The sequence below is a fragment of the Onychomys torridus genome, chromosome 12 (genome assembly GCF_903995425.1).
Source record: "Onychomys torridus chromosome 12, mOncTor1.1, whole genome shotgun sequence".
Lineage (NCBI taxonomy): Eukaryota > Metazoa > Chordata > Mammalia > Rodentia > Cricetidae > Onychomys > Onychomys torridus.
Window position 1 is genome coordinate 63,039,470 of NC_050454.1, and position 72,089 is coordinate 63,111,558.

General features: G+C 38.9%; 1 protein-coding gene across 1 annotated transcript; it reads right to left on the reverse strand.

The window, feature by feature from the left end:
* Nucleotides 1-5,406: 5,406 nt before the first annotated feature.
* Adamts5 (ADAM metallopeptidase with thrombospondin type 1 motif 5) lies at nt 5,407-53,741 on the reverse strand. The gene is made up of 8 exons (XM_036204020.1): nt 51,712-53,741; nt 40,423-40,555; nt 30,915-31,082; nt 22,557-22,840; nt 21,167-21,350; nt 20,664-20,839; nt 18,658-18,833; nt 5,407-8,826 (listed from the first exon to the last, which is right to left on the reverse strand). Exons 1-8 carry the CDS (start codon nt 52,810-52,812, stop codon nt 8,259-8,261), a joined length of 2,790 nt encoding a protein of 929 aa, XP_036059913.1. The 5' UTR covers nt 52,813-53,741; the 3' UTR covers nt 5,407-8,258.
* Between the last annotated feature and the right edge of the window lie 18,348 nt (nt 53,742-72,089).

Below are 72,089 nucleotides of genomic sequence, written 5' to 3' on the forward strand. Positions count from 1 at the left end.
TTTTATTTACATAACTAACACTGAAAGGAACTAATAAAGGCAGGTCTCTTTGCTATATTCTTTTATCTACTAAACAAAAGCCCCATCCAGTTAGTTACATTGGTTCTAGGGCCTTACATTGAAACCAGCATCCTAAGATGTAGAATCCGTGGGTCCGTGCCATGGTCCATAATTAATAATTCATATGTGTGGAAAATATTCATTTTAACTGCACAGATAAAGCAGGAAATACCCAGAAGTACATGATGGGATTTAAGCATTACAGATAATTTGGTGTCCCAAACATCTGTAGTTGCATTGCTAGTCATTTCTTTTTTTTCATTGTAATAGCAAAGCAGCACTTCAGACCATTTTTATGTTTTTGACCTCGTCTGACCCAGCTCATTGTGGGTCACATAGTAGACTGGAAGGTTAAGCACTGAAGATTTTTTTTAAATGCCTAGCACCAATTGATTGTTTTCCGAGTCAAATTCTTTCTTCTCGTTCCTGAAACAGTCGTCCCCTGTGATGCATGTGGCTCATAAGTCCATCCTTATAACTGGCATGGTCTTCTGTAGTTTCCTTCTATTTCACTGGAACATCGTGACCGCTCTCAACCTACCCAGGGAGCCGACACAGTAGATACTGTAAGGACATCACTAGTGTCAAACAGCCAGCTGTTCATACTAGAGTTTCTCTCTCAGACTCACAGTTAGGAGCCTCTGCAGTCAAAGATGCTGGCAACAACTAATGACTACCTTAGGAGTGCTCAGTAGCACGTGTCACTTGCGCTATAGTTGTCATATTGCTGTGGTCATTCTCAATACTGGGGTCTTGAGACCACCTTACCAGGTCATAGAAATAAAGCATACTAGGAAGTGTTTGCTACAGGGCCTCAGCCAATAAAATGCTCAAGAAATTTCAGCCATATTAGAATGGACAAGTTTTACGTCACCTGTAAAATCAATGAGCTCTTTATATTATTTTTAAATATAATTTCTTAAAAGAAATTACTAAGGAAAAAAATTTAAGAATCTTAATATTTTGTCCATTTGGTGGAATGACAGTATTGAGTTCTCTCTTGATGAATTAATGATAACCTATAGGTCAAACTTTTTCCATTTAGTAGAATAATAATATTGAGTTCTCCCTTAATGACTTACTGATAATCTATAGATCAGAGCATTCCTCAATGCTCTTCAGAGAAGTTTCTCTTTGCAGTAGATGCAATTAACACAGAGATGATAAAAGTTCAGAGAATAAAAGACTGTGGAGCACTCAGCTCCAAATAGAGCATTCCTATGACACACCTTCTCCCAAAAGGCTCAGGAATCTTCAGAAAAGAGGGGAAAGAAATATTGTAACAGCCCAGGGTGGTTGATAACTTCAAGGAAACTGTTTTTTTTGAGCTACAACAGATAACGTGTGCATGTGAACTCACACTCATGACTGGATGTACAGGACCTACACAGGCTCCAGCCTGACAAAGTCTCAGCATGAAGCAGGCAAGGTGGACATGCAGCCTTCCTTCTAGCTGGGGAGCTATTAGCACTTGATAGCTGCCAGGAACAGAGGAATACTTTTATTTATTTATTTTTTAATGATGTAACGCCCTGTAGTTTGACCACATACCAGGGCATATCTTACTTCTAAGACTAGGTGGGCAACACAAACTGGACTCAATGGGGGCAGGGGAAAAGAAGAAGTCTCAAAATCCAGTGAAGGAAATGGGGAAGGGGCCAAGAAGGTGGTAATGGGAAGAGTCCAGGGAGAGGGGATTATGAAATCCTCAAAGAATGAAACATTGTGAGAAATTTGAAGTATCATAGTTCTAAAATATTGCTTGATATCAGAGGGAAATCCAGTGTTTTTAATCTTCACTAAGCATCAATGGTCATAGTTTAAAAAGAATCAATGTGCACTAACAGTTAATTCATAATCTTACTATCAAATATGTAGAGCTTCTAGTAAATTTCTCTTAAGAATCTAGGCTTACTTAAAACTCTTAACTCCTTAAGGTCATACCTGTAGTAAGTTTATGTATAACCATAATCCAGCTATGATGCTTACCACCACATTTTAATATTGAGCAGACTTTAGGAGTTGATACACTGACCAGAAATAACATGCCAGAGATGCACTCTTTCAGCTGAGAAAAAAAAAATCCTATTTGTGCTCAAGTAGATGATGAATCAGATAAATAACAGAGACCTGTTTTTATGCTACAAGTGTTATGAGATATTTAAAGACAAAGGGCTAATACTCTCCAACTCTAAGTCATATTATATGCAGTACGTGCTTTGACCTAGTTTACCATTTCTATTTATTATGCCCACCAAAACAGCATTTAGATTTACAGTTTAATTTCAAACAGGAAAATACTTCACAAAATAGGATAGTATTCCTCAATGAAAAGTTATTACAGTATAGGTCCAAACAGCTCAGTTCAAGTATTTCCCTGCAAAGCGGAGTTGGTATGGACTGAAGACTGAGATAACACAATGCTCTGAACAGCTGAATCCAATCTGAAGTTTGTCAAAGCTAAAGAGACATTTTAATCAAGACCTGTCTCACTTTTCTAGGATTTTTGGTCATACAACTGCATCACATGGCTTCATGTCCAGAAAGTAAAGTTATGTAAAGACTCATTATTCTTTTTTTATCAGGAAAATATGTCTTAAGACTTTAAAAGTCTGAGCTATACCTACTCAAGTTTATTATTTGGCTTTTCTAATAGACACAAACATAAAAGTTAAGTATTGGTATCACTGCTTATGCCATATGGGATGTATTTATGTCATTGACTTAGTTACTTGTAATGTCTACTCCAAAATCTATGTATGCTTCTCACCATTCAATCAATAGACCACTACTAAAAAGTAAGTGGTCTTTATTAGCTCTTGATTATAATAAGAACCAGCAATGTCTGTGCCACATCTGAATGTGCACTGCATAACTGTCATGAAAAGATAATACATTTCTCAATCAGAAGTCTAACCTTACAATACTACTCATTGGTTATAACCCCTATTCTAAATGTACTCTTTGTATAGAGGTACCAGTACTTGCAATGCAAAGCTTAGAAGAGGTTGAGACCTAGGCACTAAGTGTTGACTATGGCATGACATATTACAAAGTTTAAAAAGAAAACACACACACACACACACACACATATATTTCAGGGGACTGTTGACAGCTTAGGAATTCAGAAATACCAAGACCAAACTCTCATCTGTCTCTCTTCAAGTTTTGATGACATCATAAGTGCCCTCACATATATCTTTGATTAGAATGACCATTAAATACGCTGACTTCTCAAACTCCGAGGAGTAAATTGTGCCTGGCCTTGACAAAAAGATTAGAGATCTTTCTTGTAAATTGTAGAATCATATTGAAACTAAAAACTAAGTCAGAGATACTATATTTGACAGTTAACCTCTAAAGATGTTAGCACCTCTGTTACAATAACAGTTTTACACTGGACAAGGCAAAGGGAAATGGAGTGAAAACAGTCTGTTCTGAGGACAGGTCTCCTTGGAGTTAGACTCTTGTATCACTGGGGGTGTTGCTTTACAGGATGATGGATCAGATGGAGCAGTATTATATTTTCTATTAATCTATGTAGTCTACATATGCTGGTTAGTAAAACCATAAGGTTAGGACCAGAGAGCAAACATATTGAAAAGGTGCTGATATATTAACAGATTATGACTTTGTGTACTAATATGTATGTCAAAGTTTAATTCTCTCAACATAAATAAATGCCATATTATATCCCCCATAAGACTTGCACTAGAATTATATTCCACATGAAGAATTTATTAGGTGGATTTTTTTTGATGATTTGAACACTTCTATTCCTCTGCATAATGAATAATGAATGCATGGACCCATATTACAATATATCCCCACAGTTTGATAGAATGGGATTTATAGCTTGATTATAGACTGATGTGCTTTGTGGTAATATGATTCAAGAAGCCATGTCTATAGTTCATGTTAATAAGGAATTATTAGCACATTTTAGCTGACTATTCAGACTGATCTACCTGTTTGATTTTCTAGAACTATAAATTGTTGGTCAATGAGAAAAATAATGTAGAAGCCATACAAGTTCCTTTTCTGTGTTTTTCAACCATGAAATTCTTTAAATATGGTTTTGCATCTGTCTTGAATGATCTGTTTTGTTCTTACAGTTCTTTTTTTTATTTTGTAGCCATGAAAAACTAAAAAAAATGTAATGCATTTATATGGCCCCGTATTTCACTGTAAAGAGACGACTGATATTTATACATTATGACAGTGCTGTTTTACAGAGTTGTCAACTGTGAGTAGAATTAAGTAGAGAATATTATATTTAACATATGTCTAACAATGAGCTGTAGTCATAGGGAACACCTTGGACTTCCAAACCTGTCTATAGCTCCCACTTTTTACACTGACCTTGTTAACTTGCTAACAAAGAGGCTATCAATGGAGGAATATGAGAGGCAGGGATTGACCCAGTGAGTAGCAAAGTGGGTCCAACAGTGCTTGACCTTATTGCTACACCTGGAATGTGCAATCACAGTCACAGATGAGCTTCTGTTACCAGAGCTGTGCCTGCCAGTTCCAGGTCCTATCACTCTGAACAATTTGATAGTAGTAGAAGGTCACATTCTTCACTGTCCATCTGTACCCATAGACAAAGTTGTGACTCATACTATCAACATCGCACAAATCCATTTTAAGATCATCTAAAGACTCTCTAGAGACAGGAGATACTAATTTAGAGTATTTGGGGAGCTCTTTCTAAAGCTGTAAGACTTTGTGTTTATCATTCCTAAATTCACTTAGAAGTTGTGTGTACATGACTTTCGTATACTGCATTAGTAACTCCTTGTACACCTTTATCAGTGACGTGAATGAAACTGATTCAACTTTTTTCTCCCCAAACAGGGTTCTGTCATGTATCCCAGACTGGCCTTGAACTCATGATCCTCTTACTCCAGCCTCCTAAGTGTTGGTTTTGAGGCTTGTACCACTATGACTGTTTTTAAATAAATCCTCCATTGTGGCTTAGATTCTGTGGGGAGCTTATCAGCCGTATATGTTCTCTGGTTAAAAACTTGCAACTTGCTTGATTAATTATATGTTTTTAAACTTGTGACCTGAAAAAAGCCAATGTTAATGGGATTTGAATGACCTATTACTATAGTAATGAATAAGGAGCACTACTAGCCATAGAAGATTAAATTTAAGGAAGTGGCAGATTAAAAACACATGAGGAATATGCACACATACACTTGCTTCACACAGAAAGCTTTCTGCAAAAAAATCAATACAAAAGCCACCAGTGCTGTATATTATATAAACTCACAAAGTGCACTTTATACACAAACAAGAAGCATAAATTAAAAAAATAGGACAATAGCAAAACATTTTAAATATAGAAGAATTTGCACATAATTTTTGTTAAATAAGAATAAATAATTTCATCACAGAAATTCACATAGCAGTTGCAAAAACAATAAATTACTTATTTTTCAGTGCTGCAACTTTTTTTGTTCATTGGTGATTCATCCCTCAATTCTTAGTTTAAAACTGTTTCCACAGGAAGGCAATGGATGTTGAATCTGTTGAGTACATTATAACAACGCTCGGCTCATATGTGTCTCAACAACAAGGAGGCCTAACGTGGCCTTTTCTGTTGTAAAAGGACCAGATACTCTTTCACTCTGGGCTCTCTTGCACTTAATGAAACTTATTCTGGAGTGATTTTTATGCAAGTGAGGTTGGGAGTTTTGTAACCTGAGCATTGTCTTCTCCCTATATTTATTCATCATCCTAAATCTAAGGTCTTTAAACAATTCAAGATATACGGTGGGAAGGTGGAAGACACGGCACATAGTCAAACTGCACTGAACATGGGTTTCCCCCATAACCCATCACCCTCTCCCTCTCTGACAACCCCCCTTTTTGAATCTCAGCTTGCTGTGTCTCTTTCCTTAGGAGTTTTATGTACATTTCCCTGTCAATGTAGGATTCTCTCTTTAAAATGGAGAGAGAATTCCTTCAGACATAGAATAGTGGTTTGATTGTTTTATCCTTGCTGGAACTATTCCAATGTGACGAGTAAAACTTCATTATTGTAGGGAAAAGCAAACCACTGAAAAATCTTATTAAAATCTATGAAGGTCATATGGGGAAGCAGAGTAGGTGACAATTACGTTTACATTTTATTTATTTTCTTTTAAAAATAACCACAAAAAATAAAAATATGAATTTTGTCACATTTGAACTATTATTTGGTTTATATTATTTTCAAAACTGGAAAAAGTTACATTAAACTCTCTATTTATTCTTTATTTGTACAGTTAAATAATCAATGTGATCTTTAATCTTTTGTTTTCTGATGAGTTTGACTGGATTCATTCCCTGCTCTATATTTGGAGACCTCCAATCAATATTGGCCATTAGTTTGATATATGTTGAATTTCTTTATTTAAAGAGACCAGGCTGTGAGATTTTTAAAGGATGATGATTGGTTGGGAAGAGTATTGATCTATTTCACAAAATAATTTCTTTAAAAAAAAGACAGTAAAATTTCTTTCTTTTCTTTCTGGTCTGCTGAAATAAAGGTGATATAGAGTCACCAATTACATAATTATTTATATTAAAATATCCTATAATAAAATAAACTCTCATACATTTAGTGGAATTCCAGCCAGGATTTCCTAAAATCCTTACATGCACATCTTTAACAGTAGGCACATTTGGTACGATCATTATAAAATTTACATAAAACAATTTGCTTTGCAGTATTTCACAATGGAAAAAAATCTCAATGGAATAAAACATGTTATATTATTTGAGTTATCCAAGGGAGGTTGTGCAGTGTATAGTCTAAAGGAGATTTTTCTGTTTATGATTATTAAATATTTTCAATATGCAACATTCCTGCACAGGCAAAAGACTTTCTGAAAACCCTTAACTTTCATTATTTATACATTCACTAGTATAGTCAAACACTTTGCAGTTGGAAAAATTCTCTAATACAGTAGGTACATGCTTTTTTTTTTAAGTTATGAGATGATTGCCTATGGTGTGGAAACAGTCTTATGAATGCTAATGAGTTTGATTTATTGAATAAATTGAATTAAAACTGATTGCTCCTTCTAGATGAGACTGAACATGAAGGGATTTTAATTTTACTGTTAGACCTAGTCAATATAGAATGTAAGTCTTTTCCAACTCTCGGGAACAACAAACAAGCAAACACAAACACATTTTAAAGGCTGGCTGAGAAGAGGTATACTGGTACTGAAGGTGCTGGATGTGACAGATAACTCGATGCTGTGTGTTCTTTATGTTTACTACACATTGTGAAATATTAGCTGGGAGCCACAGAAAGTAAGCTGTTGTGAAAATATAAATTGAAAACACAGTGACATATTTTTTTCTTTTAAATTCAAATACAAGCAAACTAATGTTTAAGACCCTTGGATATTGATCACATATACACAGGAAAACACAATTTCTATACCACAATGCTACAATAATTTGGCTAGCTGCCTGAAAAAATACAGACAGTCAAAGAATAGAGTACATGGACCTGAGGATGTGTTTAAATGACCAGATACACACAGATCCTTTCCCCTTTTAGAGTTTCTCAGAAGATGCTTGCTGTCAAAATGTTTTTTGATTAAAAAATTATCTCCTGCAGTCAGACAATACACAAAATCTTGTTTAACAGCAGCAAGTTCTTAATTTCCAGTAAATCTTCCACAGCTCTTTCTGGAAGCTAGTAGTTGAAATAGCTGCAGACCTACTTTGGTCAAATACTTTCTTATTGAAATACACATATAGATATATCAATAGGACCAAGGATATAAAGTGACATTCCAAGGGTGGATGCACGTACAAACAGTAAAAATAAGTTGTGTGTCATGGCTGAACATGATCACGATGCCTTTGAAGACATTCTATAAGAGGTAGGTGACAAAACTATTCTGCCATTTTCAACTGTCCTCGACTCTACATTCATCATTGCATGTCTCCTTTTGTGTAGGCCCAAGGATGTTCCATAACTCCCACGCTTTCTGTATTCCAAGGGCACCATCATGACGTGAAGTTGTGTACATGTTTTGGTCGCAGAGAGCAGAGTCTGCCATAATTTGACTCCTAGTGGCCACGACACTGACACACCACTTTCTGCGCCTTGGTTAGGTCTTGTCTTCAACACAATGATATCTACGATGATCCTCCAGTTATCTTTGTGCATGAGAAGAAACCACAGGCTAACATTTCTTCAGCAAACACTGCTTAAATGCAGAAGGCCTCTGAGAGAGAAGACATCCCTTTGCTAATTTCCGGTTTCCATCTTGGCATTGCACCGTCCTGGTGTGCCAGCCTGTGTCACAGGTTCTAGAACAGGACAGCCATGGGCCTGTCACCCACTGCAGCTGTGGAGCGTGTGGTCCTACTTTGTTGCTACCATGGCTAATGACCGAGTTTCCTTTTTGAGTGGACTTCTTGGGAACAAAAAAGCTGTAACGGACATCCAATGCTTTCGTTGGGTCTGTTGCAAGAATCTGTACAATCAGAATTTCTTTTGTGGCTGAATAGCCCATCCCATGCAAAAAGTCATCTCTGTGGCTCCACCCACTGTAGTTCATGACTGTGCCATTGATGTCAATGATAGTCTCTGAAGTGGAGATCATGTACTTGCCATTGATAAGGTACTCACCATTCTTTTTCTTTAGGGCTAAATAGGCAGTGAACCTAGTCTGATCTTTGGCTTTGAATTGTCGGACTTTTATGTGAGTTGCTCCTTCAGGGATCCTCACAACGTCTGTGTAACCCTTACTGTAGGCAAGAATGTCCACATGGAAGGTGAAGAAAAGAAAGGGACAATGAGATAGAATTAGTATATGCCTAGTCATGGATAAACAAATAGAAATTTTCTAAAGGTTTTTTTCCCCATCTTAACATAAACTTTTAGTGTATTTCAGCACTTAAGTTTAAATTGGCTTTAAGGTGTTTTGTTTGTTTGTTTGTTTGTTTGTTTGTTTTTTGGATAGGACAAAATAAAAAGTTGCATTACAATAGTACACTATGTCTGTTTTTACTGAGAAATTCAAAATTAGGGTGATGCTAGCAACCCACACTTATTTTAAATGGATTAAGAGATTTATACAACCATTGCATCTTTATCAATTTGTACCATAATGACAAAGATATTTTACATTTTTCTAGGCACAAGGTAAATGTGACTATAAATAGACAAATCTGCCCTCAGTTAATCCCATAGAAATATTTAATGTGTCTGACATTGGACTCATCAGCAGATATTAGTAAGCCCTATTACTGTACCCCAGGCCAGGTAAACCTTTGTCTCCCAAGGTGGGCTACAGGGTCAGTTGTCAGAGGTCTTCAAGTTGCTCCAATTTTCAGGCTTGTTTAAGAACACAGGTTTAGTTATTGGCTGAATCGAGGCTCTGCCTCTGGAAGCCATATTAGATTTTATGGGGCAAACAGCTAAGTGTAAGGAAAAAAAATGGTCACTCGATCATGAGTACTTACTATTATTTTAAGAAAAAAATTGAGGTGCACCCCGGAACTCCCATCTGGACCAGAGCTTCCATCTGGACCAGAGAGATGCTCCCTGAATCTGTCAACTCTCTCTGGACCAAGTACACTGATAAGACCAAGAACAAACACAAGAGGAGATGGGAAGACGTCAAGGCAGAAGTACATACAACAGAAAAAAGAGCAACACAGCATCACCAGAACCAAGCCCTTCTCCAACTACTAGACCTGAACATCACAGAATGGAAGAAGAAGAAGAAAACAACCTTATAAGTAACATCATGAAGACGCTAGAGCCTTATATAAAAGAAATAAAAAATAAAGTAGAGGAACAGACAAACAAAAATTGGGAAGAACGCTATAAAAAACTAGAGGAAAGAACAATTAAAGCAGAAGAAAACAATAAATCCTTGAATGAAACTCATGAAAAAGCAAGGGAGACAATCCAAGACCTGAAGAGGGAAATAGAAAAAATGAAGAAGACACTACCAGAAGGAATGTTGGAAATAGAAAATCTGAGTAAACAAACAGGAACTTCAGATACAAGTATAACCAACAGAATGCAAGAGATGGAAGAGAGGATCTCTGGTGTTGAAGATATGGTAGAAGAAATAGATTCATCAGACAAAGAAAACACTAAAACCAACAAAGTCATGACCCAAAATGTCCAAGAAATTTGGAACACCATGAAAAGACCAAACCTACGAATAATAGGGATAGAGGAAGGAAAAGAATACCAACTCAAAGGCACAGAAAATATATTTAATAAGATCATAGAAGAAAATTTTCCCAACTTAAAGAAGGAAATGCCTATGAAGATACAAGAAGCCTATAAAACACCAAACAGACTAGACCCCCCAAAAAAGTCCCCTTGCCACATAATAATTAAACAACTAAACGTACAGAATAAAGAAAGAATATTAAGGGCAGCAAAGGAAAAAGGCCAAGTGACTTATAAAGGCAAACCCATCAGAATAACACCCGATTTCTCGATGGAGACTTTGAAAGCCAGAAGGACCTGGACAGATATAATGCAGACACTAAGAGACCATTAATGCCAGCCTAGACTAGTATACCCAGCAAAACTTTCAATCATCATAGATGGAGTGAACAAGACCTTCCAAGACAAAACCAGATCAAAACAATACTTATCCACAAACCCAGCCCTACAGAAAACACTAGAAGGAAAATTCCAACCTAAGGAAGGCAGATACACCCATGAAAACACAGGCAATAGATAACCCCAAAGAAGAGAAGTACACACACACTACCACCAAAAAATAAAAATAACAACAGGAATGAACAATCACTGGTCATTAATATCCCTTAATATCAATGGACTTAATTCACCTATAAAAAGACACAGACTAACAGAATGGATACGAAAACAGGACCCATCTTTCTGCTGCATACAAGAAACACACCACAAATTCAAAGACAGACACCTCCTAAGAATAAAAGGCTGGGAAAAGACTTTCCAATCAAATGGTCTTAAGAAGCAAGCTGGTGTATCCATCCTAATATCCAACAAAATAGACTTCAAACTAAAATCAATCAAAAGAGATGATGAAGGACATTACATACTCATTGCAGGAAAGATCCACCAAGATAAAGTTTCAATTCTGAACATTTATGCCCCAAACACAAGGGCACCCACATAAGTAAAAGAAACATTAGTAAAGCTTAAATCACATATAAAACCCCACACATTAATAGTGGGAGACTTCAACACCCCACTTTCACCTCTGGACAGATCGGCCAAATAGAAACTTAACAGAGACATAATGGACTTTGATGTTATGGCTCACATGGACTTAATCGATATCTACAGAACATTCCACCCAAACAAAAAAGAATATACCTTCTTCTCAGCACCCAGTGGAACCTTCTCTAAAATCGACCACATACTTGGCCACAAAGTAAATCTCAACAGATACAAAACAATTGGAATAACCTCCTGTGTTCTATCAGACCACCATGGTTTAAAGTTAGATTTCAACAACAGAAAAAACTACAGAAATCCTACAATCTCATGGAAAATGAATAATGCTCAACTGAATCACCAATGGGTTAAGGAAGAAATAAAGAAAGAAATTAAAGACTTCGTAGAGATCAATGAAAATGAATACACCACATACCCAAACTTATAAGATACTATGAAAGCAGTGCTAAGAGGAAAATTCATAGCATTGAATGCCCACATAAAGAAGCTGGAGAAATCTCATGCTAGTGACTTGACAGCACACCTGAAAGCCCTTGAACAGGAAGAAGCAATGTCTCCCAGGAGGAACAGACACCAGGAAATTATCAAATTGAGAACTGAAATCAATAAAATAGAAATAAAGAGAACAATACAAAGGATTAATGAAACAAAGAGTTGGTACTTTGAGAAGATCAACAAGATAGACAAGCACTTATCCAAACTAACCTAGAGACACAGAGAGAGCATCCAAATTAACAAAATCAGAAATGAAAAGGGGGACATAACAACAGACAATGAGGAAATCCAGAGAATCATTAGGTCATAGTTCAAAAACCTCTACTCCACAAAACTGGAAAATCTAAAAGAAATGGATAATTTTCTGGATAGGTACCACATACCTAACTTAAATCAAGACCAGATAAACCATTTAAATAGTCCAATAACCCCTAAGGAAATAGAATCAGTCATTAAAAGTCTCCCAACCAAAAAAAGCCCTGGACTTGATGGTTTCACTGCAGAATTCTACCAGATCTTCAAAGAAGATTTAATACCAATACTCTTTATATTGTTCCACACAATAGAAGCAGAAGGAATATTACCAAACTCCTTCTATGAGGCTACACTTACCCTGATTCCTAAACCAAACAAAGATGCAACAAAGAAAGAGAACTACAGACCGATCTCCCTCATGAACATTGATGCAAAAATACTCAATAAAATTCTGGCAAACAGACTTCAAGAACACATCAAAACAATTGTCACCATGATCAAGTAGGCTTCATCCCAGGGATGCAAGGGTGGTTCAACATACGAAAGTCCATCAATGTAATACACCATATAAACAAACTCAAAGAAAAAAACCACATGATCATCTCACTAGATGCAGAAAAGGCATTTGACAAAATCCAACACCCCTTCATGATAAAGGTCTTGGATCGATCAGGAATACAGGGAACATACCTAAACAAAATAAAGGCAATCTATAGCAAGCCAACAGCCAAAATCAAATTAAATGGAGAGAAACTCAAAGCAATACCACTAAAATCAGGAACAAGGCAAGGCTGTCCCCTCTCCCCATACTTATTCAATATAGTACTTGAAGTTCTAGCCAGAGCTATAGGAAAACATAAAGAGATTAAGGGGATACAAATTGGAAAGGAAGAAATCAAACTCTCCCTATTTTCAGATGACATGTTAGTATACATGAGTGACTCCAAAAATTCAACCAGGGGACTGATACAGCTAATAAAAACCTTCAGCAACATTGCAGGATACAAGATCAACTCAAAAAAAATCAGTAGCCCTTCTATATACAGTAAACAAACAGGCTGAGAAGGAAATCAGAGATACATCACCCTTTACAATAGCCACAAATGATATAAAATACCTTGGAGTTATGCTAACTAAGCATGTGAAGGACCTATATGACAAGAACTTTAAGTCCCTGAAAAAAGGAATTGAAGAAGATGTCAGAAAATGGAAAGATCTCCCATGCTCATGGATAGGCAGGATTAACATAGTAAAAATGTTGATCTTACCAAAAGCAATCTACAGATTCAACGCAATTCCCATCAAATTACCAACACAATTCTTCACAGATCTGGAAAGAATAATACTCAACTTCATATGGAAAAAGAAAAAACCCAGGATAGCCAAAAGAATCCAGTACAATAAAACAACATCTGGAGGCATCACAATCCCCGACCTCAAGCTCTGCTATAGAGCTACTGTAATAAAAACAGCTTGGTACTGGCATAAAAACCAACATGTGGACCAATGGAATCGAATTGAAGACCCTGACATTAACCCGCACACCTATGAACATATAATTTTTGACAAAGAAGCCAAAAATGTACAATGGAAAAAAGAAAGCATCTTCAACAAATGGTGCTGGCATAACTAGATGTCAATGTGTAGAAGGCTGCAAATAGATCATTATCTGTCACCATGCAAAAATCTTAAATCCAAGGGCATCAAAGACCTCAACATAAACTAGCTACTCTGAACCTGATAGTAGAGAAAGTAGGAAGTACTCTTGAACGCAATGGCACCAGGTATCACTTTCTAAATATAACACCAGTAGCACAGACACTGAGAGAAACAATCAATCAATGGGACCTGTTGAAACTGAAAAGCTTTTGTAGAGCAAAGGACACGGTTAACAAGACAAAGCGACAGCCTACAGAATGGGAAAAGGTCTTCACCAACCCCACATCTGACAGAGGGCTGATATTTAGAATATATAAAGAACCCAAGAAATTAGACATCAAAATGCCCAACAGTCCAATTAAGAAATGGGCTATAGAACTAAACAGAGAATTTTCAACAGAGGAAATTCAAATGGCTGAAAGACATTTAAGGAATTGATCAATGTCCCTAATTATCCAGGAAATGCAAATCAAAACGACTCTGAGATACCACCTTACACCTGTCAGAATGGCTAAGATCAAAAGCACAGAAGACAGCTTATGCTGGAGAGGATGTGGAGCAAGGGGAACTCTCCTCCACTGCTGGTGGGAATGCAAGCATGTACAGCCACTTTGGAAATGAATATGACGCTTCCTTAGAAAATTGGGCATCCATCTCCCCCCAGACCCAGCTATAGCACTCTTGGGCATATACCCAAGGAATGTTCAATCATACCACAAGGGCATTTGCTCAGCTATGTTCGTATCATCTTTGTTTGTAATAGCCAGAACCTGGAAACAACCTAGTTGCCCTTCAACTGAAGAATGGATAAAGAAAATATGGTACATATACACAATGGAGTGCTACTCAGCAGAGAAAAACAATGACATCATGAGGTTTGCAGGCAAATGGATGGATCTAGAAAAAATCATCCTGAGTGAGGTGACCCAGACTCAGAAGGACAAACATGGTATGTACTCACTCATAGGAGGATACTAGATGTAAAACAAAGATGACTAGACTGCTACACAACTCCAGGGAGGCTACCTAGAAAACGGGACCCTAGGAAAGACCCAGGGATCACCCAATGACAGAGAAATGGATGAGGTCTACATGAACAACCTGGACGACAGTGGGAGTAATGAAGGGCAAGATTTGAGGGAAAGAAAGCTTAGAGGAGCAGGAGATCCCAGCTGGATCAAGAACAGGAAGGGAGAATGAGGAAGAACAGACCATGATAAATAAAGACCACATTAGAACAGGAATAGGCAGAGTGCTGGAGAGGTCCCCAGAAATTCACAATGATATATCCTCTGTAGTCTGCTGGCAATGGTCGAGAGAAAGCCTGATCTGACCTAGTCTGGTGATCAGATGACTAAACACCCTAACAGTCGTCTTGGAACTCTCATCCAATAACTGATGGAAGTGGATGCAGAGATCCTCAGCCAGGCCCCAGGTGGAGCTCTGGGTGTCCAACTGTTGAGAAAGAGGAGGGTCTGCAAGAGCATGAATTGTTGAATCAAAGATTGCAAAAAGCACAGGGACAAATAGCCAAAGGAATGGAAGCACATGAATTATGAACCAAAGGCTGTGGAGCCCCCAGCTGGATCAGGCCCTCTGGATAAGTGAGACAATTGAATAGCTTGATCTGTTTGTGAGGCACCCAGTCTGTGGGACCAGGATCTGTCCTTAGTGCATGAGCTGGCTGTTTGACACCTTGGGCTTACACAGGGACACTTTGCTCAGTCTGGAAGGAGGTGACAGGACCTGCCTGTACTGAATCCACCAGGTTTCAATGAATCCCCAGGGGTGCCTTGATTCTGGAGGACATGGGAATGGAGGGGAGGGGCAGGGAGAAGGTGGGGGTGGGTGCGGGAGGGGGGAGGACAGGGGAACCCATGGCTGATGTATAAAATTTAAAACACATAATAATAAAGAAAAAAATTTTAAAAAAACTTTAAAAAAAGAAAAAAATTGAATTTCATGCCTTACAGTTTTTTTTTTTTCTGAATGTTTAGTCTCTCACCCAACATTATGATAAATTGAATTAGGTGTTTTATTGTGTAAAAAAAAAAGCAGGTCTTGAGAGATACATCATCTGTTCAGGAGCAATAAAGACCGTCTTTAGTATTCACAAACCTTGTTGAACTCTAGCACACATGTTAATTAAGTAGCAAGAGAGTGTATCAATAAGAAGGGCTCTCATCATTTGACAAAAAAAATTGCTTTTATAAGATACTGTAATAAAGCTTAAAGGTATATTATTAATTAATATGACTTTAAACATTTCCTAGTTATTTAAATAGAAACAGCATTCTATGTGCAGATCCACTGGCTGCTGTGAAATTAAATCATGTACTCTCTTCTTACTCAAGGTTCAAGATTATAAGTTAAAAATCCAAGTTTATATCCCTTGACTTGAAGAGGGAAGCTCATTCCCAAATGCAGTTCTGTGTCTACCAGGTGTATGATCTAGAGTACCCATCTCACACATGCATCAGAACCTCTGAAGGTTAGGAAGAGCAGAGTTGCTTGGGGTATCGCTGATTCTGTCCAACTGAATTCATTATATTTATGTCATAACATTATATAACATGTGTATAATACCTTTTTCCTCAATTATTTTGGTAGTGTCTAATATTGATAGATGATACATAATCCTACAAGAGCTTCAATGTCAGAATGACTGTTGGAGATGATGTCACATTTTACACTAAAAAAATATGACATGAGAATATAATAAAAATCCTTAAGGACTTTATTACAGAACTCTTTCTTGTTAATACTGGGCTTAAAAGCCAGAGTCCTTGTCTAATTTTAATTGTTGCATATTACCATTGTGGTTAGGGATTTCACGCATGTTGGTTGTCTTCACATGAATTTCTTTATCATCACATGTAACTTCAAATGTACATATATCAGTTATACATTCAGAAAACTTCAAAGTGTTGTGTTTAGCACTTTGAAAAGTGGTCTTCAATTTTATGTAGAAGAACACACAGGATGTGAAGTATTACCTTAAAAATTAGATTCCTCTAAGTCATATTATTTCTTTCTCTCGTCTTCTTTATCTTTTTGCTATTCCTTTTATAATTTTCTTTCTTTTTCCCCTCATTCTTTCTTTTCCTCCTTTGCCCTCCTTAGCTCCCTTTTTTCCCCTCTCTTCCTTTCCTTTTTTATATCATGAAATGTCCCACACAACTATGATCTCAGTTATAGCTTCTGCTTTATTCTGCAATTCACCCACTATGGTGAACTACAAATGTCTTAATTCTAAGTTTTAGTTTCCTCATCTGTAATATAAAAGTTTGAGGTACAAATCTATAAGCTGTTTTGCATATTTGACACGTGGAAAGGTTCAAAATATTCCTGGATCTACAAGGTTGTTGTAGATGGCCCAAACTAGTCAAATGATTTGGATTTCATTATTTAGCAAGATTAATAACACATACTCATAGTCAGAATAATTCTCCAGCCATGCATTGTAACATTATACCAAACATAATTACATTTTTTTTCAAATTAGTGTGATACTTAGCACTTTTAATTAACTCTTGTTGATATAATTGGCAGATTGCAGACAAGCTAAAGAAAGCCAAGCACCTATGTTGGCGTGCAGGCATGCTTCACCTATATACTCTGCACGGGAGAGGTTTCACAAAGAAGAAATAACCCTGGATTCTGTCAGACCCTTAGGCTAAGTCAGCCATCCTTCTGACAGCACTGTTATCTTTGATTCCAGAATCTGTAATTTATAGTCTCATTTGTTTAAAGCAGAAGTGTGGAATCAGGAAACATTGCTGTGTGTCTGTCCTTATGGAGTGGACAGAAACCAGATCATTCCATGTAAAGTGGGATTGTTGCCATAGCACCTCAATTAACTTACATTTTGCAGGGAGCAATGTTTTCTGAAGAAAAACACACTGTCCTGTGAGAATTCATTTGCTATAAAAATAGCAACGGGAGCCAGGAGTGGTGGCTTATACCTGGAATCCCAGCACAGAGGCGAGAGAATGACCAGACATTCAAGCTTTCCCTGGTCTACACAGCAATACCACATCTCAAAAAGAAAACAAACAAACAAACAAACAAAACCCCTCTACCCTCCCCCCCCCCAAACAAACAAGCAATCAATGGAAGCCATGGAGGAAGGGAGGATGGAAGAAATGTGAAGTTGGGAAGCAAACTTGTCCAGTGGAAGCTGGAGGAGTAGTTGTGGGTGTGGCCAAAATACATTGTATACGTATGAAATATTCAAAGAATAAATTAAAAATACCATAAAAGGGCTGAAGAATGATGCTCTTCCAGAGGACTTGGTTCCCAGTACCTATATGATGGCTCACAACTTTCTGTACCTTCAATTCTGGGGGATCAAATTCTCTCTTCTGGCCTCCACCAGCACCAGACATACAAATGGTGCGCAGACATACACACAGACAAAACATCCACACACATAAAATAAAACTTAAAAATAGCTAAGACTGGGCCAATCATCCCATCTCAATGAGGCTTTAGGAAAGGCAGATTTGTTGGGTACCACATTATGGAACAGCGTCTGCTTTTTCCTTTTGCTCTCTAACCCTTGGTTCCACAGCTGTTGTAGTTTATCTGCTTCCAGAGGCATTTAAAGTTTCTACCAGCCATAGAGACCTATTCATATCTTCTCTTCCCTTTTCCATATGCAGAAAGCATTGCAGAAGCCACATTAGACCTTCTCCTACAAAGACCTGAGGAAGTAATGTGAATCTCCTGTATCAGCTTCATAGGCATCTAAAAACCTTGTTTGCCGGGCGGTGGTAATGCATGCCTTTAATCCCAGCACTCGGGAGGCAGAGGCAGGTGGATCTCTGTGGTTCGAGGCCAGCCTGGTCTACAGAGCGAGTTCCAGGAAAGGCACAAAGCTTCACAGAGAAACCCTGTCTCAAAAAACCAAAAAAATAAATAAAACAAACCCTTGTTTAATTTATATGAGTGCTGAGGTGCTGCTATCATGTTACCTTTTTTTATTGAAGGTTCCAATAACCTTTGTACAACTGGAATTGTCCCCTCCACATACTCCACACTTGTCATACTGCAGCTTTGAGCCAATGATGCCGTCACAGCCAGTTCTCACGCACCTCCCTCGGACACACACAGAGTTGCTATAAGGTCGACATTCAGTCCCATCTGTTACCTGTATGTGACAAAGGTATCAGCAATAGGGATATTTTTGCTCTGGGATTTGGTTCTTTTACTTAAAGAAAAAGTTGTAATTTCTGAACTTTTTATTGTTATAAATTATACATTCAAAAATAAGCTAGATATGGCTCAGAGGCTAAGAGCATATACTGCTCTTGTAGAAGACTAGACTTTCATTTCCTAGCACCCATGACAGGTCATTCACAGCAACTGTAACTCCAACTCCAGGGGCATCTGACGCATTTGCTCTCCCCAGCCACCTGCTCTCACGCTCACATACCAACATACACACAATTAAAAAATAAAATAAAGCTTAAAAACTAAACCATCCAAAAGCAATCAACCATTCAGTTTCCAGGAAGTTCTAAGTGAAAAAACAAAACACCACAGAATATATTTTTCTTAGGAAGATTTGATTATGCACTTTTTCTTTTGAACTTCTTGCCTAATATGTCTGATGATCCAAGTTACTCATCTTCATTTTTGTATTCATAATACAGTCTTACTGTATCATCTTGGCTTTTACAACGATGAAAAGAATCTTTTAGCTTCGTGGAAGACTATCGCTTTTGTAAAGATCTGAACATTACCAGGCTTAAGAATACAAAGATATTTTATTCTTTGCTATGTAACTTTTACTTTAGCAGCAAATTTGAAAATTTAGACTTATTTAAAAATCTGTCATGGTCATTGTGTGTTGAATCTTCAAGCATCAAAGGAAATACAGACAGATTTGTTCAAGAAACAGAACCTGGGGAGAAGTGTTTCCAAAATAGAGTGACTGCTTGGTTCTGAATACAAGAAGTAGTATATGTTGTTGTTCCAAAGCGATTTAAACATAGCATGAACAGAAACTCGTATGCTTATGTGCATGCATACTCATATTCCTCATATATGTATATATACATGCACATATGCATTTTAAATTTGTGTACCTATGACTCTTTCAGACATGTGAGTATGTGAGTTTGTGTGTATGTTTGTAAACTGAAGTAGAATGTCTCTAAAGTGTTAATAATTCTCTTCCCAGTTATATTTCATGCTTTTCATTTTTATTTCTATGTAATGTTTTAAGGAAATGTATTACTTTGTAAGTAAATGAGTATGATATATTCATGTATTTACGAATTGGACATTGGCTGACTTTTCAATGGTATATGCTATAGAGACATAGGTATACAGAAACAGCTGAAAGCTGGTTTCAGGGATGTCTTAAATGTATGTTTGAAAATTTGATAAACGGTGTTTGTAAGTTGCTGCATGATACAGAAAATAATGAAAAATTCCTTTAGTATATTCTGAAAATACTTATCTGTGAAAAATGAAGAATAACCACATGTATATCTAGTAATTGAAGTGACTAGAAGGACTCTGGTTCATGGTGAAGGTCTAAGATTAATTCTAAGCCTTGGGTCAGAGACAATGACTTTAAAACCTGTATTTCAGGCTGAATATATGAATTCTCAAATAGCTGGAAAATAGAAACCTTTCCTCCCCACAGTTCTCTTACAAAATTTGCCTGGAAAAGTGCATATTCTTTTCTAGACTATTTTGATGTTAATACCATAATTTATTTTCCCAGACAATGGGAAAACTACACTTTCCAAAAATTGATTTTTAAAGCATGTACTTGTTCTGCTAAAATGCTTTTAGTCAATTGTATAAAGTCTGAAAAATACACAAGTTATAGAGATAAAAATGAAACCCTCCCAAATCTACCTGTCCTAAAAATCATGACTGTGTCCTTTTGACAGTTATAGACTTTGTTCTATGAAGTAATTTCTACCCATAGTGTCCACTGTTCTGGATAGAGAGGGTTACTTACCTTTGGAGAAAAGACCACGTAGTAACCAGTGCCCTTGGCTCTACAGGTGAGCTTGCACACATCTCCTGGCAGGACACCTGCATATTTGGGAACCCATTCCACAAATGTTTTGACTCCTTTTGCATCAGACTGATAGCCATTTTTGGCCTCACACTGTTCATGACGAAAAGATTTACCTAGAAAACAAAACGTGTAACATTCATACCTTATTAACTCTAAAAGAAAATGGTACTAGTTTCTGTATTGAAGAGCTCTCTATGCAGGAGCATTTAAAGTACCTTGGTATAAACAGAGTTGAAAACAAAAGTTCTCTCAGTCCCTTGGTGACACTGTTGTCTGTGATAATAATTCAAAAATCATTCACATATTTCTTACTCATTTACACATCAGTGAATCTATCTAGCATGAGATTAATACTACTTCTCTGGCTTCCCTTGTCTATTTCTACTAAAATAGGAACTGCAAATGACACATGCTGTTATTGACATCCGAGAGCATCCTACCATTAGGTGGACAGGGCGTAACACTGCAGGAGCGGTATATGGCCCTCTTTCCTGTGCAGTAGCGGCCACTGTTTCGAGGTGCAGGGTTATTGCAATGGCGGTACGCAAACTGTACTCCTCCCCCACATGAGCGAGAACACTGGCCCCAGGGACCCCAGGATCCCCAGTTTCCATGGCTTGATGTCTGAAACAGAAAACAGAAGATCTTTTAACTCTGGCTGGAAAAAATCTCCCATATGTACATTGTAGTCATTTGCATATATCATCCCAGTAGACAGCAATGTTTATGCTCCAGTTGAAGGATTACAGCCCATTTCTGGTGCTAAGCAAGTCATCTGCTTCAGGACCGTGTTTCTAGCAGTACAGGATTAAAAGTGTCACCCTAAGTAATGAGCACATGGCAAAGATTACATCCTGTTTTCTCCAGTCATTTTATATCCTTCTGATACTGTAAAACTCCAGTTAATAATCACAGATCCCTGTTAACATTGTATGTATTTTCATCTTGGACCAATAATGAAATGCATCATGCTGATGGCTTTGTAAGATGTTGCTCATTTATATTTCTTTCCTTCTATTTGGTCCTAAAATTCTTTGGTCCCATTGCTGATATCACACATTCTGTCTATGAAGATTCTGCCTCATACATGAACACATTTTGAGCTGGGCTTGCTATATTCCTAATTAGATATGACAGACAATGAAAGGCGTCTTCAGCTTATGTGCCCACACACTCCATATAGAAAGATAACCCTAGGTACCAAACTTTAGGTTTCTTCCTGTGAATACACTGCTGGAGGAATCTGGGAGATTATAACAGGTGTTACAGTATGAACTGTTTTGACTAGTAAATACAAGCTCCTGGTTACCTGGGTCAGGTCGTCTGACAAGACACAGGTAATGTGGATTGTGTGTTACATTGTGAACATATGCCTTGGCGGCAACCTCTGGGGTACCATCGCTCCTAACATTACATGAATTTTCTGTCGGTAAAAAGTGACCATTTGGGATCTTACAAGAGATGATCAAGGACCATAGTGTCTGCTCTGCCACTGTTTCTGCATGAACTTCAGTGGACACATTCTGATAACTTTGGTGAGAGGATTTTAAAAGTGAGCTTCCAAAATGCACCACAGAGGCTCTGCTTTGAGTGTCAATGTGGGTTTGTTTGTGGAATGCTGCGATTTGCCAAGAAATCCCTGTCAGTGGCATGTGTTCCTGTGTTTGGTTACTGGGAGGGCTGCTGTGGGTGGGAGATGAAGCTTGAGTAGATTATTGAAGGAGAAAATCGTTTAGCTAGGAAATGAATGATGACAATGATCATGCATGTCCGGGAAAAGCACTTCCTGTGTTGGGTTTGGAGGCTTTAGATGACAAGAAAACCACTTACTGAGTAATATTTTTTCTTAGTTTTGTCCACACATTTGCCCTGCAGGCAGATTCTGCCTTTCCCACAGGGCGTCCCCTCCACTGCAGGCAACTTCTTAGTCAGACACACCATTTGGCCTTGGCGCACCACAGCACACCACAGCCGGGCACAGACATCCATGCCAGGACACACAGAGTATTCAGGCCCAAATGTCAAGTTGCACTGCTGGGTGGCATCGTAGGTCTGTCCTGGGAGTTCCTCGGGACCCAGAATCTGTTTTCGTGGTAGGTCTAGCAAGCAGTTACCTAAGAGAATAATCAAGATTCAGAATCAACCTGGGTTTAGGTTTCAAACTGTTATGATCAGGGCCCTAAAATTTAAATGTTCCATGAGGTATAAAAGCATGATGTACCTACAAGTCTGCAGAATGAGGATGCAATGAAAAGGGCTGACCCTCTGGATTCTAGAATTCTCTTAGAGTGACACACTCTTGGAGTAGATAAAATGATGGAGTTAAGGCTGCCAGTGCCCCTGTTATACATGACTGTTTTATAATATTTAGTTGTAAAAACAGTCACAGAGGAAATGAGGAGGGGCTGATGGTGAACTTCACAGTTAACTATGCCATGTACAGCTTTGAGCAATACCTCATTGATGACACATCCCACTCACCAGTTCTAAATCACCTCTTCCCCATGTGCCTGTAGCCTGTCTCCTTGTCACTAGTAACACTTAATGACATCAGAGGTCATTGTTCATTCTTGTACTCATTGAATACGTGCTTATTGAATACCGAGGATGTCCTCAATTTCTTCCACTAAAGTAAAAGGAAAGCTAAATAAGTATTTCTCACAGACTGGTAAAAATTGTAATAAAAGGATTTCAAGATCCATAGAACAAAGTAGTGGGGGAAAAAAGCATAAATATTTGGTAATTTGGACCAGTAAAGTCTTCATCTTTACCTTTATTTTCCCATTAAGTCTGTTTATCATGATCTTGTTATCATATTATTATATGAGAGTGGTAGTCAAAAGCAGCTGCAATCTTAGTGTTGGGGGCCAGGCAAACAGGATGCTATAGAGTATTCACAAAATCTGGAACGTCCACTTTTCACCCAAGATGCATCCCTTAGAATGCAGGCCCAGTCAGCTGAAATCATTCTTTTTCTTTATCATATACTCAGGCATGGATGCCCCCTGGCTCATTTGATTCTTTTATTTTTCTTATTTGATTATACAAGTCACACACTGGTTATAATAGCAATAAAACTAACATTTGATACATGTTCTGTGTTCTTTATATATGTCAACTTATTTATTTCATACGAAAATCCCAGGAGGTTGACTTACTCTTTTTATTCATCTTAAAGACAAGTTGAGAAACATAAATGTCAATTTCTTATCCAATGTTACTTAGTTATTAGGGCTTTGTGCTCAGGAGCTGCCATCCTCCTGGCATACCATGTTGTCTCAGGTGTATAAAAAGATGTCTTATTTTCTTTCTGAGAGGCTGACACATGTTGGTGTTGGTATCCTTTAAATGATAGATATTGTGTCTATTGCTAGAAAGAGCTGGCCTAATGTCTAATTCTGATGAAATACCACGTGCTTGTGTGCTCCTAGCCAAGTGAGTTAACCTCTCCCTAATTTACTTTTGGGATCTGTGAGATGCTTACTTTTTTCACTATGTATTACAGAGGTTGAAATGTTAAAAAAAAAAAAAAAAGGAACAGAAATAGATGAAACAATGATAGTTGGTTTTATGTTGGACTGAACTGAAAGTCAATTCCTTTTATCCAAGAAAATCTTCCATATTCAAATCCTTACTTACATTGGGAAAATAACTATTCAGCATATTTCAAGAGTACTGCAAACATTTTTACAACTGCATTCAACTTTCTACAAAGAGAGCAGCGTACTCCTATTTGTCCATCTGTGATAGAGGCATTATAGGAAAATGAGTAAACAGCAAACCATTTAACTGAGCCAGAACATTTGAAGAGGTAAAGCTCTTTAAGGCCAGCCAGAAAAAGCATTAGAAATGAGGATCTTGCCAAAGAGAACTTGGGAGAAAAACATCAAGTTAAAAGGAAAACATTAACATCAAGTCAATAGGAAGGAATGACAGTAAAATCCCACTAAGTGTTCTTAGCAGGACAGAGAGGAGCAGGCCCTTTGGAACTCTGGAAAAACTGTCTTCTTCATTGCTCCATCAAATGGCTGCTGTGTAAATCAGAGAAGTCTTAGTAGATTGCTGATGTTAGAATGCTGAACAAATCTCAGAATCAGCAAGAATGCTTTCCAGGTCTTCTAAAGTGCTGTGTTCAGTGTTTTGTCTTTTTTTTTCCCCTATAAAGGACAGACCATAGACTGCGTAACAAGTTATTAGTTGGAGAGATTTAGCCTTGTGTAGACAAACAGGGCATAGATCTACTGTATTTATAGTGAAACAGAGTAAGTGATCATCTCAAGATGGATACATAGTCAGTCACTGATACCTACCCTACTTCACAAGAGATGATGAGAGTGGAGTAATGTAGATTGCTAATAATTTGGAATCGATCTTTGGTGAGGACACTTCAAGATGAAACAGGCCTTTACAATGCTTACCTCAGTACAATTAAAATAACATTATTTCTAGAGGTCACCTAAAAGTGACATTTTCTTGTTTAAAATAAAATTATTTCCTTCTTGGAATAATGGACATTAACTTGCTGATTTTTTTTTTAAAAAAAGGTAAGTTTCTGCACTTTAGTAACTTTGTTTTATATTTGATGATTTCCTTTTGTAACAAAATAGTACAAACATCTCTACCATATGGAAACCTTATGCCAGGAAATGACAAAAATCATTACAGTGTCTAACTATGATACTCACAATATTTAAAAATGACGTGATAATGGATTATCCAATCCATGTCTTCAATTTTTAAAAGTGCATATGGTTTGGAGGTAGACTGAAACTAGGAAATGACCTCCCTTTCAACATTTTAATTTTGGCCTTTATTGGAAAGCAACTGACTGTTAACTTTTTCTTTATCTGTTTTATTCTTACTTTTGGTCACTACTTCATAACCACTTCATACTTAAGAAGTTTATATTAGTCTGAAATTCTACCTGGGGCTTGTTTCTGTTCAAGATTGCCAAACTGTGCTTTCCTCTCTTTCCTCCTCTCTCCTGTTCTCTCCTCCCTGTCTTTTACTTTCCCATTTGGTGTGTATCCGATGGAAAGCTAGCAGGCATGTATGCATAATGTACACGTTTTCCCATGCAGACAAGATTAAATATATAAAATAAGGTCAACAACTGAAAACCAAAAAGAGTCATTTGAAATGTGTAAATGAAAGAATGATTGTTTCTCCTTGGGCTCTACAGCCTACCAGTAAATAAAGGAAGGTCCAGCTTGCCTCCAGGAAATAGAATGTAGAACCTAAAATGTTCAGATGTTGTTTAGTGTTGTCTTCCTTGTTAACGATAAGTAGAAATGATGGGGCTAAGGTTTTCCCCCCACAATGGCTTCATCTTTTTTCTATTTTTAGCCCTGCAGTTACTTCCTCCTTCTCTTCTAGCACTCGGGTATAAGATTGACCATTGAGGCAAATAAATACCTGCAGGTTGGAAAAACTCAATGAATGATCCTGAATAAGTATCTGAGACCTCATAACACTTTCTCTGCTTTCCATTTGCTTCTAGCTTCTGCTTCTAGTCTTTGCACACCTTTTTTGAGGCCCTTGGATGAATGTCTAATATTAACAGTGAGAAGTGCATTTTCTTGCTCTTCACAAAACCATTTTGGGTCCAGTGATATAGGAACTAGAACATTGCCAAAGGGACAGATGATGCTGACTGAAAGTGATTCTGGAGTCTGTAGCTGGTGGAAGCATTATGTGCTCATCATCACAGATAACCATGAGGAAGTGAGGTTAAGCATTCTCCATAACGTATGTTGACACACATTCTTTAAATTACAGTTTATCGTGGCCTTTAGAGTATGCCTTATTTGCTCATACCTTCAAAAAACACATCTATTGTGAAAAATCAACATATAGCCCAATAGGCCTCAAATTTCTTGATTTTACCTTAAAAGCTGGCTTTATGTCTTTATTGCTATTCCCACAGTTGGAAATCAACAAAGAATCCAGACATATAGCATTCCATTACTATTTTCTGTCAAAAGTTCTGTGCTTGTTGAGTGGCCATAACCTTAGTTCTTTAAGTAAATGATAAGAAAAGAACCATTCATACATTTCCCTCATCAGCCCAGGTTGCTGGTGTTCTCGAACTGTACCCACTTGGTCTTTTTCATCATCTGGCAGAGGAATTCTGGATGCAGCAAACAAAACTATCTCCTTGGGGCCTCACTCAAGGTTTGGAAGCCTTTGGTAAAGGAAATTCAATCACCTGCCTTCTTTGCACAATTTCTCTGTGGGTGCTTAGCCCTACTTCCAAGGCTCTCATTCCCAGGCAGCTTGCCTTCAGCTAACTCATAAAAACACTGCAGCATTTCTGCAAAGCCCTTGTCCACGAGGCAAGGCTGCTCCTGTTCCAAGTCTCAAGTCTGCAGATACAGTATGCACTTTGGCTTTCCAGTCATAACTGAACCCCTGCATGTTTCCCCTTGGACCCAAATCAGGAAACACTCAGTACTAAGGAATTTAAACCTGGCAGTGGTAGAATGCTGCAAGCATCCAGCTACTTATGGCTAATAATTTTAAAAATAAATCAAATGCTTTGGTTTTAATTTTACTCTAGCTTCCTTTTGCTTTTGCACTGTCAGAGGTGCAATCAGGAAGGATGTGATGTCACAGCAAACATGTGTTTCCAAATCATGTGCTCTTTAGGCTCCATCAAAACACGGGGCACATTTTGTGACAGTGCTCACTTATTTTGCTGCCTTTGTCTGAGTGTCTCAATTTGACTTTCCCAAGTGACTAAAAGTCTATCTTATCACTGCATAAGTCTCTGTATCTGGCCAAAGTCTACTAGTCTCTCAAGGAATGAGACTAGCATGATGGATGTCACACTATTGATGTTTAGGAAAATGGGACCAGGTTACTACACATTTTTGTTTGTTTGTTTGTTTTTCTAGACAGGGTTTCTCTGTGTAGCTTTGGTGCCTTTCCTGGAACTCACTTGGTAGCCCAGGCTGGCCTCCAACTCAGAGATCTGCCTGCCTCTGCCTCCTGAGTGCTGGGATTAAAGACATGTGCCACCACTGCCTGGCCACATTTTTTATTTGCTGGGTGGTTGATTGGTTTTAGGTCTGTAGTTCACTGATTTTGTTACTTTCTTATTGTTAAACAAGTGCACTTGGCCTCAGTTTATCTGTGTGAAGTCTTCTCTAAGCCCATGAGTACTATGATCCTGCCCACAGTGTTTTGAATGGCTACTTCATTGGCTTCCTATAAAGAAAGTGAAATAAAGATTGTATGCTATGATGTGATGAAATTGTTAGTCTTTGAACCGACGTGTTTCTGTGTGCTTGTTTTTAAATCATCTTGGACTTGGGATTTTTTCCTTGGTTCCTTACATTTGTAGTTCAAATATCAGTGCTCCAATCATCTAAAAATGGGCTTGCCAGTTCCTGCTGCCATACTTTCCTTCTTTTTTTTTTTTTTTTTTTTTTTTTTTTTTTTGGTTTTTCAAGACAGGGTTTCTCTGTGTAGCTTTGGTGCCTTTCCTGGAACTCACTTGGTAGCCCAGGATGGCCTCGAACTCACAGAGATCCGCTTGCCTCTGCCTCCTGAGTACTGGGATTAAAGGTGTGCACCACTGCTGCCGCCACTGCCACCGCAGCTGCCGCCACTACCACCCAGCACTACCATACTTTCATTGGAACAACTGACTTGTGGGTATTTTAAAATCAAAATTACAAGGCTATTAAATTCTTTGAGCTCTCATTTAAATAACAGCACTGGAGAGACACTACTGAAATACTATAGATCCATGTGATCTTTCAACAGGAACCATGGCTCAGGTCCCACTGCATGCCGCCTTTCCTTATTTTTTCTTATTCTGAAATTACCTTCATCATTATAAGTGATTGAAAACATATAAGTTTTCATTTTTGGTTGAAATGAAAGACCACCTAACAGAAATCAACATATTCAAAAATGAAAGTATCTTGATTTGATTAAATAAGTAAATATTTTCTTATTCAAAGAATTCTGGCAAATCCTTTGTTTATTTAATCCACATCTGGGAAACTCAGACAATCTTTATTAGTGTAAAATGAATATGATCTACTTCTACTATGACTGTGTTATTAGCTGGTCTCTATCAGAAGTCCTTTTGAGCAGAAACCTATGCAAAAGTACGGAAGCTTGGTGAAAATTAAAACAGCAAGCAGATTATAGACTTTTTAAAATATAGAAATACCATTAAAAGTTAATGTTGGAAGCATAGTTATTGTACTAAAAGTAAGGCCTTGAGTTCCACAAACACGAAATAAAGGAATCATTCTAAAATTACAGCCAAAGCAATACAATTAGACTCGGCTTTGTGACTGAGCTAGTATGTACATGGGGTGAAAAGTTGGCCTATTTTTGCCATAAGAATTTGCTGCCTTAACTTGATCCATTTATTTCAGGGTTTAGATCAGACTTTTATCATGTGTAATATACAATTTTAAAATAAAATAGTCATGCTATTTCTTAAAAGTGAAGCAGGGAGGGTAGTATCAAGAGCAGAGAGTTAAGATTCTACCAGGGAGAGACTCTTTCACGTAGTGACTTGTTCATCATTGAGAGTAGGTTGATCACAGAGGCGTCTATTTCAGGATTTGGTCAGCATGGTAACCAAACTGAAGAGAATTGCCATTTTTATTTTAGTCTAAGGGGAAGACAGATGAGTCTTAGTAATGTTTCTAAGTCTTTAAAAAATGGGGCACCTTTTCTACTACTGAAGGTATTTATTTGGTATTGATAAAATAACTGTTTGTTTATTTTTGAGACTTGGCTTTGCTCTGCATCTAAGGCTGTCCTGGCCCTCACCATCCTCTTGCTCCAGGATAAAGAGTGAGTGCCAGGTTGACAGGTTTGAGCCACCATGCTGCTGGAATTGGGAGAATGTCCAAGCAAGGCAGGAGCTAGATTCCTTTCAAAATTATGAAATGCAAATTCTAGTATCCACAAGAGCTTTACCAGTTCAACAGTAATATAGGGAAAGATGATGTGAAATGAAAATATTTTGGCTACAACAGCATCATAAAAAGCACTTTGTAGGAAACATCCCAGTGTTTGAAATGAATTTAATTTGTTGATTGTTTTGGCACTCTTTAGTCAAAGTTCAAAATGTCTAACACATTAAGAAATCAGGTGTTTATAAATCAAAACTTTTTGAAACTCAGGGTAAAGATGGCAATCATAGATTCTCTTGATCCTACTTTGAATAATGACTCATAAGATAGGTTATGGAAATTATTACCTTAAAAATCCAAAACTTAACCACCTGTTTCAGAAAGAGATGCATTTTAAGAGAGCAGAAAGAAAACAGGACACACTCTTTTATGAAAGATGAGAAAGTTAAAGTATATGCTCTCAAGGTTTCCTTCTAACTGTGCATGTCCAGCCTGCCACATTTCTATGATGTTCAAACAGTAAAAGACCAGAGGAAATTTGCAACAGCTTGTTTCGAAGACTACTTAGAGAGTAGGATTTGTTATTTCTAGAAATTGTGACTTCCTCTGTACTTTCAAATGACTTACAGCACTAATCCTAGTCTTACAGAGTTTAATAAAATATGTTATGCTCTTGAACTGCCTGTAAAGGATAAAGCCAGCAGTTTTCCTTTGAAGTTCTCAAAGTCTTTTCCCACCATGGCTTTGTTATTTTTGTTCTGTAGTTTTTATTCCACTTCCAAGAGAATCTGCTGTCAGGATGAAATCAAATTTTTCTAGTCAGTGAATATCTAGAGAGCTTCCCTTCCTGGTTTTACATTGCTATAAAGAAAATCCAGTTAGAATTACGTCCTACAACTTAAACAAACCCCTATAATAGCATGCAACCAAAAATTCTGAGAGTCATATTAATATCATGAAAACCACAATGTCAGCCAATGTTCTTACAGGAGCTTCCTGGTGAAAGAGGAAATAAGAGCCAGGCTTTCAGGGTGCCCACTGCTAGGCATTCTGTGTGGTCTCCCACCCTGTTTCCCTTTTGAACTTTTTAAATCAACAGCAAAATTACCATAGCTGTACTGCCACCAAGGATGCTGGTATTGCATGCCAAGATACAATCAATTTGCTTGCATCTTTTCTGACACTGTCCAAGCAACCATTGTTGCACAGGATGACCTTAGGATCATGAGGCCATCATGATGCAAAGCTCCTAAAAATCTGAACTTTTTTCCCACACATCTATGTTGTCCTTTAAGTTACATACCATGACCATCATCCAGGAATTCTGTGATGGTGGCTGAAGTGCATTTCGACCATGGCTTGGATGCATCAATGCTGGTTAGGATTGAAGACATTAGACGTTTGTCCTCTGTGGAACCGAAATTCTCTTCACAGAATTTGGAATCATCATGGGAGAGGCCGAGTAGATGTCCTAGGGAAGAGAAGGGAGAGTGCAAATGACATAAAGGAGAAGAGAATGACCAACTACAGATGACTCTGAATTTCTATTTCTACCTAACAAGTATATTATCCCCCACACCCAGCACCTAATCAATGGTGAGTTTAACAGTCTGAATATCCAGACTGATCCTCCAGGCATGGGAAAGCTACATTATGTTATGAAGTAGTTGCTTCGGGTGAATATTTGGATGAAAATTAAAAACGTAAATGATGAAGTAGATAATCCCAAAGTCCATCTGGATCACATATGCTCACTGACATATAAAAGCTTGTTTAGAATCATGAATTTGGGAGGCCTCTGTGGGATTATGTCATAGCCCTCACCACATATTATTTTTATTGTTAGTATTCTGCCTTCTCTGATCAACTACAAAACTCCAGAAGATCAAAGTACACTTCCCTCATCTACAGCTAAATCCTTTGTGTCTGACTTAGTGCCATGCACACAGAAAACAGTAGATGGTTTTTGAATGCCAATGGCTTCTGTTTTCTCTGTCAAGTACATAAGAAGTTCTCTGAGATGACCCAGAGAGAAAACAAATAAAAAGTAACATTTAGAGGCTTTCTTGTACGAAATATCATCCCCCCTTCATCCTTTGTTTATTATAGCTATTTGGTGAATTGTAGATAGTTATTAGTCTCACAAAGAACCTATTTTGAAAATATGCTCATCTCTACTGTATTATGGATTAAAAGAAATCAACATACTCATTTTGGAGTGCTAGAGATGGATGAGGAACCAGATGCCAGGGAGATGAGTAATGGTTCCAAGGCACCTGGTCAGGAAGTGTGTGCACTTAATCCTCCTGTACTTGCTACAGTCCTAGCCTAGACTCATCTATCCAGGTATCAATTCTCAGAGGATGTCAATGTACTCAGATTCTTATAATCTAAGTAAATTGCTTCTTGTTCCTTAATATTTTTTTTCCATAGCCTAATGGGTACATGGACATTCTTCTATAAATCTAAAAGGCTTTACAAAAGAATTCAAGTAGGTAGTTATTTCAGCAAAGCTTTCAGGATCATATAAAACACACAAGCTCATGAATAAGACAGTGTAGCAGATTGGTCACTTTTTCCTGAGATTCTTATACAGCAAATGCAGGAACGCTGACCATCCGATCAAGAGTCAGTGAATGCAGAGCAACATGGCCTAACAGAGATGAAATCTTTCACACCACATTCCAGCTACTTTGGGCCAACTTGTTAAATCACTGACACCTCATAACAAAATTATTCACTGCCCAGCTGACTGCTCTTGTGCTTGGAATGAAGTGACTACGGTTCGGTGGCCTTCCAATTCTCCACATATTTATGCTATTTATTTGATTATTGCCTTCAGCAGTATTTATAGAATTTATGGGGCAAGCAAGATTTCTCTGAAAGCCTCTCCATTGCAGCACATGTTTGGTTTGATCAGTAGCATGAGAATCTGTCACTGTTTGTAAAGTGTGTCCTAAATAACATGGGAAGCAAGATTGGCAAGGGCCTCTCTAATTTGTGAGTGGAGTGCAGAGATTTTTTTAAAGAGTGTCACAATTCACAGAAAACATATTAAGATTGCTGAAAATCACTTAATATATCCAGCACATTTGAGAATTCACCTTGCAGCCCCTGGACTTTTCCAAGGTAAAAGCTTTAACAGCCAACCAGTGGAACCTGCTTGGAAGTTTCATACTGGGGAATTGTATTGTGTCAAGAGAAAAAGAAAGGGGGAAATGTGTCCAATGGAATTTCTGTAACAGGAGATTCAATCAAATCCGTGTTTTAAATTTAACAATATGTGCTATTTGCATTATATTTTCTAAGAGATTCACACACGTTTAATGAAGCCAGGATTTCCCCTCTCAAATTGATATAAATAACATTTTCCAAAGGCATTTTTATTATTGCATCAAGGGATTTTCACTTCATTTGAAGGGTGTATTTTGGATTTATGATTCAAAATAAAGTATATACTGCAAACATCAAATTTACTCCCAGGGCTGAAGAAAATATCTTGGTTTTGTTTCTGTTGCACATATTGGTTGGTAACTCCTATTAAGTTAAAATTTTAAGTGCTATCTACCAGGCAGTTTATTTTGAAAATACTTTGGCATAATTTAATAAATCATTTGGAGTGCTATTTCATATCATACTGTGTTTTTTATGATCTCTAAATTTAGCCATCAGATTTAATTGCCCAGAAAGACAGACACATATAAGCAAGTTCAACCAGAAAATATTGCCTTGCCGATCTGAGCATTAACAAATCAAAGCTCCGCCTCAAACTTAAAGGAGATGTGCATTTTGTGAGATTCCTTCCATCAGACAGAAACACTGCTGGAGGGCTGACTGGAAGATTGTCATTTAAATGCACTTGTCTTTTATGGAGAAAACCTATAAGCTGCCTGGGGAAAGCATGTTCTCGAGGGTGGCAGGAGTTACAGCTAGAGAAGAACATTTAAACACCCCAACAACAGGCAGAAGGTTCCAGAGTAGCTGGAACCAGGGTACCACAGGAGAACCATGTGACTTCCCCTCCACAGCTGGCAGGAATTGAAAAGGAAGATGAATGTGATGTGTTTCTGATGGTCCTCAGGAAGGAGGTGACACTGTACTGGAGGTCACAAATAGCAAACACAGTGTGTGTATTTAAAGCCTGTGTCACCAGTCAATGACGTGAAGAAGTTTGATGTCAGTCTGAAATTTGCCAGCATCGTTGAGAACCAGAATGATAAGTTACATTCAGATGCATGAGGTGCTTACACAACAGGTGACAAAGTAGGACACTGTAGATCCAGAATCAAGGACACTTAAACTATGACATCACAGCTGACAATCATGGATGCCAAACAGCTGTGAAGGGGACCCAACATGCATACAGATATGACTGATGAGGACAGATTTTTTTTAACTCTTCAGACAACTGCTCATTCAGAGTATGTTAATTTGGAAAGCACCACAAAGATATTTACAAGGAACAGCAGGTGGGATTTAGATATTCATGACCTAGAAGGGAAAACCAGCCTTGGCAGAATCTGGGGAAGTAACAAAGTCAGTCTTCACAAGGCCTACATTAGCTGTTCTCATCGCAGTGTATTTTCGGAGGAGCTTTTTGGAGCAAGAGGGCAGTGAAATTAGTGCAGGGGTGAGGTATTAGAGGTCAGAGGGCATGGGGTCAACAGACCAATGGAGAAAAGCCATCCTTTCCTTTGGGACTGTGGAGATGCATTTCTCTCTTAGGAGTCAGAAGGTAGGAATGGAAGAGGAGGGTGGCTTCAGGCAATTTGGAAGGATAAAGTATTTTTGAGGAAGCTCCCTTAGTCCAACAGGGTACACAAACTAATGAACAAGAGGTGGAGATGGACTTAGAAGTGGCCATTCGTACTTAGGGGTTACATTAAAGACCCAAATCTTGCAAAAGGGAAACATTTGCATGTTTATTTAGAGCCATTTGTAATCAGTAGACACACAGAACACCAAAAAGAAAACTGCTTTGAGCAGCTTTGCTGATAGTCTTTATAAACTGGCAAATGGGTGATAACTTATCATTTTTGATATTCCAAATACATATTTGAGGATGCTCTCATTTTCTCATCTAGTGAATCTGCAGTTAGAAAAATATACACCCAGGGAAAGGCAAACTTGTATATATATTTTTAAAGACAGGTTGTAATTATCCTAGGCTGGCATTAAACTTTATCCAAAGCTAAGGATGACCTTGAACTTCTGATCCTCACACATCTGCCACCTGAAGCCTGGATCCTAGGTGTGTGCTCCCACTCTTGCTTTATTTATTTCTCAGCACTGGAGATGGAACTCAGAACTCCATGAATGCAAGAAAAGCTACAGCAGCTCTGCCACATCCCCAGCCAAGACACATTACATTGAAGGGAATTGCTAGCTTGGCTTCTCATTCGACTCAGGTATCACTGGGCAACACTGACCTCAGGAAGGAAATTGAGTGTTTTGCTAAACTTTGGTCTGCAAATTACACAGAATTTCAAGTTCTTGTCTCCTGATCCCAAACTAACCAATAGTCAAGGGGACATAGCACCACATCCTACAAAAATGTCCCAAGAAGCACTGTAATGTGTTTACTTGGGAAAGTGCAGCTCAGAAGAGGCATCTGTTTCTTAATGAGGTCATGTTTTTCATTTACCTAATTTTCCAGCTGGGATTATGGAGGTGCAAGAAAGTCTGGCCAGGGGTTGAAAAGTGAGTCAACAGCTCACAGGGGATAGAATCACAAAGAGGAATCATGACCTCCAATAATCATGAGGGACATACTCTTCCTAACACAAGCTTTTATGATAACACTCAGAAGCCTTCCTTTAAAAAAACTAAGTAAAAATGCTTAATGTGGTATTGGGTATGTAATTTAGGAAGAGAAAAAAATGAACTCTTTCACCTTATGATGATCTGTCCTTTTAAAGCAATTTCACACCTAATAACCTCTAAAACCAGATTATACAGTACTATTAAAATCTTGGACTCTGGAACCAGATGAGTTGCGTTGGAATCTGACCCTTGGAATATTCTAGTTATGGATCTTAGACAGATGTAGAAATTTCTTTGTATGTTAGCTTCCTCTTCTTCTGGGTGCCTCATGATAGTATTTACTTCATGGTGTGCTGTGTGCATGTTTGTGTGTGTGTTGTGTGCTCACATTATGTATGGTGATGTCTGTGTGCATGTGCCTGGGAAAGATTAGAGGAGAACCTTGGCTGATGTTCCTCAGGCACAATCTACGTTAAAAAAAATTTGCTTTGATACCTTGTTTGTCACTGGCCTGAAATGCTCCAAGTGGACTGGGTTAACTGGCTAGTAAGAACTGGGGTACACCTGTCTCTACCTCACCAGGACTGAGATTATAGGTATATACAACAATGTCTGGTTCTGTATTTTTTGTTTGTTTGTTTTGTTTTTATGTGGATTCTGGGTATTGAACTAATGTTTTTTTGTTTACTAGCAAGCTCTTTACCAAGGAGCTATCTCTCTAACTGTTATTATTTGCAATAAAATTTAATACCATTCAATAATACCTTGAACTGAGAGGGAGAGAGCAATTTCTTAATTTAAAAAGAGAAACAAACCACATATTATGGTTGCAATCTACTTTCTAATGCCATGTTCAACTAGCTAGTGTCAACCTGTGTGGCAAAAAGAAAAAAAAATCAATAGCCCTTCCCTAGAGAAACATGGATTGGGATAAAATTTATTTTGAAAGTCATAATAAACATTAAATCTCACAGTGCTTGAGACATGTAACCCATACCTATTTCTACCTTTCATCCCCCGTCCAAGAAAGACATGGTGAGGTACTGATTTCAGTTTCACAGTAAGTATGCCTGGTTTGTGGTGATTAAAGTGCCAGGTCTGAGGATCCATCACAAGTTGAATCCCAGCTTTTCTCTCACTTCACATCGCACGTGCCTCGCCAGTTGAACATCTGAGGCCGTGGACTTGCTTTTGGTCTACCAAGTGTAGGGGGAGGGGCGCCCTGCAGTCTTTCAAAACATAGACTTGTTTAATCTAATCATCTATCGGGCAGAGTCACACACTGATCAGCACAACCAGAGCTGCCTCTAACCACAGCAAAATACAGGCAGCCCCCTGTTGTGTCTCAACCACTTCCTAAGTCTGGCTGAGGATTTGGTCATGCTCTTTAAAGTTGCCTAGTTTTAACTTAGGAAACACACTGCAGTCTTTCTTGGTGCAGAAATTCACTTAGCACATTTTATAATTAACTACTATAATACAAACCTTTTGTGAGCTTGAAATTATGGATTTCATTAATCTTAATAAAATCCTATTGTTCCCCTTAGTATATTAGAAGCTGGCACAACATCAGTAAAATTATTGTTTCTAATGACCATATGTGCAGCAAGTGAAATCTTTATTATTACAAGTCTATAATAAAAGCTTGACAAGTTAAAAAATATAAACTCAGAATGTAAACTTAAATCAACTTGAAAACTTTCTGCCATTCTCATTTGGATTGTAAAATAGCTGTAAACACATTCCTGCCTCCACCCAAAGCACACGGATGGTTAGAAGCAACATTTTGAAATGCTCTAGCAATTGAGTCAGTATTTACTGTGCACAGCCTAGAAAGCAGAAGGCAATTTAAAACATCCTATGGGTCTTGTCCACATTAATCAACATTGCTCTTGCAGAAGTCTGTAGTCTCTATTGGCATCAGGTGACTGTGTACATTCAACATTTTGCATTTCATTGTTCATTTGATTTTGAGAGTGAATGGATTAGCAGGATGACAGAAGAGTCCCAGCTAACTGGTAAAGCAAGCAAGAAGAATTTTTCAGAACTCTTAATCTAACCCATGCTGTTGAACAACTTGCAGTTTAAGACCAAAGGGTTTCTATGGTTTGTCTATATTTTTCTTTTTCTCTTTGTAGCAGAGTCTCACTATGTGACCCAGGCTAGCTTGGAACTCATGATCCTTCTGTGTCAGCCTTTCCAGTGTTAGCAGTGTCAATGTGCCATCATGCCCACCATCTCTTTAATTTATTTTATGTGTTAATTTTCAAGTTAAGAGTTTTGTTTAAACTGGAGAATATTGGGGGAAGGAGGAAGGACACTTTGTTTTCTTTGTGCATAAAATAAACTGTACCTTCTGTTTGAAACCACTTTATACAGTGAAAGAAAGCATTTGACATTCCACGGGAACCTGTGTCAGTTAATAGAAACTATTCTTAATCAAATATATTCCTTTACTTCTTATAGAAAAAAAAGTAGATAGTCTATGCTAGAGTCCTGGATATTTCCTTCCAGTTTGTGTTTTGAGTGCAGTAACACATTTACAGTATTTGTTTGGAATGAAGGAAACTGCATATTTTGGAATGAGATTCAAGCAGATTCTAAATACTTGAAAGCCACTGCTTGAAGATGTTATTTTTATAACTACATAGACTGTTTATATAATTTCCAAGTCTAAAAAGTAGCAAATACATAATAAAAGATAAGGAAGACTCTATCTAAGAATAGATTAGAATTAAAATCCAACCCATTGTTAGCTTAGATTGAGCTGACAGTTCATGTAACAATTAAGAAATAAACACTTTGAACAGGTCAATGAGTTAAGGTCAAGATGCTTGAGAGACAAGGCTCTGATCATCTGCAGAGATAAAATCTGAGGTAAAGTTATCATTTTTAAAAATTTTAGGACTCACATTTTAGAGCACAACCTTATAATATTTAGGCAAAATTAAAATAAGAGAGCAATTAAAATGAAGTTAATAAAAGATGTTTTTTAATGAAAAAGGAATAAATCCATATATTTTTTTCCTTTGGACCTTAAATATCTCTTTAGGCCATTTGCCATATAGAAAGGAAAATTAAGCAGGCAATATTTAAATGAAAAAATGAATCACAGGGATATAATAGAGTTATAATGAAGTAAAGAGATACAACTAAGAAATTCAAGGAGACACCAGGATGTAATCATATACAAAGACACAGGTTTGACTCTGAATATAGGAGCTCACTATGTTCCCACTTTGTTCAGTCACTCTTAACTGTCTTGTTCGGCCTGTCTGATTCCATACTTCTCACTGCTTCTTCAGCCTGTGTAACACAGAACCCTTGTAGAAGAATTTAGGAGGACTGAGAATGTGACCTTGCCAGACTTAGACACTCTAGTCCAGGTGGTGTGGCATGAGTCAAAAGAAGCAATGAAGAGGCTATGTAGAAAGCTCAGCATTTCTTTTGTAGGGAAACCTGCCAAAGCTGTCACTCTGTGTAAAGATCACCAAAGGAGAGGAGGTCAGAAGGAAGCAGTAGCTTTTCCTTCAAGAATGTATGGTCTACAGTATTTCATTATTGGTCGATCATATAGGGACAGCACAGATGATCAAGCTGTCTAAATGACCTCGATGAGTAAGATTCCACAGGCAACTGAAAGGGGCTGGGTTTCATCTCAGCACTTTGCTAAGTGAAAGATGCTCAAAAATGTTTTGGACCAAATTAATATCAATGATGCTGTGAGAATGCTTTTTATATCCAAGATTCATATTTGATGCCAAGGAGATTGTCAGTACATCAATATCTCAGGATCAATACTTGAAATACAATAGTTGAAATGCAACTACTTAATTCTGTTCAACTGCTATCATATTTGGATTTACAAAATTGTCCCTTTTACTAGATATTATTCTGCTCCTCAAAGAAATGTGGTTAGGAATCGGCACCTTGTGAAAACACATAGATCCCTAGGAATGTGAGGTAGAAATTTTAATTTCCATTTAATAGTTATGATTGTAGCTTTAAAAGCTAAATCTTTTAAATAAAATATTGAAAAATCCTAAATGTAAAAACAATTGAATGATGCCTTGCACCACAAACAAAGATGCAAAGAGGTTGTGCATAAATTAAGAAAGGAAATGAAATATTTGACTAAGAAAAATGAAGTATGTTGATGTGGATATAAGTAACACCCAATATCTACATTCCACCCAGTTTGGTTCCTAAAACAATTTCATATAATATAGGGGTGTTCTTATATTTTAGAAATAAAGGCAGAATCTCAAAGAGCGATTTGACGCAAGGGGGATATTACTTCAGGAAGACACAAAGTTTCATGTATCTGATTATAACATTTAGTCGTTAAGTACTAAGTCAGTTTCTTGGACACCAGTCTCCTAGGTCAGTGTTTAGTTTTCCTTATCCCAGGGATATAGTTTAACTGTTTACCTCTCCCTTTAATTCACAGTTTTAGGGTTTAGAAGTATTTGGTATACTAAGTGAACTGAATATGTGACATTATAAAGTAAACTATGCTGAGAGCCAGCTTGGCTCCAGCTGCCTTGCTACTGGGAAGGAGACACGAATATTTACCTCAAACTACTGATTCCCTTTGACAGGAACTTACTATTATCACTCATGATGGGGCAAAACATGTTAAATTTCTGTGCAAACTGATTATCCCTGGATGAGTCAACACTGTCATGAATAACTTCTAAAAGGGACGCCTCGGCATTCCATAGGCGACGGTGACAAATTCTGTCTAGAAGTCATTTAGGAATGCTTAAAAAGAGAGAAAAAAGACAGTAGCAAGTTTCTCCTTAACTTTTAAATGACACTGTCAAAAGGAAACATCTACTGTGTTGCTGACTTTGCCTTCCTTTCCCCCCTCCCACCCCCCACATTAGTTAACCCTGAAAGTTCAAATATAAACAAATGTAATACCCAATGGTACATCTGAACCAGAAGAAATCTGGAATTAATTGCTAAGTATTTTGGGTCCCGTTGCAGCTGTTACAAGTGTTTGATTTGGCGAGGGAAGAGAAAAGAGAAGAGACGCTGCATACCAATTTCATGAGCCACAGTGAAAGCTGCGTGGAGGCCATCGTCTTCAATCACAGCACAGCTGCGCTCCGGAGAACATATGGTCCCAACGTCTGCCATTCCCAGGGTGTCACATGAATGATGCCCACATAAATCCTGCCCGGGAGAAAGAAAGAAATCATTAAAATCAATTTACATCCAGAAGGAGCCACCATGGACAGCCACTTGCTCACCCTGAATGGCAAGACTGAGATATGTTTGTGGTGTCATCTGCTCAGTGCTGGAAACCTTCCAAAGACAAATTCAAAGCAGAAACTCTTCTGAGCTACTTTGCAATCCAGAAGCACAGATTGGATAAAGAAATTCAATGATATTTTAGAAGATGTCATGACTACAGCTTGTCCATTACAATCTAAGCCCTAGAGCCTTAAAGCTGCAGTGAACACACCAATGTCAAGGGTTACACATGTTCAACATAGGAAAACCTAGTATTCTCAACTAAATTCAGGTTGAACTTCTTGGATGAGAGTCTGAATAATTTGTTTTCTATTAGAGTCCATCTATAACCACACACTTGTGATAGAATCTATTACTAAGATATTTGTGTTTATACATATGTTCATGTGTATATATAGATTCAGTCATTTATATAGGAAACAAACAAAACTTGAATCTCTATGTATAATTAGATAGAAACATAAAATTTCCATCTGTCCATTATTACTTGAAAGATCAGTTTTGAATTTCTCAATTGAATTGTGATTTTATACACTTTGTCTTCAGAAATGTATGTAGGGTCACACATAGCTTTTTAATCATTTTACACTTATTTATTGGGTGTGTGAACATATGTGTGCCACAGTACATGTATGGGGATCAAAGGACAACTTGTGAAGGTCAGATTTCCACTTTCACAATATGAGTCTAGGAGATCAAAGTCAATTTGTCAAAATTGGTGGCAAGCATAACTTTATCCACTGAGCCATTTTGCTCATAGCTATTAGTATAGTGTGTCTCAACATGGTCACATATGAGACATCATGTGGGATATAAATATGTTGTATATGTAGATATGAGTGTATTCACTTTATTCTTGTGATATTCCACAGATTTTAAGAGATTCTAAAAGCAAAAATGATCACATCATACTAATTTTTTAAAAGTCAGTTAAAAAAACATCAACAAGACACTAAACAAATTAAGCTTAAAGAGGATAATAGAAGCTACAAGTTTCGACATGTCCAATTTCTAATAACATTCTCTTTAAATGTTAATTTAAGTATTAAATAGACATAAAATGTCTTGTGTATACTTATTAGTTTCATTAAAATTCAACATGTGTATTTACAACCAAAAGAACAATATAGCATTCCTAAGTAAGCCATAAGTTAATAACAAAGCCTGGAAAGGAATTTAAAATATTAGTTTTGGAAAGAAGTGCTGTTTCTATTATAGCTGTCATCTGTTCACAATGTGTATCTTACAGTAGGGACTCAACCAACATTTGCTTCATTAAATTGTATGGTGAGATACAGTCAGACTCAATGTAATGGTCCTCATACATCTTTATGATGCTGCCTGCTGGTAGGACCTTAGCAGCCTTCAGCCACGCAGGTGCAAGGTGTATTCCCACACATCCAATGTACAGACTCAGTGCCAACAGGTCTTCCTCATTCCTCTCTATTTTGCTGTGTAGAAGTCCAACAATGGTGAGCAATACTTAAAAGCTATACTGAATTCTCTTCTCTTCTCTTCTCTTCTCTTCTCTTCTCTTCTCTTCTCTTCTCTTCTCTTCTCTTCTCTTCTCTTCTCTGTTTTCAGGTCCTTCATGTGTTGTTTATATTCTGACTTTCAGTTATATTGAGCTACCCACTGGCCACCATGTTATTACAGCTTCAGATAGTGGAAGTCAGCTTCTTGTCAATAAGAAATCTTTGTGAGTCATAACCCCACACCAATGATGCCCCCGAAGCTCCCCTGGGTATCCTTCCATGTCATCCCACGAGATCCCAAATTACAGCTGCTAAGAACAAATAAGCAGTTTTAAAAATTGAAATTTGGGTAGTCTTTTGCATAATATTTACCATTTGGGATAATAATATAGTATAACAACTTTTTAATCCCCCCTTTCATTGTTTTAGCAATTTTAGGACCAGATCCCCGTTATAGTTGAATCCTATACACACAGTAGGTTATTTTTGCATATAAATGTGTTTTAAAACCAAGATTTATGTTTATCATCATAATTTGGAGTTGATTATCTTCAAATAGTAAAATCCAGAAATTGACTTCCACCCCTCCAGTCACTAAGCAGCTTGGAGTCAGTGTAAAAGGAAATGGAGTGGAAACCGGAATCTTATTATCTCTGTTTACTGCTAATCAATTGCTCATTAGAGGCCATCAACCCTCCTTGTTTTCTCTGAATTACATTAAATGCATTTGGCCTTTTGCCATGGAAATTGTGCACGTGACTAAATTATGAATAGAAGCACTTGTTATTTTTTTAACCATACTGATTAAGCCCCTTGACTGCAGAGCCACACCATTACACTCCTACAGCTATAATTATAAACTGGATATATAAATTTATAAAATTATGAATTTCCATGTCTCTCATGCAATTTCAAATACTTTCAACGCAGTTATGGTTTCACCCTCAAGATGTACAAAGAACATATGAACGTTGTGAGCCATTGTTCTTGTTAAGGTATGAGAGACTATATGTCAAATTATTAATATAGCATATTGCATCCATATTTTTTTGTTTTCTGGTACAGAACTTACTTACATGTTAGTTAGCCTTCAGGTTTATAGGGTTTTTAAAATTCAGAGGAGGAGGGGTAGGGATTGTACTGGGGTAATCACATATTAATGTATTCACATTATAGCATATATATTGATATGTGTTCTAGAATTGGGGGTAGGAGACACTACAGAAGGCAGCTTAGCATCTATTAAAGAGGTAAGTGAATTAAACGTGCTGGCAAGTGCTTTGCTGCTTACTTAGCACCCATTAGAAGGCAAATAATGTATTTGCAGTAGTTATCTGTGTAGAATCAATTCCTTATTACCATTGTGTATTGAATGATACAGTGGAAGAATGAGCAAAATATAAGTGTTCTGGAGGTTTGAGGGGAGTTAACTGTGGTCCCATGGTATGGTGTTGGCCAGGCTACAGGACAGAGACAGTGGATTTAACTTCAAGATATATCTGAGATAGTCTTCAGAACCAAAAACTTACCACAAGGAAGTCATTAGCCCTGTTACTATCACAGATACCATGAATATGGGGACTTAGTAACTTTTCATGCCATTCAGAAATACTACTAGTGCCTCAGACCTATTTGTGGGGATAGAGAAGGGGATGGGGAGCCAGTAAAGCATGCCACCTAGAGCTTCAGTTTTCAGAAGGGAGCTTGGAAAGCACCCATGCTTAGTCCAGGATGGGGAAAGGAGCCCAGCACCAAGTGGCATTGTTATCCAAGCAAAGAATGTCACAGGAGTGGGTGGGAAAATTTCTGGTCTTGATTGAGAGATTGTTTTCCCATGAAGTAAAAATTTTGTTGAGATAAGGACTATGAGGAAAAATGAATTCTGATAAGGGCAGATACCTTCCTAAGGGCAGCAGTAGCAGACACTTAGGTCAAAGAAGAACACTTTATATAGTATTAGCTCCTGGGAAGGCCAACAGTGGAGTTCAAAGCAAGGTGAGAAATCATAATGTTTTGGGTGCCCACTCTTCTTTCCACACAATTCTACTGAGAAGAGGCTAGTGATGAAAGAATTAACACGGGGTCTACATTTTAATCAGAAGTAGCATACACATACATATATACATATAGTTTGTCTTGTGGATTTTTATCCCTGATCAACAAGTACTGACTGTACATATTAATGAGTTCTGTGTGACAGTTCCACATATGCAAACAAAAGGCATGGATCAAATCAAGTTTCTGTTATCTACCATCACTGCATACCATAGATCTGATTCTTGAGGAGATCATTTTCCTTTCTAGCTACCTATACAGCAATCTCCAATAAGAGTATCTTATTTTTATATTTAAACAGAGATTATATTAATTTGAAATGTTAACTCAATCGTCAGGGTGACCTGCATTATACAATTTCTAAGCAGGCATCTGTACAAATAAGGGGTTCTGAACATGACAGAGTCCATTGGGACTGGGGCTAAAGGACCCAAGCATATTCACTTCTATAATGATAACCGTGTACCTACAATAAGCTAGCTCTTATGCTAATTTCTGCCACTATAGTGAAAAAGGTTCTAATACTGGGTCTTAAGAAATGTGATAACTTATGTGATCAAGAGAGAAGTGTTGAGAGGAAGCAAACTGACATGCTGTGGTGAGCAGATAGTTGTGAGTACACCGAGTGGTGAATGGTCCCTCCTTGAGACAATCAGTAATGGTTTTCACAGGATTGGAAATACTTGCACTGGGTATGATGTTCTGAGAAGAAAGGCATCCTAACAAGGTGGGACTCAGAAAAGTAACCTCTGACTTGGGAATGACCTGACATGGCATTTTGTTGAGACTAGAGTTCCACAAGTTTGTAATGGACTAACAAGGAATCTGGGGAAACAATCTGAACAAAGAATTTTAAGAGCAGACAATCATTTTAATAGGTTTGAGGTGAAGAGACAGGAAACAGGGAAGAAGAGACACAACAAATTATAGACTAAGAGGAACAAGTACTTGGACCAGTCCCTGATGATAGGAACCAGGCTGTTAAAGATGGTTAATGTAAGGAAAATTGCTTTTAGAATCCAAATCTATTTTTTTTTTTTGAGCTGAGGATCGAATCCAGGGCCTTGCGTTGTTAGGCAAGTGCTCTACCACTGAGCTAAATCCCCAACCCCTTCAAATCTATTTGTAAGACATATTTTGGAAACAATTTATGAACTTTAAGACAAAGGCTCGTCATCATTCATACAAGGACTCTATCCAGCTATGCCTGTGTTGGTAGTAACTTAAAACATCTGAAATATAGATGAAGAGATTCAAGCTCAGGAGAGATAAGTGCCTGAGTCTTTAGCCTCAGGGCAGTGAAGCTGAATGTCAGTTATCGCTAACCATTGCACTCCCTGCACTCCACAGCATGCTATCATTGAATAACTGTCCTACTCTTGACATCCACATTATCTTTTGCAATCACAGACTGCACTCAATTAAATGAATTTCATTTTCTTATAACAAATACAAAGCTGCCTTGGTGGTCTTCATGCATGGTGTGTTGACGAAAGTAAACAATTAGTTCCATAGAAAATAGACAAAATGTTCTGTGGAAGATGCTCAAGAAAACAAGAAAATGAATGTGAGAGATAAGAACTTTTCTGAAATAGTTAGCTTCTCTCTTCTCTTTCCCTCTTCTTCTTCCCCCCTCTCTCTCACACACTCATGAATGACGTCTAACTATTCAAGTCAAGATAATTGACCTTTATTTCTTATGTTTTCCATTATCCCTTCCTACCTGGATTACTACCCGAGATTTCCAATTGATCCTTTTGTCATCTGCAATTTCCATATCTATATACTGTTATCAGTTAACTTCTTAGAGTAAGGATCGTGTAAGATTCATTTATTCCTCCCTATTGGTCACAGCTTGGCATCTAAAACTCTACATAATATAGCTTGATCTATTCATGCCCTATCCTGGCAGCTATTTCCTGCACAGCTCATTGGTGTTTTGGCCCCCAAATAATAAGCTGAAATATTCTATCTAATAGAAAAGCTTAACATGCCCACATTTGTCATTTTTTTAAAAAAAACCTTTCTTGACCCACACCTTTCAGTCCCTAACATCACTATGCCCACAGGAGCCAGCCAGCCAATTAAGACACAGGGCTCATTTTATAGCACTCCTCAGATACCTCCTCCACTAATGTTCTTTCTGCTGCAATTAGTTCACAGTGAAATATGTTGTAGCATGACGCTATTACCTGAATGTATCATCCCAAATTCCTTAGCCCAATTCCCAGTATTGCAGTGTGATTGTATTTGGAGAATACCTTTTTCCTCTGATCTCCTTTCTTTCTGTTTCCATCCCTTCCATCCTCTTCCCCCCCCACACCTCCTCTCTCTGACACACATAGAGAAAGAGGAATGAAAAGGTAAACACACAGGAAGAAGATGGATTCCTATGAACCAGAGATGTCTTATCAGAAGGTGTACCAGGATGATTTTTGATCTTGAACTTTCTTGTCTCCAGAACAGAAGAAGGATTTCTCTTTGTTGTTATATTTGTCTCTCCTTTGTTATTTTGCTTTTGTAGCACTAGCAAACCAATACCTGCAATATATTATTTTTTTTCCAGTAATCTAGTTGTCATTTCTTTCTTTACTTAATAATCATCCAATCATCCTGTTCCCTGTCTTCATATAGCACCTTTGTACATTTCACCAACTCTCCACAATGCCTCTGGCTATACAAGGCAGATGGAAGTTTGGTGTGTCTGTTATATTAACTCCTGGACATGTGTCTGGCTAGTACTGCCTTATCCAAAACTGAATTCTAAAACCTCATCTCTGCCTGTGACATTTGACAACTTCATCTACCAGAAGTTCTAATGGTATACCTACTCAGTATCAATGTTGTATTTTCTGGAACAGATTGTTAGGAAGTGGTGATTTTTTAAACCTCTATATATCTCTGACCATAATGATAATTGTTAATTATTTGGATAAGCTAATCACCTGCTTGAAGAACAACTGACAGGACTTCGTCCTTAGATTATCTGTGTTTCTCTTCAAATGTATATTTCTACTTGCAAAACAAAACAACATGATGGTGGCTGATTGTTCAGTTGTTTAGGGATAAAAAGATTCACACTACAGATAGTACCTAAGAAATGTTCAGTAACAGGTAGTTGAATCCAAATCAAATCAATCCATCCATTGAAAACAAGGCAATTACATTTTTGCAACGAGATCTGGATAAAGCCACCCAGGAAGAATCAGTGTTTTGCTTCTCTTCCCTGTCACAGAGTTTGTTTACCCATGCTGAGAGCCCGTCAGTTTTCCTGATAATAAGAGTGATTTATTCATGCATTTCTTTCTCTCTGCTTCTGATAAGCCTGCTGAGGGTACACAGGCATTTTCCATCTTGTTACTTTCATCTCCCAAACAGAGTGTCTCCTCACAGCAGATGTGCACATGCAAAGTGACCACTATGAGACAATCTACCTTTTGTCTTGTTGTATATTGTTTTATAGCTCAAGTTTTTCAAAAATATTTCTCACACCTTTTTCATAAATGACAAGGTAGAGAGTTGCTTTATCTGTGACCACTCATTTCTGGATTATTAAATCTCTTTTAAGATGGAGCTGTAGTTGTAATTCCTTGTCCATGGTCACTGTAAGCTTAAAGTAGTTTTGAACTCCAATATGTGACTGAATTAGGTGGTCCAGTCAGCAAAATCATGACAAAGAGTGCAACCCTCTCTCTCAAGGTATTTGTCTCCTGGTGTCCATTACTTGCCCAACCTAAGAAGGAATCAAATAGTAGAGGGAAATTTTTTGAATCCTGGATAAAGCATCCTAGGTTAGGCATGGGAAAAGAGGGATGAGGTGGAGTATAATAGCTTATTAAAGCATGCTTTAGTAATGAATGAAACTTAATGGACCTTATATTGCAGTCTCTTAGCTGGTTCATCATCAAGCCTATGTTTTTAGTCTATGCAGTAATAAAGAGTTCATTGTTGCTGGTCATATGTAGGGAGAGGATTATGAAAGAAACTGATTCTGATATTAATCAGGAAGATGCTTGTTTCTAACGAGGGATGGATGGTCTAGAAAATTAGCTCAAGAGTGTCTTTAAAATGCATTGTTTAATTAAAGAGAGAGTCTAAATGAGGAGAGGACTCTGGGAGCAAAGAGCAAAACCCTGAGGACTGGATTTCTAATGTTTGGTGGCAGAAGCAGTGTGAATTCCAACAGGAATGTCTTTCACAATGGAAGTGACTTTGTGCCAGAAAAATAATGGGTGCTGTTTCTATAATTAGAACGTATCTAAAGACCAGGGCATGGCCTTGAGAGTGAAGTGTGTTAGCTCGATAGTTGAATTATTAACATTCTTCTGCTGACTGCTAGACACAACGTTCAAGGTGTTACTGGCTAGTAAACAGGAGTGAAAAGCACTTCCTCACACATTTGCTTCACGCCTGAAAAACAAGCAATTTAGCAGAAAACATCTGGACATACAATTTGAACAGAACTCAGAGCCCATCAAAACATGAATTTGATGGCTGAGCGTCTGGCTGCTAAGCAACACATCTTACATTCAAAACAGAGTTGTAAAAATGGAATCCTGGTGCCAACTCCGGGTATTTCTCATTGAAAAGAAATAGCTATGAAAGTTATTTCTTTCATATGGCCAGCCTGAAAATACCTGACTTCTACTGGACAACAGAGCCCTGATCTTCTCACTTCTAGACTTCTTGGTTTCCACTTTTTGAGACATTAGGCAGAGATTTACATGCTTTCAAATGAGCATTGTCCAGTATTGAAATAGTTTCACCAACCACCTAATAGTCTTCCTTTAAATTAGAACAATGTATTTATATTATCAGTGCTTTTCAAAGATTCAATTCTCATGAAGTTAGATGAATATGTCAGAGATCAACTACAAGCCAAATGGCATTTGCTTTATTTAAGTATGCTTCTGCTTGGCAAGGAGGCCAGAAAGAACTCCACTAAAGGATTTCCCATGTGCAAACCAGCTTGAAGAATCTTCTTGCAATTCTTAGTAAAGTTAAGTTAGTACTGGCAAGATGGATGGCTTAAGTGGGTACAGACACTTGCCACAGAGCCTGAGAACCTGAGTTTGATTCCTGAGACCCTCATGGTGGAGAGAAAGAACCAATTCCCAATGGTCATTCTTTTTGACGCCTGCTTACATGCTCTGGCTCATGACCTCCTCATAACTAGAATGCAATTAAGAGCTTTTAAATTAAAAACAACTTCAAGAACGAATTTATATCTATCATGCATTTGTCTAGTTAAAATACAGTGATGTGTTTTCCAGAGTGGAAAACAGTGATTTTCAATTACCCAAGTAAAAATCCAACACAGAAAAAGCAATAGACACCATTTGCAATCACCTACTGGTTTCCTTTTAGCTGGGAAATAACTGGGAAAAGTATGTTCCGAGGTGCAAAGAGTGAGGGGTCATCAAGCTAATTTTAGAATTATGAACTACAGTTTTGTATTAAAACTTAAAGAAAATTATTACAATGATTGGCAGTCTATGCCTTTTGGTGTGGTCTGCCTACAAAAGTATTTTTTCCTCTTTCTTGAGGGAACCTCCTTCCACAAACTCTCCCAAGCCTCCTTCTTGGCAGGCACTCATGATATAGCAACTCAAGGAAACACAGACGTGGAAAGTTGCTTATTAAAAAAAAAAAAGGACTTGGAAACCAAGTGAGAAAAGGATAGTTTTACAGCAGAACTTCACAGGGCAGCCTACGAAATAAATGTTCTACCATTTCAAAGACTAACACTAGGCAGAGAAATTAAAGGATGGCTTCCGGAATATCTCTTAATGACATGAAAGTTTTTCCATTGTACACAAGGATGTGATACCTCCTTCTCCCTAAATTTAGTGTCTTTGTTTGCATGTGGGCTACATTTATGTCCACCCCATGAACCACAAGTTTTTCTCTGTTCTGAATTTATTAATGCTTCTTCCTTCATGCCATGGGTGTCTTAGTAAAAACAGAAAAATTCAGTAGCAAAACTGTAGTACCTAAAAGCCTCTGTAATGTGCCATTGAACTTTCTGTCCTTGCTCTTTTGTTATAATTTGTAGTTTTACACAGTAAAAATAAGTTTATAGTTGCTCCATCGATGCTGGGTGTATCTCATACACCTAGAATGAGTTTTAAAGACCAACCCCTTCCAGGCATATGAGAGGCACAAGTTAGGCAGAGAACTCTATTTTGGCAATGGGCCAGACTTAAATCAGAGACTTACAACCCATCAAGTTGCTAGGAATAGGGACAGCTGGCTGATCATTCTGAATGGGGGGTGTATATCACACACTCCAAGGTCCAAGTGACACTGGGAGTGAGGGGCAGAGTGTAACAGCCAGGCATGTGAGGGGTGCTGAAAGTGATGGCTTCTGGGCATGTGATTGCCATGGCAATCATGCATATACTGAAATTGTGGTCATCTGCAGAAAGCACACGTGTACACACACACACACACACACACACACACACACACACACACACACAGTAGAAGGGGTCTAGTTGGGAAGAAAGGAGTCAACAGGAATGGGAGGAGATAAGATAAGGGCAATGCAGGGGGATATTGTCAACCAAGACAGTTTTTGTGGATTTGGACACCGGGGCTCACAACTACCAGCCAGGCCCTACTTTTTGTCTGAAACGTCACGCTAACTTGGTGGTCTGGTAACTGTGTAAATAGATCTGTTCCTCCCAGAATGTCTGGGTTTCTAATGGCCCATCTCTTCCCTTCTCTGTAACCATCTTCTTTAACGTGGGGAAGTCCTTGGAAAACATCCTTTCCCCACATCCTGAAGCTCTGCCCAGACCTTCAGAAACATTCGTCCAAAACTCAAACCTTCCAACTGGATTTGACCCGTGTTTGGCAGCTGGGTTGGAGGGTGGTGTTTGTGATGTGCTAGCAGAAAGCCTCCTTCAAGGGTTGTCCTCTCAGCTGATTGGGCTTCTGCATCCTCCTGGCCCTCCCACATTCCTTCCTTCTCAGCAACTCAGATTCCAAGGTGGACACGTCAGAAGCCCATTTGGAAGCCCCATTAGAAAAGGAGCCCTTTGGAAAGGGCTCATGTCGCAGAAGGGTTCGCATAAGGACATTTACAAGGGAGGTCATCGATCAGATAAAAGCAACTGCCAACTTTCAAGTCCTTCCCATTAAGTTGGACAAAGCAGTTTTTCTGTCTTGGCTGGGAAGTAGAAAACACGATTTCAAAGGCAATTTTACTTTTCCCTTTTCCCAATTAACTGTTCACCTTCCTCAAGCACAAGCATGTCTACTTAGTCGTGTGCAAACACCATACTCTTCTGTCTGACTGGATGGCATCTAGCATTGTTGAATGTTGATCTCCTAAGCAGGTCTCCTCACCTAAAGCAGGACTTTCTGCAGAGGCTAATTGAAACACCTGAGTGGAGCTGGAGACTGAGTTTCCTGCAAGATGCAGTTAAACAAATCTAGAGTGAGTGGCAGGTGGTTTGTGGTAGAAGCGGAGCCACCAGCAAGTCTACCCCTTCCGCCTGCCTCCTATCCCAGACCGGGGTCCCCACCGGCTGCACTTACCTCTCGGGTGAAGAGGATGGCTGCATCATAGTGCTCCTCGTGGTCATCACCTAGCTGGTTGTGTTGGTGCTGCCATTTGCAAAAGTTCTTGAGGGTCGTGGCCGCATTCTTGCTCACCTCCAGACTCTTCTCCTTGTCAGCCAGCACCACCACCTTCACCACAGCCAGGCGGATGTGGTTCTCGATGCTAGCGTGACTGTACAGCCGGTTGGCAATGGAGGCTAGGGTCAGCAGGTAATGCTGCAGGCCCCGGCCATACATCCTTGCCATGGAGGAGTCAGCCACCAAAAGGAGCTCCACCTGGCGGGCCCTAGAGATGGAGCGGCGTCTCCGCCTCCACCAGGTCTGAGGTCCTGCGTCCCCAGCTGGTGAGAAGGCTGACTGGTCCAGGAGCTGAGGGGCCAGAGATGCGCGTCGCCTGGAACTACTGTGCACCGAGGGGCGCTCTTGAGGCCTAGGTGGGGACGCGGGAGTCTCACAGCTGGCGCGTGGCGGCAGGGCTTCGAAGCTGAAACCCTCGCGGGTGTAGATGTGCAGGACGCGCGAAGAGCCATCCCCGTACACTCGTCCGGCCTCTGCCTCTGCCCAGGACTCACGCAGGAGCGGCTTCAGAGTGTAGCGCGAGTGCTTGACCGCGAAGAAGCCGTCGAGACCCCCACAGAGGTCAAAGACAGCTAGGGATCTCGGGCTGCCATCCACGGTGCCCCGGTAGAAGCAGTGACCCCGGTGGCTAGGTGATGCACTCAGCCCGCCTCCTGCAGTAAGGATGCCACCAGCAGTGGCCACTGAGTCATCCCTTTCCAGATCCAGCAGGAACCTCCGGCCGCCCAAGTAGACAAGGTAGCCCACCTTGCCACCTCCTGAGTAGAGCTGGTCTATATTCTGCACCAGCCCGCTGCTCCTGCGCTGCCTGGCCAGGAGGTTCGGACGCTCCAGCTCCTGCGTCTCCTCCCCCTGCCGCTGGCCGGGCTGGGTGGCCGCTGCAGCAGCTCGAGGCTGCCTTGTTTTATCCTGGGCAGGTGCCCTGGTGGGGCTGTCAGCGGTCAGGGACAGGCAGGACGCGCACAGCAGCAGCAGCAGGGACGCCCACTCGAGCCGCATAGTGCGCTGCCCGCCGGGAGGGGCTGCGCGATTGAGTCTAGCTGGATGTTTGCTATTTGCTATGGAAGTTTCAGGGGCGGGGGTGGGGGACTCACCCTCCCACCCACCTACCCACACACTCTCTACACACTTGCTTGCAAGGTTGAGTCAAGTGTCTAGGGGAGGAGGGTAGGGGAAACCCGCAGCAGACCGCCAGCCTGTCCTGGCCGCGGTGCCAGCGTGCGAACTTTTTCTTTGTTGGTGAGGAAAATGTTTGGAATTGTGCTCCAAGAGACGGAGAGAGAAAAATAAAACGGGGGAGGGGAGGAGGAGCAAAAAAGCAAAAGCCAGGCGGTGGAGAGCTACCAAATATGAAAAAGGAGAGAAGCCCAATGCAGACAAGATCGTTGCACAAACCATCAAAACAAATGAGAAAAGAGAGTAAAGAGGGTGGCCGCGCTCCCCGCCCGCAACTGGTGCGCGTTGACTCCCGCCCCCTCCAAGCCTAGGGCTCGCCGGCTGCGGAGCTTCCAAGCTCCGACCCACTTCCTTTCTTATTCCATGGGCTTCCTCGGCTCTGCTGGAACCCGAAGGCTGGAGGAAAAGAGACGGAAAAGAAAAAAAAAAAATCCCTAAAATGTTTAAAATCAAAAGGCAGAAGGCGGCCTGCGGCGAGCCAGCGAGGCGCGGCGTCCCGGACCCTTCTGCTACCGCGACCTCCCGCCCGCGGTCATCCCCAGTCGGCTGCTGCGGGCGCAGAGAGCGGCTCCAGCACTGTGAAGATGCGAGGAGGTGGGACAATGAATTTATAGCGGCGTGCCATCCTGCAATGGCAATTTCAACAATTCGTCACTGCACGCTGCCTCTTAAAGGGAGAGCTTCCCCCCACCACTCCCACCCTTCCCGGTCCGCGCCTAATCCGATGGGGGAGGGCGCAGGGAGAGGAGGAGGAGGGTGATGGAGGAAACGGAGACCGGGAAGGAGGAAGAGATCAGGACCTGGCAAGGTGGAAGGAGGGACAAAGGAGGAAGCTAGGTAGAGAGAGGGAAAAAAAAAAGTATTTGGGCAGGAAAACAGGAAATTTCCTTGGCCTCATTTAAAGCCGCAGCAACTCCGGGTCCGTGTGATATTTCACAACCAATCGGGGTTGGCTAACCTCGGCTTACCTCATCTCCCGAAGGGGTGTTTTGCTGTTTTAAAAGTTTCTCCCTGCCTCCTTCCCCTTGCTGTGGGGTATGAAGTTCTTGCCTCCTTTTGCGAGCCGGTGCGCTCTGGCCTTGCAGACCTGGCAACTCCATCCACTGGCTAGGGCTTCCAGCCGCCGGTGCATTCCCAAGTCCTGCTCTCTTTTCCCTGGCTCCCTCCGGCCGGTCTCGGTAGCTGATTTCCAACCTTCTCATCTAGTTTGTGCAAGCTCCAACACTTGCTGACTTCGGGCTGTGGGTGACTAACTTCTCTCCGGCCACCAGCTGAGCAGCCAGCGGGGTAGCCGCGGGTGCTTCCTGGCGCGTCTCTGGGCAAGCGGCGCTGCGCTGCGGTGACCCCGACAGGGCCGGCTGCGGCCTGGGAAGTCCTTGGCTTTGTGTATAAATGGCGGTGCTCTCAGCTTTCTCCAGCGCATTGTTGGTCAGTGCCCACAACTTGTCAGTTATTCCAGCCACTGGAACTTTGGGGGCTGTAGAATGTCAGGGTGGGAAAGAGTTAACTGTTGAAGGCAATTCTGCATCCTCCTCTCAGACTTTGAAATTTTGTGCTCACACTTTTCCCCGCGTACTTCTTACAGGGTAATTAAATGGCAAACACGCCTTTGTTTACTTACTATGTACGCCTCTCCTAAATCAGCCGCTCCGCTCCAGCTCCCCCTCCCCCGCCCGTTTTCAAAAGCTCCTATTAGGGTGAAAGAATGTTTTAGGGGAGGAAAGTTGGTGATCATTAGTAGGCAGGTGGCATGGTCCCTGCTACTCAGTTTCTCCATCCTTTGTTTCCCCTAATTATCAATTCTAAGAAGGCAAAAAGAAAACCCAGTGACTTTCTCACATCAAGCTGATAGGTAGCAGGTCCACTGTTAGTCCCTGCATACACTTCATATAATTTACACATTTCCATCCTTTTTAATTCCACTGTTTCAGAGGATAGATGGGATACTTACACATTTCCCCTAAAGTATCCATTCTCAGGGAAGGTACCTTGAGGCCCAAGACCAGGGAAGGCAAAACAGTAGTTAAAGAGAACATGAATTTGAGAGAGAACAAGGTGCTTTGGGGGTGGGGAGTATGCGTTGGGAGGAGTTGGAGAGAGAAAAGGGAAGGGGGAAATGATGTAATTACACTCTAATTTAAAAATTTATTAAAAATAAAACAAAAGAACTATCAAGCTGTGATGTCCATCACCCTTGTGTGTGCTATGACCCCGTGGAGTCCTCTGGTAGGCAAGGAAATCCAGTCCTGATATCTGGTTCTCACTCAGAAATTGCCTTACTAGCTTCTCTCACTGCTGAGACTAAGTGACTAACAAGAAGCACCTACAGAGAGGAGAGATTTATTTTGGCTCCTAGTATGAGGGGACACAGTCCATGCTGATAGGAAGGCATGGCGGTAGCGAGAGCATGAGGCAGCTGGTCAGACTGCCATCAGTCAGGAGGCAGAATTAGACGAATACTGGAGCTCATCTCGGTTTCCCCTTTGTTTGCAGTCCAGAATCGTAACAGTGCTGCCTACTTTCAGGGTAGACATTCTTCGGCATCCAGTGAATCTAGCAAGACTTCTACAAGCATGTACAGAGGGTTGTCTCCAGGTGATGTTAGACCCTGTCAGTACTAACCATCACTGAAAGCAGAGGATTTTGGAGATGCCAGGAACACTTAGCAGCCTTGATGGATCCTGAAATATATTAGGATCTAGAAGGAGGCTGCTGCTGAAAGCATTTGCACTTCCCAAATGCTATGGGTTTTTTTGTTTTTGTTTTTGTTTTTGTTTGTTCTATAGTTATCACTACCATGCAATGTGCAGGCATTAAAGGCAAAGAATGGAGGTCCAGAAACCTTTTCCATTTCCCACTAACCTTCATCTTTCTAATGACCAGTCTCTCCAGGGGAGATTGCCTGTGCTTGTGGAAGCAGAAGAGGTCAGAATGAGAAGGCCTCCATAAAGTCACATGTTTGGTCCCCAGTTGCTGGAACTGTTTGGGAAGGATTAGGAGGTGTGGCCTTGTTAGAGGAGGTGCATCACTGGGGGTCAGTTCTGAAGTTTCGCAGTGTTCTCTCTCTGCTTCCAACTTTGGAATCAAGATGTAAGCTCTCAGCTGTTCCTCCCATCATGGACTGTAAACCTCTGAAATTGTAAGCCCAATGAAATTATTTTTAATTAAATTAATTTTTCATTTTGTCCTCATCATGGTGTTTTGTCACAATAATTAAAAAGTAACTAAGACACACACCTTTTATACCACTTTCAGAAAAAAAAAAAAAAAAAGTCCAGTATTTGGCATCAAGCACAGTCTCCAAAATGACTTTTATTTGAAACATTTAACTGGCTCATTATCTGTGCTTCAAAGGATCATTTAAGGGGTTGGGGATTTTACTCAGTAGTAGAGCGCTTGCCTAGCAAGCAGAAAGCCCTGGGTTCGATCCTCAGCTCCAAGTTAAAAAAAAAAAAAGGATCATTTAAAAGAAAGTCACTTCAGGTGATGCTAGGCATCACTTCCTACTGACTTTGTCCTCACTGAAGTCTTTAGACATCTCACAAAAACATTACTCTTCTAAGAGGATGCCTGAATCTGAATGTCATACTTTCAGCTCTGATAAATGAATGACACTAGAATGCAGACAAATTAACCAAATCTTTGGAAGTATGTTAAGAGTAGATCTCTTTCAAAAAGTGAGCATCAAATAGTAAATATTTATTGGAAGTGCTTGTCACAGTGAAAGGAGGCAGATAGAGCTTGAGATAAAATGAGTAAATTCTTATTGAAGGGGTATTTTAATGGGCATATTTTTATTTTCCATGGAAGGTACTTATACACTGTAGAAAGTTAATTTGTTACTATTTGAAACAAAGATACGGCACAGGGAACCAGCATTAGCTGCGATGTTCCATAACAGAAATTAACCATTGTTAATTCGCAGAAGAAATTTTCACTAGGTGAAAGTAGCAGTCTTTAGTTGTACAATAGGAAGGCATAATATACTGTCCACTGTGTTTAGATAAAGCCATTTATGACTTTACTGATTGGACAGCTATTTTTGTGCATAAGTGATGAGAATTTTTTGTTACATTATTGAATGGGTGATCCCAAGTCACTGATATATAAACTGCACATTTTTCCCAGAGAAAGATTTTTCTACTGTAGAATACTACAAGTTGAAATTTACCATGGGGATTATGTAAGGCATCTACTAAGTACCAGTTAGTCACAAGCTGAGGCCTACAAGCTAAAATGACTTGCCTGTGGATAAAATGCCTACTAGCGACTGGGTCTCCCCAAACTGAAATCTCCTAACTCTTAATTATGTTCAATCCACAACACCTCTTAAAAACCTACACAGCTTAAGAAAAGACACCTCAAGGTGTAAGGGGCTTTGTGAGACTCTCCAGGGACTTATGAAGGTGAACAAGGCACCATTGATGTTTGCAAGGAATTCACAGGCTCAAAGAAGGAGCCAAGGAGATCAATAGGTACTTGGACTCCAACCTGGAAAATACAAATACAGAGGGGAAGAAAGAGCAATATCTACAGGTGTTCCACACTGTGCTTCCAGCGTGGCTGCACTCCACAGGATTTTGGAGCCCGGGTAAGTAGTATTTTCTCAAATTTCCATTTGTTAAAGTGTCAAATCCTCACCTCTACCCCAAACTATGGTTTTAATGGTAAGAGTGAGGAAATACCCAACAGTAAAATATTCCCCTGTAGCCAAACACCTGTTTTTTACCTCCCACATGGAAGAATCACAGCCTCTCCAGTCTGTTTTGCTTTCCCACATCAAGACTTCTACCCCAGGCCTTGCTGCAATTGGAACCCTCTCTCTTGGTATAGGGAGCACAGATGCGTTGAGCACAGATGCTGGGAATGAAAATGTCTTTCTGCATGGCCCATTTTTAAATGATGTCAAGTGAGCCTCTTCCTCCTGTTTCTCTTTGGTTTGCAACATTCTAGCTCTTAGAAGTCGCTGTTCAAAACCAAAGTTATGGCAGTAAGGTAATGAGGATATATGCTATTCTATTCTAGCTTTGACACAAACCCAGAGTCTGTAGAGGGTTTTCAGAGACTCTGCTGCCAAATAATGTCCCTTTCTTCACATCCCACCCATGCTGTCTCTTATATTCCACAATGTAGACATGAATCTGATGACTAATGTAGTCTTAGCATTTCACAAGCAGCAAACATAGTTAATACATGTTACTATGCGCAGATGTATAGATGCACTCACTGCAACCCACAGTCCTCTCTAGACTGCACTGATGACTGATATAAGGTCTGCTCAGAGCTCAGACAAATGAAAGAGCTTCCATAACCTACTCTTTCTCCCTTGCAAAGACAATATTCTTGAGACGTGGTATGGTGAAATGTTTTTTTTTCCTAAGCAAAGAATTTACTTCATGCCTGATAGAACCCAAATTCATTTTCTCTGCTATCTGAATAAGATACATGACAATCTTCCTGTTGTGATTGATCACATGTGTCTTCAAGTTGGTTTTACTTAACATTAAAACAATACATTTTTAGAAAAGTGAGATTTTTATTTATATATACACAGGAATTTTATACTGTATAAAAATCTTTGCATGAAAAATGCACTCATGTATTACTCAAGACATACAGGTGTTATCTGTAAAGAAAACCAGCAAGTCACATTTTTTATGCTGACCAAGTGTAAAATGTTGTTTTTATTTTTCTCACACAATTATGCACATATTACTTGTTTTTATGAGTTATCCAAATTCTCTTTTTTCCCTTTATTTTCCAAGAATTGTCTAAAAAATCAAGCCTTACTGGAAATACATGGAAAACCAGGAATTTCCAGCCCACAGTAATCTGAAACTTTTGAAGTTTCTTTCCCCCTTTCTTTCTCCTTCACAAATCCAGTCCCAACGATGTACTTTTAAACACCAGTGAATAGTAGTGTAGATATCTATGGGATTATTCCTACTAAAGAAGAAGCTCAAGATGGTCCAAACAAAGCTGATGATCACCGACTGGCTATTCACCCAGAGATGATTAAGAAATGGGAAAAGGAGCTGCCTAATCAATGTGCTGGCCCTAAATTGCTTAGGTGGTCAGTACAAAATCTATACAGCCTCTCTTACTTAGGATGCTCGATGGACAGCCACATATCTCCCTAGTGTATGCATTTCTTAAAGACACCTCCAGGCTACTGCTCTATGAGGGTCTGGGAAAGACACTGCAACTTTACTCAATGTGTTTTACTTTAGGGATGCCATTTCTTTCCACATCTTGACTTCCCAACTCCCAAATTATACTGGAAAGGAGGAAATTATAATGTACACCTACTTCCCAAATAAAAAAATTGACCTAAGTCCAAGAAAAGACAAAGGTTCATCTTCAACTCTTCCCTTTCCCCTCTCCTACCCATACAAGGCTCTGTTGGAAACTCCCTAGTTTTATTATTAGCTAAAGCATCCCAGGATTCCAACAGATTTGCTACTTCTAACTTTTGAAAATGTGAACAAAAGATCAGCAGAAATAGTTCCTGCCTGGTTAGCAGCTTAGGGAGTTAACGTTTGTTAGTGGTTCTCCATATGCTCTTGTACATAGCCAACATCTTGCTTTACTGATTGCCTTGTTCTCCTCTCAGAACCTTCTTTGCATCTATGTAAAACCTTGCCAGCCTGTGTTAGGAATGAAACCAGGCTCCCTAGCCCTTCAGATGGATGGGGCACCAAATTCTCCTGAGGATGAAGATGAGTCAAAAAAGAAGAGGTAGTTGAGCTGTCCCTGCTGATACTACCGACCAAGTTCAAAAGCATCCTCTAAGGATACCCATAAATCTACACACAAAGATCACTGGATCCTTGATGACCTTGCTAGTTTGGGTCCAAATGGTTCAGGTTCCTGTCAAATCATACTTGAAAGAGTTCTAACTTGGGAGTCCACAGAACTAATTACTATTAATGGGTTGTATGTTACTTTATACCTGTTTATAATTAGCTCCATAATTTCCATCCCATTTTTGTCATTAGCTCAGGCACACTTCTACCTGACATGCACAATTAAATATGTAACTGTTACAGCTATCTATAACCTTAGTAGAAGATGTCTTTTGATTTAGAGAATGGTACTGTGGAGCCCAAGGAATGTAGAAATGCTAACAGAAAGAAACTGGCTAGTGTGAGGTACAAAAAGCTCATGTGGAACCACAGCTGAACTTGACAAAAATTTTCAAAGAATACATAAATAACTTTCAAAAATGCCAGAGGATTAAAAGACAAATGAACCCACCAGAGTGTCTCCTGGCTCCCAGAGGGCCATTTTACAAGGTCTTGAGACTATTAGGGTTTTTTTTTTCTCCTGAACTCTGTTATTTTTGATAATAGACACTTAAAGTTGAGTCAATCCTATGTAAAATAAAATTCCTGTAGGTTAAAAATTGACTTGAAGTCTCACAGTTGGCTTTTGGTTGGCTTCTCTCTGTTTTCTTTCTAACTTTTTATTTTTCCTTCCTTCTCTTGCCTTCTTCCCTCAGTTCCTCCTCTGCTTTCTTTTTCCCTTCTTTACTCCCTCCCTCTGTACTCCTTCTCAATCTCCAGTGCTCTCATTCTAACTCTGCCTCTGCTCTATAGCATCCTCGTCCTATCTCTCTTCCTTTTCCATCTTCACTGGAATACACACTCTGAAAATGAGCCACCCTCTCCTTCCTCGACTGTGTGACTCCTGTTAAAAGGGGAATAAATGGGAAGGAGGAGGCATGAACAATTAAAATACCTGCATTAACTATTTTAACAGTTATGTATTTAGGCATTCATTGATATATCTTGTTCCAAGTCTTTACCACATTTTATCTAATAGTAAAAACTGGACTTATCTCAGAGAATATAATTTATATCCTCAAAATTACCATCTTTTTCTCATGGATATGGGCTCAGGGTATGAACCTTGGCCACTCAGATGCCCTTACACATGCCAGAGCAATTGATTATAAAAGAGCTTCCCACACTGAAGCTCCCCTTGGAACACTCATTTTAAATTCAGCTGGATGCACCTTGTATGTGGGGTTAGGAGATCTAGGGAGCACACAGTAAGAAGGAAAGCCTAGTGAACTTGGCCTAGCTACATGAGCATGACGACCTAAGTCAGAAGACCTAGCACCTACTTGAAATTCCAGGTACAGTGCTGTATGTATTCAATCCCAGTAGTGGGAAGGCAGATACAGGCCAATTCCCGAAGCGCCCTGATTCCAACTGTCCAGCTCCAGGTTCAGTGAAAGAAATGGATAGCATTTGAAGAAGATACCCAACACTGATCTTTGGCACACACACACACACACACACACACACACACACACACACACACTAAAGTCTTCACACACCTATTCAGATATGCACATATAACTACCTCAAACATACAAATATGCACAAAATAAGAAGTAAGGAAATACAGAACTTAACTGCTTGACCCTTAACCTCCTGGTGGCTCAGTGGTTTAATAACATTCATAGCTCATGTTACAGTCCAGTATGTTTCAGTAGCTGACATGCTTCTATCCAACGCTGTCATCAAGGAACCATATTATTCCCTTCTGTGGTTCTGCCCATTCCTAATGTGTTATTCCCCAGACTGACATAGAATTGGAAGATAAAAAGAAAGTAGGAAGGGCACTGTCTCTCTTACTTGTCTTTTCCTAGAAAATGCACTTTCCTAACCATTGACAAAAATATGGGCTACATGGTAGAAAAAGCAAAGGGCCACACCCTAAGGGTGTGCAAAGGAAGCTGAGGAATGTAAAACATATTTGAGCCAAGGAAAAAGGAGAGACAGAGAACAAAACAGAAGCAGCATGTATTTAGACTCTGCTCAAAATCATCTTATTTTCCAAGTGCCACAAAATACAAAATGAAAATGACTTTGGATAAATCCTCACAGAAATGTGAGAGAGAGAGAGAGAGAGAGAGAGAGAGAGAGAGAGAGAGAGAGAGAGAAAAGAAGAAGAAGAAGAAGAAGAAGAAGAAGAAGAAGAAGAAGAAGAAGAAGAAGAAAAGAAGAAGAAGAAGAAGAAGGAAGGAAGGAAGGAAGGAGAGAATATGGAAGAAAAGAAAAAAGGAGGAAGGAAGAAAGGTAAGCAGACAGGAAGAATGACAAAAGAGAAATTCCAGAATCTGGGACTCAGCAAGGTTAATAAAGATAAGATCTTCATTTAGGCTAGTGTAATTAGCTCCCTTATTTTTTTCTCATACTGAAAAATTTTCCTTTGTGCTGACTTTCTATTTGGGTGATCACATTTTCCAAGAGAAACAACAGTTAAGAGACAAGTTTTTATCCCTGGCTGGGCACTGTGATGCCATGGAAGCCAGTTAGAAACTTCATGTTCTTGGTTCCTCCTTTCCAAATGAGAGGCAATTATAGCACTTATGTTGCTGGCATTTTATGAGGGTGAAGCATTGGGATTCTTGTGAAGTAGTTCAAGTGACCAACAAATGTATCACTATCAGTAACAGACATCAATGTTTAGACTGTCCAATAGTGTAATTCAACAAAACAGTTTGAATCCCATTTCAATAGATAAGGAAGAGTTAAAAGAAAGTCCATTACTGTAGTTGAGTGGCTGTGTCTTAATGTGCTCATTGCATTACATTTTAGCTCAAAGTTTATCTCAGACTTGATCCTCAAAGGAGAGTTTTAAAAAGAATCACAAGCGTAATGAAGAACAAAAATGTTTAAGACTAAAATGTTCTGTTCTAGATACTAAAAAAAATAAGTTGGTGCCAAGCACTTTCAAAGGGGTTGGAGAATATACCTCTGATGACCATTATCTATGACATCTATGAGAACTATAAAGAAAAAAATTATCTCTTCTGTTCCTATCTTCTTATACCCAGAGTCCTCAACAGTATTACAATAGTTTGTGAAATACTTTTAAGCACTTTAAATTCCTGTATATGCTAGGCAGACTTTCTGCAGGGTGTAAGAACTATCATCCACACTCATTGACTAAATGACAGACCTTACAGACTTTCAACATGTGTTTGTTTCCTTAATTAATCAACCTCAGGTAGCATAATAATCTTTTCTGAGGAGTGAATGGCAATTCATCATCATCATCATCATCATCATCATCATCATCATCATCTGTAGTACAAATCTTAAATGGTCTTATTAATAAAAACAAACCTGAACCCAGGTTTTGGGGTGAATGCTGGAAGATCAGAGAAGCAGAACAAGCCACAGCTTCCTCACCTTGCCAATTCCTCAGGTGATCCTGTTTCCTCAGACTGGAAGCCTCTCAGTTGAACTGTGCTGCTCAAAGGCCTAAAAGCTTAACCAGCTAAAAGCTTCTAGTTTCTAGTCTTCACACCTTATATACCTTTCTGCTTTCTGCCATCACTCCCTGAGATTAAAGGCTCACTTTCTGGAATTAAAGGCATGAGCCACCATGCTTGGCTGTATCCTTGAACACACAGAGATCCGGGTAGATCTCTGCCTCTGGAATGCTAGCATTAAAGGTGTGTGCTACCACTGCCTATCTTCTATGATTAATATTGTGCCTTTTCTGTTCTCTGACCCCAGATAAGTTTATTAGTGTGCACAATATTTCGGGGAATGCAATACCACCACAATCATCATCAATTGTTTTATCTTGCTTGAAATTGAAGAAAAGAGCAAAACCAAAATCACTATCTCAGTTTAATAACACCCCTTCTATTCTAGAACCCCACTTTGGAAGAGACTTGTTTTTTGTCTATTTCTACTTTAGCAGTGTCATAAAATAATCTTCCCTGCTACAAGGCTAACATGTGTGTGGTCCACAGGATCATTGGATGAGATGTTCGTGCATCTCAACATCTGAGAGAACTCCTGAAGAACTTGAATATTGCACTTTTCTGGCATATCTGGGTTCGAGGGTTTAAAAAATTCTTTTTATTTTTTTAGGTTATAATTACTTCATTTTCCCTTTCCCTTTCCTCCCCACAAACCCTCCCATACAACCATCCTTTATCTTTTTATATTTCATGGCCTCATTTCTTTTATTAATTATTGTTACATGCAATATATTTATTCCCATAAATAAGTAAACAAAACTTGTTCATTCTTTATAATGTTACTTGGATGTGTGTTCCCAGGGCAGACCATATGGTACTGAATAACCAAAAATACCTTTTATTACAAAACAAACAGATAAAGAGATTAAAGCAAAATATAAAAGCAAGATACTCTACTTCTTTCAAAAGAATTCCTCCTAAGGAGGCTAACTATTATTGTTGAGCGTAGAGAGAGGAGAGCTTAAATAAGAACAAGGCCATTGTGTGTTCAGTCAGACAATAAAATGGGTCCATTTACAAAGGAAATGAAGTAATGGCTCAATGTGCTTGTGAAGTATGTCATTTATGCTGTCTACAGTTCAAAGAAGGAGATAAAATCTTCAAGCAGTACATCCAGTGAATAGTTTATACACCAGCACATTGGAAAAACTGGTGAAATGTATTCATACATATGTATATATCCATATCTTTAAGCTTCCATTAAAATAAACTTACAAAGAATCAAAAATCTCAGCATTTCAACAAAGCTCAAGTGGTTAAGGCCAAAATGAAACCATTGAACCAATCACACCCGGAATAAATGTGGGTTGGAAGTATCCAGAAGCATTCTTCCTATATTTGAAGTCACCAAAGGAATTTGTTTCGATTATTTTGCCTAACTGACCCAATATCTGATAGAAACCATCTGAGGGTGGTGGTGTTTGTTTTTGCACTGAGTTTCAGTAAATTTAAGTCTATCATGGCATGAAAGGTATGACATCAAGCCCCTCATTTCATGGAGATAGGAGGAGGTAGCACAGTCCCATGGCAGACAAGGAAGCAGAGAGGCAAGCAGAAACCAAGGACTGGGTATAGCCTTCAAAGGCCCTACACTAGTGAACTATTTTTTTCTCCTTTTTTTAATTTATTATATTTGTGTTTTAATTTTACACATCAGCCATGGGTTCCCCTGTCCTCACCCATCCCGCCCCTTCCTCCACCTTCCCCCCAGCTCCTCCCCTGCATTCCCATCTCCTACAGGGCCAAGAGTCCCCTGGGGATTCATTTCAACCTGGTAGATTCAGTACAGGCAGGTCCAGTCCCCTCCTTCCAGGCTGAGCAAAGTGTCCCTGTGTAAGCTCAAGGTTCCAAACAGCCAGCTCATGCACTTAAGGATAGATCCGGGTCCCACTGCCTAGCTGCCTCCTAAACAGTTCAAGCTATTCAATTGTCTCACTTATCCAGAAGGCCTGATCCAGTTGGGGGCTCCACAGCTTTTGGTTCATAATTCATGTGTTTCCATTAGTTTGGCTATTTGTCCCTGTGCTTTTCCAATCTTGGTCTCAACAATTCACACTCTTACAGTCTCTCCTCTTTCTCAACAATTGGACTCCTGGAGCTCCACTTGGGGCCTGGCCGAGGATCTCTGCATCCACTTCCAACAGTTAGGGAGTTTGGCTATCTGATCACCAGACTAGGTCAGATCAGGCTTTCTCTCCACCATTGCCAGTAGTCTACAGTGGATGTATCATTGTGGATTTCTGGGGACCTCTCCAGCACTTTGCTTCTTCCTGGTCTCATGTGGTCTTCATTTATCATGGTCTGTTATTCCTTGGTGAACTACCTCTTTTAGATAGTCCCCCCCTTCATGGTGATTCTCATACCTCCCCATTAGGGACACACATTCAAAACACAAGCCTGTGTGTGGGCAACAGTTCAAAGCCACACCTTAGGATAATTCTTCAATGTATTACCCCACATGTACTCTCCTGAAGAGAAGAGATGCATAAAAGAAACAGCATGTTCAGCGATGAAAACAGTGGCCTGCACTGGATGAAATGTCCTTCCCAAATACTCTGCATGAGTTGAACAAGAAAACACGAAGCTTCAAGGAAGCCAAGGATAAACTGACTCATCTGCTTTTGGGGCAGAATAACATATTTTGGGATTAGGACTCACTTGGTTTCCTGTTCTGTCATTTCCCAACATTAGGGACTTGAACAAGAACTCCCTAGATGTTTATTGACCTTCATCAAAAATCATCAGACATAGCCAATTTCTTTTTTGTTTTCCTTCTTCTTAAAAAAATGTCCACAAGTATTTTGTGCTAATGTGGTTCTATAAAACATATGGGTACTACTGCTTAAAAAAACATAGTTATAAATTAGGAGTTTATACTTACTTTTTCTTCATGATTTTGCTAAACAAGGAAAAATACACCAGAAAGCAGCAAATCACTAACGGTTGTAGGCTCTCTTTCTTTAAAAATTACTGGACAGTTTACCGTATTAAAAAAACAAACTAGTACCAGAAACATAATTATTTGTTGATTTATCTTATAATAAATCTATTGTATGATAATGTAAACAATAACCATGAAAATAACTATATTTTTTAAATTAGAAAAAGGAAAATGAATAATGTGGTCTTACATTTCTGCAAGTCTCATTATAGAAGATAGCTGGGCTCTTATTTCATCTTTGACATTTAGTTATCATAACAACCTGATATGTATTCTCTGTGAGACTCTATTGAACTCATATTTTTGAGCTAGGAAGATCTCTCAGTAGGTAGCATCATTTCCTGCTAAAATATGAGGGCCTTTGTTCAAATTCCCAGAACCCATGGAACTGAGTATGTCTGTTCGCACCTGTAACTCTAGTAGTATGGGAATAGGTAGGGAGACAACAGAGACAGGAGGATTAGAGGGTCTTGCTGGTTACCAGCTAGTGTTGCATTCATTAAGGGACTTTGTCTCAAGGAAATAAGGCTAAAAAATAATAGAACAAGTTACTTGATACCCTCCTCTGCTCTTTGTGTATTCATAGGTACACACACACACATACACACACACACATACACACTTGCATATCTTCAAAACTCTAGAAAGTTGTAAGCTCAGGCTATAGTCCATGGTCTGCAGCAGGAACTACTTTCACTGACTCTTCTGATTCTGCACATCAACATTAGTACATGGAAAGACACTGTTTTTTTGTTTTGTTTTGTTTTCATCTCCTACAGATTTTACTCTTGAGAAAGAACATATCAAGGAAAGCAAAAGAGAAGCACTCTTTGGCATTTCCCAGCTGTGCGTGTTTATTTAACACAGTAACAATTATCATTATGCCTTGAGTAAGTATTCCTTAAACGTCCACATGTTGAGGGGTTGAGGTCCATCCATTTTCTTTCTCCTCTTGGCCACAAAGAGAGCGGCTTTGTCTGCACACACTGCCTCCATGATGTACAGCCTCATCACAGCCCTGAAAGCAGTGGGGTCAGCCAACCATGCACTGCAGCCTCCAATGCAAGAAATCCAATAAATGTTACCTCTTCATATGTTGATTATCTTAAGCATTTTAATCACTTTATTCTAACTAACAAATTAAAACATCACACAACTAACTTAATGTTGTTACTCAAGCACTTGCCCAGTTCCAAATACTATATATTCTGTGACCTTCCCTGCAGCCAGAGGGGCTATTTTGAAACAGAGGAGCTTCACTTAGGGTTTTACACTTTCATTTATCACTATCAAATACATAATTATTCACTTACCCACTATTTAATTTTAGAGAGTTCTGCACTTTATTTTGACATATTCATGTATATTTATCAGATACTTTGCTAATATTCACTTTAATGTTACTCTTGTTGTCCCTTTCTTCCACTCTTCCATTCCCTTTACACAAATAGATTTTACACAAATACATATACATGAGAGAAAACATGAGCTATTTGTTTCTCTGAGTCTTATTTTACTATACATAATGATCTCAAGTTCCTCTCACTCTCTGGCAAATAGTGGAATTTTGTCTCTATGTCCCAGTAAAACTGTTGTGTTCATGTGAGTACACACACACATACACACATTTTCTTTATCCATTTACCTATTCATAGATGTGTAAGTGATTTCACAAATTAGCTATTGTGAATTATGTCCCAATGCACGTGATTATGCAGGTGTCACTGGTGAATATTAAATGATTCCTGTGAGTATTTATACAAAGGAGTGGTATCATTGTATCCTATGTATTTGCATTTTTAATTTTTGAGGAACTGGTATGCTGATTTTCACAGTGGGTGGACTAAACAATAGTCCCAGAAGCAGTGTATTAGTGTTCCTGTTTTCTATGAATGGAATTTTAGAAAATGAAAAAGAAAAATATAGAAGAGATTTGAGACTTTTATTGAAATTTGAATGTAAGGAAAATGAAGACTTATTTAGAAATAGTTAGAAGAGAACAGAGAACTATCAGGATTTAGTAGCTTTAACAGGGAAGAAAACTGAGAGAGAATTTTTAGGTGTCAATATATAAGATTTAACTTGTATAAATATAATAACTTTATTATTATCACTCTGTGTGTGTGTGTGTGTGTGTGTGTGTGTGTGTGTGTGTGTGTGTGTGTGTGTGAAGGAAATGGTGTGTGCATGTGCAGGTCAGAAGACAACTGTATGGAATTTGTTCTTTCCTTCCATCTATACAGGGGTCCCTGGATCAAGCTCAAGACTTCAGGCCCAAATGATAAGCACCTCTACCCATTAAATAATCTTTCTGGCCCAGACTTAACTTTGATAATAAGAAAGGTTCTTTGGACAAGATGGAGAGAAAGAAAATAGATTGAGAATGGCCGTAGTGTTATGGTTTAGAAAACTCAATTTAAGTTTGCATGTCTATACCTGAGATAGAAATTTGGCATCTACAGTTTTCTTAGGACATTAAAGATGTCCTTTAATTTTGTAAATAAGTTGGGGTCAGGTTTGGAGAGACATTTCAGCAGTTAGGAACACTTGTTGCTCTTGCAGAGGACCCGAGTTTGGTTCACAGCACCCACATCTGGTAAATCACATACAACTTTTTCTCATTCCAGCTCCAAGCTGGAATCCTACCCCCTCTTCTGTTCTCTTCAGTCATCTACACTCATATGCCTACCCACATAGAAACACACACATAATTTAAAAACTGAAATGAATCTTAGAAAAGGGAAGCACTAAACATAGGATATTTACTACATGGGGATCTAGTTCCCTGATCCTACTTCTAAAGACAGCATAGAAGAGACACTTGCATATGATATATGTGCATCAGGAAGAAATTCCTCGAAAGCGCTGCCAGCCAGCATTGAGGACTGTCTACTTTGCACCAGAGAGATCCTTGAGGTTTTCCTGTTCTAGCAAATTCAATGAGACACTTGTCTTAACTACAGGTGGTTTTCACTTACAGCAAGTGGACTACTAATTTACAGCAAGTTGAATACTAATGACTCACAAGGTTTCTACACTGCCAGTTCCTTGGAGTTCTGGCAGGAGACTGCACACAGTTGCTTTATTGCCACCGCTTCCTGATGAGCACCTAAACTTACAGCACTCTGGCCTGGCTTCTTGACTTCAGTTGACCTACTGACAGCCCACATGGCTGCCTGAGATTGTCTTCTCTTTTTTTTTCTGTCCTAAATACTTTCTTTCCCTCACACATTAACAAGTAAAACCACTATAGAGAATATTGTCCAAAACTCTGCAGAATACACTTGCATACCTCTAGTTAATTCCACACTGACATCAATACGTAAATACATATGGAATGCTAACTAGGTAACAATGACTGTAGATTTGGATAGATGACTGTATCTGTTTCAAGACATTGGTAAGGGGGTTATGACTAATAGTATTTTGCTCATGGGTGCATGTAAGTGTGAAAATAATGTGTAGCTAGAGTAAAGCCAAAGACTGCATATATGGCAGAGTATGGACAGGTGTTCAAATTTCCTGACTCCAAATTCTGTTTTCTTTCTAAGAATCACATAGTCTTTCTTCAAGAAGCCCATTGCTATTCACTTTTATCCACAGATATCTTTTTCAGAGGTGTCTTCAACAAACCACGTATTCCTTGTGGACTTAATTTAAGAGCTTTATACTGTGCAGTTTGCAAGTTTAGGGCTTAATGACAAATCAATAATTTTAACAGAGATACTGTGACCATTTTATGAAAAGAATGAAGTATTAGGGATCTATTCCTTATTATAATATTGTGTCTTTGGGGCTACAAATTGACCTTGTAATCAATTATGTAGGTAATCTTCAAACACTATAAAGACCTACAGAATATAGCGTTTAAAATGTTTTAAAAACTTAGACTTTCTGGACAGTGAGATACATAAGCTCCTGGCAGCACTGATTTACTTCAAAGAGAAGGATGGGCATCAAAGACACTCCATATGGAGTTTATCTTCTTCTTGACAAAAATTGCTTACAATGTATTTCCTGTTTACTTAGGTAATATTATATCCTTCTGGGGTCTTTGAAGACTATGTAGTTATGATTTTCCTTTGTTATGATAAAATATAAATTAGATATGAAACTTTAGACTCACAAATATAGGATAGATAGAATATTTTCCTTAATTTTACCAAATACAAATAGACTAGATATTGTAACTGTAATTTTTGCTTGATAACTGTTTGTTATATGCAATTTCACTATGTTAAAGATAAAACATTCTTTTTAAATTAAAAATAAAAGGAAAAATGATGTGGGATAATGCTTTTGTACATTGATTTAATAAAACACTGATTGTTCAGTAGCCAGGCAGGAAGTATAGGTGGGATAAGCAGACAAGGAGAATTCAGGGAAGCAGAAAGCTGTGTCAGGAGACACCAGCCCACCTTCCAGGGAACAGCATGTAATGGCACACAGGTCTTCACCACAGAAAACATGGAGACATACAGAATAACAGAAATGGGCTGAGTTAAGGTGTAAGAGCTAGTCAGTAGTAAGCCTGAGCTCATGGCTGAGCAGTTTTAATTAATATGAACTCTGTGTGTTTACTTGGATCTGAACAGCTGCAGACCAGACAGGACACAGGAAAACTTCCAGCTATACATTAGGGCTGGAAAAAAACTGTGACAAAAATCAGTAGTTAAAAGGATTTTTATTTACTCAGCATTTATGAAGCAAACTTTTTGGCTAAAGGTGAGATTTTTGTATGAGCAGAGAGAGAATATAAGAATGATCAAGAAAAACAGATGAATAGTTGGTTAATATTTTCAGGGTGTGCATGTGAAAGGAAACAAATACAGCAGATGGTCCTTGCATGTCAAAACCAGCAAATAATATTTTTAAAAGAAAGATACTGTCAAAATTCCAGTGTATATAGAGCATAACTCATAAACCCCACCCCAAGCTAGTTTGTATTGGCAGTTGATAGTTGCTGGAGGAGGGATAATCATCCTTCTTTTGGGATGTGATCACTGTTAGATTACCCATGTTGGATGGCCCCAAACTAGTGTACATATGGGGAGCACTAAATGGAGTGAGTGGTTTATATATAAAATGTTACACACACACACACACACACACACACACACACACACACACACACGCACATAGAAATCACCATACTATCTACACTATGAATTTTAAAATGTATTTATTAATTTAATGAAATAATGAATGTGCATATGTGCACCATGTTTATACCTGGTGTCCAGGGAGGTTAGAAGAGGGTGTCAGACTACAGAAACTATTGTTATTGTGGCTGTGAGACACCATATGGATGCTCTGGGTCCATTGAGAGAATATCAAATGCTTTTAACTACTGAGTCATCCCTATAACACATACTGTGACTTTTTGTTCAGCTTAATATTGTCTTCAATTGTTTGCCTTCATTAAAAAGAACTACATACACATTGAATTCCCAAGGTATGGCATCTCTGTTTGAGGATCTTGATCTCCTTTAAACTAACAAAAGACAATCTCTATAAATATGGCAAAATTTGATGATACTAGGAAGATTTTATTATTTCCCTAAAGAACTGGATCTGGTCAAATATACCAAAAAATATCTACGTGTTGATTGTTTCAGGACTTTAAATTGTGTTCTTATAAGGCAATTTGCATACTGAATGCAGTAGGACTTTGTGTTTTAAGGTCCAAAACATCAGTTTCAGTCTGTGAAATTAGGAAAATGTGAGTTTTCTTATCCGTTACAATATTTTCCTTACAGCATCCATGTTGGGTAGGAGTCATTTGGTGTAGACCACTGCTTTGGAATAATAATAATAAATAATGTGTCTTTTATTACTCTCACTGGTTAATAAAGAACTAACTGGCCT

What these genes read in the sequence shown, in the direction of transcription:
- Adamts5 (XM_036204020.1), bottom strand. Translation starts at nt 52,812, where the DNA reads ATGCGGCTCGAGTGGGCGTCCCTGCTGCTGCTGCTGTGCGCGTCCTGC. An exon ending in CTAAGAAAAAATATTACTCA is followed by an intron (nt 21,351 to 22,556) that starts GTAAGTGGTTTT and finishes TTTCTGTTTCAG; the next exon opens with ACATCAAGCCATGGAAACTG. An exon ending in ACGTGGTCTTTTCTCCAAAG is followed by an intron (nt 18,834 to 20,663) that starts GTAAGTAACCCT and finishes TGTCACATACAG; the next exon opens with GTAACAGATGGGACTGAATG.